This window comes from Chelon labrosus, assembly GCF_963514085.1.
Source record: "Chelon labrosus genome assembly, chromosome: 16".
Lineage (NCBI taxonomy): Eukaryota > Metazoa > Chordata > Actinopteri > Mugiliformes > Mugilidae > Chelon > Chelon labrosus.
Window position 1 is genome coordinate 2,411,092 of NC_140349.1, and position 65,132 is coordinate 2,476,223.

Genomic DNA, 65,132 nt, shown 5'->3' on the forward strand with positions numbered 1-65,132 from the left:
GAACAAACTATAAACACTTTTGATTGCTAACGTGGTTAAAAACCAAAAATGACACACAAACCAGTTTTATTCTAGTACAGTCTGGTCTTTAGCCCCACCACCACCAGCACCACCAGCAGCACCACCAGCAGCAGGGCTCTGTGAATGGTTAATGCCAGTTGGTCAGCCGCCCAGATGATCCACACTTTGGTGACTGTCTAGTGTTTTCTTTTGCCCCGGCAGTTGTTTTTTTATTTTATTTTTTCCAACTACAGCAACTATTTCGACAACAGTTGGCGCATGTTCTCCTCAAGGTCATTTTTTAAACATTTAATTTGTCCAGTAGTTAGGTTTATACCTGTAAATCCATATGATGGTTAATTCATCTTAGCATTGATTTTTATGGTATTCATGTTAGCATTAGCATTTAGCGCAAAGATCATCCCTGGAGCTGCACAATGGCTGCAGGAGACATCCATTGGGTTATGTAGGAGACAGCTAGCTTGAAATATTTATGGGCGCTGGTTAGCGTTAGCGTTAGCATGGTAAAAAACTGTCTGCTAGAGGGTACTCACTAAGGGCTCTCCTGGAAGCCACTTATACTAGAATGTTAGGAACTTTCCAAGGAACTAAAATTTTATTTTACTGTAGCCTTAAAACCCGATATGTGGATTTCTTTATGGCAAAGTCACTGAAACTAATATCTGGGAACTTTCCTCGAAACTAAACTGTTCCTTCAGCCCGTCAACTTCAAATGTGGGTTTCTTTATTGTAATGTCACACAATTGAATGTCCAGGAACTTTCTAATGAACTAAAATGTTTCTTCGGCCTTCAACTTTTGTATGTGGGTTCCATTTTTGTAAAATCACTGAACCTAATGTCCAGGAACTTTGCTAGGAACTAAAAGGTTCCTTCAGTCCATCAGCTTCAATTGTTTGTTTCTTTGTTGTAAAGTGACTAAACCTACTGTCCAGGACCTTTCCTAGGAACTAAAAGGTTCCTTCAGCCTGTCAACGTCCCATTTGGGTTTCTTTATTGTAATGTCACTGAACCTAACAACCAGGAACTTTAATCTTGTTTCCGGATCATCAAACTAATAAGCTTCCATGTTTGTTTGTTTTAGCAGCACCAAAGGCTAATTTGAACGACGGTGGAATGAAAGCTTCAGATTTGAGCTCCTAGTCTCCCGCGAGACCCCGGACCAGACCCCGATGCACCAAATCTCTTTTTTTTTTTTTTTTTGTATTTTTGTTTTCTCCGTCTGTCAGCCTTCCCCGCCGCGCTGCCGTTATCTGACACGGCAGACATGTTGGGGCTGATCAAATCCATTATTTGCACTTTGTTATCTGGTGCAGCTCCAGAGAATCGACTGTAGGGCAGCAGAGGTGCCGTCTGAGCTCAGGGTGGTGGAGGGGTGAGTCAAGAAGTATTATGGTATGCATTTTGACTTACATGGTAATCTGACCCCGCCTGTAACCCTCCTCCCCTCCGCCGCCGCCACCACTACTGCCACCCCTCTGCTTATCTCCATGGCGACCAGCAGCACAGAAGCACTATTATGGTCTGTAAGTCTGCCCCCTCCTCCTCCTTTTTTTTCCCTTTTGCCTCAGAAATGATATTATTATCATTATGAGATATGCAGTTCTGCGAGCGTGGCGGCGTTGTTTGGGGGGGTGGGAGGGGCGCCAAGAGAGCCGTGCACGAGGTTTCTATGACAACTGCCCCCAGTATCCTTCTGATTGGTGATTATGGGATGTTAACCCCCCTCCACACACAACCACCCCCACCCTCATCTTACACCCCCCCCCCCCCCCCCCTTCCAAATGCACACATGAACACTGTGTCCATAGTCAAGGAAAGGAGAGGCGTGGGGGAGGGGGGTGGAAGATGCAGGAAAAAAAAGAAGAAGAAGAAGAAAAGAGGCAGAAATGGAAAAGAAAAGGGAAATGAAGTTGTCGTTCTTTGTGAGGGATGATGAAGCCGAGCGAGCGAGTAGTGCAGCGGGACAAAGGAAAGACCAGAAGAAGAAGAAGAAGAAGAAGAAGAAGAAGTCAAAATGAAGGTGTTGCTGAGTCAGAGGAGGCCGTGAGCAAACAGAGAGAGGCCTCCGAGTGGCTAACAGCTTGAAGCGGGTTAAAAGCCACCGACTCGGGGCTCTACAACAATACGCTGATGTGAATAAAGTGCGACACAATTCATGAATCCTCACGGCGTCACGGTTCGTGCTAATTTCACAAGACAAAATGACGCAACGGCATCATTGCAGCATGACTCGTCCTGTGTCTCCCACTGCGACGGTCGCTGCTGGACAACAAACTCCTCACGTCCTGCACAGTAACTCATTCATAATGAGTCAATAACGTGCGCTCACCTCAGGGAATTACCTCCAGTTTTCATCTTTGCTTGCTCTTCTTCCTCCAAACCAGTTTTTCTTCTTCATATTCTGCGACCTGCGCTCTCTGATCAAAACAATGTGTTCACAGTTTGCTTTAAGGCCTGAGGTTGTTTTCCTTGATTTGGGTTTTAGTATTTTATTTAAAAACAAGATTCTCTCAGGTCAAGTTCATATGTGGCTTGTTTTTATTGTAATATCATTAAACCTAATGTCCAGGAACTTTCCCACAGACTAAAAGGTTCCTTCGGCCCGTCAGATTTATATGTGGGTTCCTTTATTGTGATATCATTGAACATAATGTCTGGGAACCTTTGTGAGAACTTGAGTGTTGGGTGGGCCTGTCAACTTCATATGTGGGTTTCTTTATTTTATTGTCAATAAACTTAATGTCCGGGAACTTACCCAGGAACTAAAAGGTTCCTTCAGTCCGTCAGATTCATACGTGGGTTACTTTATTGTAATATCACTGAACCTAATGTTCAGGAACTTTCCTTAGAACTAAATGGTTCTTTGAGCCTGTCAACTTCATATGCGGATATCAACTACACTTAATGTCCGGGAACTTTCCAAGGAACGAAAACGTTCCTTGGCTCGTCAAATTAACATGTGTGTGTTTTTATTGTAATATCATTAAACCTAATGTCCAGGAACTTTCCCACAGACTAAAAGGTTCCTTCGGCCCGTCAGATTTATATGTGGGTTCCTTTATTGTGATATCATAGAACATAATGTCCGTGAGAACTAAAAGGTTCTAGTCTTCATATGTGGGTTTCTTTATCGTATTGTCAATTAACTTAATGTCTGGGAACTTTTACAGGAACTAAAAGGTTCCTTCAGTCCGTCAGATTCATGATTTATTTATTTTTTTTATTCTAATGTAGTTAAACCTAATGTCCAGGAACTTTCCCACAAACTAAAAGGTTCCTTCAGCCCGTCAGATTTATATGTGGGTTTCTTTATTGTAATATCACTGAACCTAATGTTCAGGAACTTTCCTTAGAATTAAATGTTTCTTTGAGTCTGTCAACTTCATATGCGGATTTCAACTATACTTAATGTCCGGGAACTTTCCTAGGAACGAAAACGCCAAATTAACATGTGTGTGTTTTTACTGTAATGTCATGGAACCTGATGTCTAGGAACTTTCCTAGGAACTCAAAGGTTCCTCGGCCTGTCAAGCTTTATATTTTGGTTTCTTTAGTGTAAAGTTGTTACTGAACCTAAAATCAGAGAACTTTTCTAGGAACTGAAGTGTTCCTTCGGCCCGTCAGCTTCAGATGTGGGTTTATTGATATATATCAATGGACCAGGAACTTTTCCAGGAATTAAAACGTTCCTTCAGTCCACCAGTTTTCATGTTTGTTTGTTTTTTTCTGTTAATTGTAATGCCATTGAACTTTATGTCCGGGAACTTTTCAAGGAACTAAAAGGTTCCTTCAGCTTATGAACTTCTTTATCGTAATGTCACTTAATGTCTGGGAACTTTCCTAGGAACGAAAACATTCCTTGGCTCGTTAACCTAATATGTGTGTTTCTTTATTGTAATGTCATGGAACTTAATGTCCAGGAACTTTTCTAGGAACTGAAGTGTTCCTCCAGCCCACCAGCTTCAGATGTGGGTTTATTGATATATATCAATGGACCAGGACCTTTTCCAGGAACTAAACTTTCCATCTGTCCGCCAGTCTTCGTATTATTTTTTTTATTTTTTTTAATAATTTGTCACTGATATAATGTACGGGAACTTTCCTAGGAACTGAAGTGTTCCTCCAGCCCGCCAGCTTCAGATGTGGGTTTATTGATATATATCAATGGACCAGGAACTTCTCCAGGAACTAAAACGGTCCTTCAGTCCACCAGTTTTCGTATTAGTTTTTTTCTTTTAATCCTAATTTGCCACTGGACCTAATGTACGGGAACTTCTCCAGGAACTAAAACGGTCCTTCAGTCCACCAGTTTTCATGTTTGTTTGTTTTTTTCTATTAATTGTAATGCCATTGAACTTTATGTCCGGGAACTTTTCTAGGAACTGAAGTGTTCCTCCAGCCCGCCAGCTTCAGATGTGGGTTTATTGACATATATCAATGGACCAGGAACTTCTCCAGGATCTAAAACGCTCCTTCAGTCCACAAGTTTTTGTATTAGTTTTTCTCTTTTAATCCTAATTTGTCACTGGACCTAATGTACGGGAACTTTCCCAGGAACTAAAAGGTTCCTCGAGCCCTCAGCCAGCTCCCCCATTAGTCGACACGTTCACCATCGGTATCTCACGCGGTGAAATGTCGCTTCTTCAGCAGCGTCGCTCACAAACAGTTCTCCATTTTTACCCCACAGTCTAAAAGCAACACATTGCAGTCAATGGTGGGAAAGAAAGAAGAAGAAAAAAAAGAAGCTGTCTAGGACCCAGACGTTTTTCCCACCATTGACTGCAATGCATTTCCAAAGCAGCCTGTGGTAGTAAAGTGTGTGTGTATGTGTGTGTGTGTGTGTGTGTGTGTGTGGGGAGACTTTAAACTCAGCTGTTGGCTTGTGGACTCACTTGCGCTTCTTTCTGGGGTTTTTCAGAGTCGGGTTTTAAAAAAGCTGCAGAAGGTCTTGACCTTGTCCTGTCGTTTGTCGTCGTGCTGCTGCTGCTTCTCGCTGGAAGGCCAAGAAATAAAAAAATAAAATAAACTAAATGAGACTCTTTTACCTCTTTAACCTCTGACCTGCTTTGCAAGATTTTAAAGTAAGTTTCTTGGCCCCCATGTGCGATATGATGTTATTATGTGAGGGCTACACCTGGGTCACCTGGCGGGTCACCCCTACCTGTTTTTACTGCAGGGCGAGGAGGGGGGGGGGGTGTTAGCGCTGCATCCAGTCCTGTGCACAGGTCCTGTCCCCGTGTACAGTACCGCTGCCTGGCGCATACATGCAAACATGCACAAGTTAAAGAGCAGTCATGTGGGCGCGCACACACAGTTGCCATGTGACGCCCTCTTTTTTTTTTTTTTTCCTCCTATCTTTCTCTCTTTCTCTTTTTTTTTTTTTGGAGTTATGCTTATTGTGGGATGTCAGTGGTGGTGACTGCGCTCGCTACTATTATGGGATGCCACGGGGCGTATCCATGGCAACCGCGGTTGCTAAGGGAGGGGTGGAGGTGGAGGTGGAGGTGGTGGAGGGGAGGGGGGGTGTAATGCATGGAGGAATGGGGAAGAGACTGTAGGAGAGGGAGGGAGGGAGGGGGGGGTGACTATTATGGTCTGTACGTTGCAAGGTAACTATGCAGAGTGGGGGAGGGGTGAGTTAAGTGTGGAGAGAGAGAGAGAGAGAGTGGGGGGGGTATTATGGGATGCCTGCCTGCCTGCCTGCACCCCCCCTCCCCTCCACCCCCCCCCCCTCTCCTCCACCCCCCCCCCCTCTCTTGATCTCTTTGTGTGTGTGTGCGCGCGCGCGGGGTGTGTGTAGTGTGCGAGGAAAGAAGAAGAAGAAGAAGAGAAAGAGGAGAGAGACGCGGCGTCGTGCGCACACGCTGCCACAATAAAAAAATAAATAAAAATAAAACACGGAAATATATTTAAATTGTCTCCGGCTCACCGTTACCTGAAACAAAACTACTACAAAGAAGAAGAAGAAGAAGAAGAAGAGGAGGAGGAGGCCTCCAAGTGACTGACAGACAAACTGAACCTGGAGTTTTTTTTTTTTTGTTTTGTGTGTGTGTGTGTGTTTTTAGGGGGAAAGAAGAAGCTGTGTGGATTCAACTTGTGAGTATCTCTTCTTTTTTTCCTTCAATTTGTTTGTGGATGTAGTTAATTCGTGATGGAGTGAGAGGGTAGAAGGAATATGGTTTTTTTTCCTGGAGGGGTTTTTTAGTTTGGGTCTTAAATCTGAACCTGGCCGCCGGTCAAGCTCGTCGGTGGCGGCGGCTAGCACGTAATGCTAATGGGACGGGAAACTAAACGATAGCGGCAAGATGGCATGTCAGCTGAACGCAGAGATGGAGTGAGGAAGAGGAGGAGGGTGCTAATCTTTGTCAACTTGATAGCTGGGTAAAGTTAAAAGATTTATTGTCCGATGAGGAGGAGAAGAAGAAGGAGAAGGAGAAGAAGTAGCCGCATGCAGCGAGGAGGAGTTGTTGATGCCGCTACTCGGTAGTGTTTTACCGGGTTCTGTGTTTTTGAATGCTTCTAAATATTCACTTCCGTCTTTTTTCTTTTTTTTTTTTTTGTTCTTATTTCTCTTGTTGTAAAACCCTGGCCGGCTGCCACCTCCTAACTACACCAACACACCCGGACAAGACTCCCACAAGACCGGGTCAGGAACTCTGGATTACCCCGACAAACTTAACAACTTTTATTTAGTTAGCTAAACTCCTGGCTAACTGAATAGAAAAGTTTTTCCGCCGTCCGCTATGTCTGGAAGCGAGGACGACAGAGACGACTATGGAGCCCCCGAGGAACGGTTAATGCACGGTGAGACGGGAGCTTCGCTTGTTAGCTCAGGCTGCTAATGTTCACGCTGCTTATAATGCTAGCACGAGCAGATGTTTTTGACATTCACATCAATCATGTTTCGGTTAGCATGGCCGCTAGCGAGCTAACTGCCGGCTAGCCAACGTTCGCTAAAGTCGCCGCTTTCGCCGCCGCGCTGATGTTCGTAGCACGAATAAAAACCGGCGTGTTGTGTGTTTCAACCGCGACTTGGAAGAAGAAGAAGAAGCTGCGGCGGTGGCGTTGTCGCGGAGTCACGCCGACGAACCGGCATGCTCGCGGGGCCTAACGTTAGCCAGCTACCGGTATTTTTCTTTACGTGTCGATGACAAGATGGAGGCAGCCAGTTAGCTTGAAAGCTGGCGGATGACGTTCGGGTAGCATTCCCCTCCTCATGGCCGGCGCCTTCGGTTTGAGTGTGGAGGGAGGAAAAAGTGAGAACAACACCGGCTACGGACGCTCACAACCGTGTTTTATTCAAAAAAAAAACTGCACACATCTTCAAACATCCGCTAGCTCCCACATGCTAATGCGGCTAAAGATAGCATTGTTTACAGTTTGAATAATTTCCGGCGAGCACGCGCGTCGGACACGGTGGACGCGTTGAGAACAAATAGTCCTGCAAGTTAGCTTCAAGTGCTAAAACCCACCCGATAAAAAACCGCCTTTTATTCCTCTAATTAACGCGTTTGTTGATAAATCTGGAGAGTGATGCTGCCGACGCGAACACAAAACCAACCTCCTGTTGAAAATCGCTCATGTTTCTTAAATAAATCCACATTATTTAGTAAAATTTAAGACACCGGAACTGTAAATGCATGTGCACTGACTCAAAGGAGGCTGTTATAATCGTTATTATCATTTAATTTGTTAATCAAGTCGTGTAGTTTACAACGTGTCAAGCATCTGCAGCAATTAGCCACTCAATTGGTTAGCTGATCTGCTCTAAATTAAAATTATAATTGATCTAATCTCTTATTTTACTTGTTAACTGAGACAAATCTGAATATTTTCTCTATAAGTGTGACAAATGGAAGACATCACTCTCTATTTTGACTCTAAATTGTAATTACTTGATTAATGAGGAGACTGTTTCCATTTCTTGGCCAATAAGATGACGACATTTTAACATTTTTCCCTTTGTAGCTTTGTGTCATGTGCTTTTATCTACATACACTAAATTGCCACTTCATTAGGTACACTAGTCCTCCCCTTAATCGTATCCTGAAGCTTCTAGTATTCAGCATTAGCTTAAAACAACAGAGGAGGCTGTGGTTTGAGGTACTACTGAATTGTATTTCGTCGTCCTGGCACGTGTTCCTAATATTTTGACAGTTTCATCGGTGGGCTACGCTACATAAAATGATCATCCAGGTGAATTGGCACCTTTCTGATGCCGTTACAGCATCAGCTGAACATGATATATAACGGTCATGTAGACTGCATTCACTAGTGTACCTAATAAACTGGCAGGTGAGTGTACGTGGTGCCCCCAAGCGCATTTGCAATAATCTCTTTGTGTGACCTGAACTCACTGCTGTACCTAATGTTTTGGCATTAGGTGCAGCATTGTCATTCCCAGAGGATCAAATCCCAGACACCAGTCTCAGTCCAGGTCTCCTTTATAGGAACTAAAAAAAAAGAAAAAACACACATCGCATTAAATCGTCTCCCGTCACCAGGTGCATCTTAACGGCGTTTGCCCACTTAACTTTTTAGCGAAGTCGATTACATTAATAGGATCTGAGCGCCGGCGAGGGCAGCGCCAGATACTGGACTGAGCTCTACAAGAGGGCGGTAAATCATAACGACTAAATCAGTTAAACGCTATTGTTTTTAGGACAAAAGCTGAGATCACATTACTAGTTCGTCGCCTACGTGTCCTAGTTTTCTGGACTCGTTTTTACTGCAGCTGTGTGACCATAAACCGCTTTTTTTTAAACTTATTTTTCACACATATTTACACGTATGACGAGTTTCTCTTTGTGTTTTGTGCATGACAGTAGCAGTGAGCACAGAGAGAGCGTTTAAGAAGCTTTCAAAATGTAGAATAAATATGTGAAACGTCTGGCTTTAAATAAATGGTGCAGAATATTGTGCTCTTCAATCACATGCTTTGTTATTCGGTTGCTACAAAAGGGGGAAATGGCCGCTATTTAAATACAATCGTCTCTATAAATGTGACGCCGGTCGCTCTCCAGCCAAATTGGCCGATCCGAGTTAATCAAACTGAACCGTGGCCGGCACGCTTTTTGTTTTTGTTTTGCAAGCGTCCGCCGATAATGCTTCTTGCCGTTTCTAAATGATCTTAAACCGTGACGTGTTTTTGTCTCCCGCCGGTCCGTCTCTGATCTGCAGACGACGAGGAAGAGGAGATCTCCGAGAATGAGACTCCCAAGGTGAAGAAGAAGAAGAAGGCCAAGAAGAGCAGAGAGAGCAAGGGCAGCAAGAGGCGGTCACGGAGAGAGGTGAGGATGCAACGTAGTAGAAAGTGTTTGAAGGACAACTTTAATCCCATGACTTTAGTTTTCAAGTTGAGATAACCATCCCCTCTCTCTCTCTCTGTCCTCGTTCCAGGAGCTGCCCGTCAGCTCCCCGGAGCCCATGGACATCGGCGGCGTGGAGGAGACGGAAGATGGCATTGCCGTCCAGCGCTCCGACAGCGAGGGCAGCGACTACACGCCGGGACGCAAGAAGAAGAAGAGGGGCAGCAGCGGCAAGGAGAAGAAGAGGAGCAGCTCCGGGGCCGAGAGGAGCTCCTCCAAGAAGAAGGACCCGGAGCCGGAGGAGGATGACGACGACGACGATGACGACATCTCGGTAAGGAAGACTTTCTCCCAAATAATCAGACATCAGGACAGGCTTATGTTTCTTATTTATCAGGGTTAAAGTGACTTTTACAGACTTATAAAGAGTCTTTGCTCAAGAATTAACATGTTGGTCACGGTAATATTTGCATAACGGTGTTGAATCTAATCTCATCGCTGCGTTAAAGTCAACCGAGCCGACCTTTTCTTCCTGTGGAGTATTGATCTTGAGGGATCAGCTGGTAAATCTTTGACACAGATATCTGTTCTGCTCTTTGTCGGGGCGTCCCATTCGGTATCGAGGATGATCAAGAGATTGTTTTGAAGCTTGTAGATAATGTGTTGTATTTGTTTAGTTTTACGGCTGCTGTAAAGCAAAAGTAAAACCAGACGCGTCTGATTTCTGGAAGTACTTTACAGAAGTGAGAAGAGTTGTATAGTTTTATAATGATTTAGTGTTTGTTGGGACAGTTGAGAGTGCTCAAACTTAGTTAGTTTAGTTACGTCTGTGGGTGAGTGGTTTAGCGTTTCAAGTGTGTTTACGAGTTATAAATACAAGTAATTCTCAGTATATTTACATTTTCGGTCACAATCTGGTGCCGTACAAGCTTTGTGCCATTTTAGATTTTTCGGTGCGTCTTTCTTTGTTGCTCCGCTGGCGATTAAAATTGAATTACAGTGAAAATTCAGTTGCGTGCGTGAGCTAGGAGAATCACAAGTAAGACGAGAAAAGCCTTTATGAAACATCAGGGGAGGATATTAGTTTATAAAACACGCAAAAAATGAATGAGAAATATAATCAAGACACATTATTAAATGTTCGGTGGCAAGAAAGACTCGATCGGGACGTACCGTAGTTTTAGTTTTTTGTTTCTGGTGGTGAATAATTCTTTGTTTGCACGTTATGAATGACATTTTGGGTCTTAATTTGTTGCTGTACAAGGTTTGTACACGTGCTCTAGGATAATACAAGATGTGAAAATCTATATTAAATGATTAGTGACAAATAAAAATGTGATAGTTTTTTATTTCAGCTTGATAAATACAACTTATTCTCAGTATATTGACATTTCTGGTCGTAATTTGATGCCGTACTATTCATGTTTTTTAGCGCATCTTCCTCAGTTTGCTCCGTTTATGATTTGAAGTTGAATATAAATTGGGGAAAAAAACTGTCCCGATGGCGAATTACACCGTTCAGACACAACAGAGCAGCTTTGTTTGCAGATTAACTGTTTTAAGTATTTAGCTTTAAATCGGCGAAAACAAAGAGCGAAACCTCTCACGCATTTGTGTTAAAGCTGCTCAAACAGACGACCCCTGCGTGTATATATGTATATTTATATATATATACATATATACATGGTGTGTGCAGTATGGGGCTTAATTTAATGGTGGCTTGGTGCATCTGTAATGGCTGTGGTTGGTTTGACAAAAAAGACAGATATGAAATGAGAGACGGTTTAAACAAAGAGCTGCGTCTGGTCGACGAGGAGCCCCGGCGGCCAATAGGGGGCCTCGTAGTTAATGACACTTAAAGCAAGTGGGTGGCGTGGAGGTGGGGGGGGGGGTGGGGTGTCTGGGACGGGTATGCGAGGCATACATATATGCAGTTACCATGGCAACGCCGCCTTCCTAGCGCTGCGCACTTGACCCTTTTTCTTTCTTTCTTGCTTTTTTTTTTTTTTTGGTTAGATAAACATGTTTTTGATTCATTGGCAGCGCTGCCCTCAAACCGGTCTGCAGGCGTAAGACGACGAGAAGGGGGGCAGAGGGGGGAGGGAGGGGAGGGGCAGGAAGCTGGGTGTCTCTTTTAAGATTTTTATCAATATCATATGGGTTCAGTTAACCTGCCAGATCATTAGGTACACTGGTGTAAACAAAATGTGCACTCAATCGTTTCTCCGTGAAGGTTGTTGGTGTCAGTTGATTCATGAAATGTTTGGAAAAAGTGAAAAAATAATCAGAATCATGAGTCAAAGTCCATGTCAATAGATTTTAAAATAATATCTGTGCAATAATACACGTATTTATACAGTATTTGTAAAATAAAAGCTCTTGTCGCTGTGTCAAACATTTAAACTCCACTGTTGACCTACCTTTTGAGTGTACTGCATCCCACTAGTAAAGCAATATATAGAGAAAAGTGTATATATTTGTACTCATGTGCCACATCATTAGGTACACTGGTGAACCTGTGCTCAATCTTATCTTCATGCAGGTTCTGGTATTTAGCTTTAGGTTAAAATAACTGAGAGAGCTGTTGATCCGACCGTGTCGCTGGTTTGGTTTCTGTTAAATAGACACACGTTCCTAATATTTTGTCATTGTAGTCGCCAGGTGTTTAATTCAAACTAGTTTAACGACTCCACAGGCTACACCCTCCACAATAATCATCCAGGAGAATCACAACCTTTCTGACTCCGGCTCAACATCAACTGAACATCAGAACAAGTCATGAAGGAGGATTTAGAGCAGGACTGTTATATTATTATTTTGTTTTCACTAGTGTACCTAATGAAGTGGCAGGTGCGTGAACGTGCAGGAGTTAATGTTTCCTGCAAACACGTCTTCATTTACTGCCTTGAGAAAACGTTGCTCTCCAAAGGTGTCGGTTCTTAATACTGTACCTAATGTTTTGGCATGAGTGTGTATTTGGGTTTTACATTTTTTATATTTTCAGATGAAAACACAGCAACGAGACAAAGGGAAGAGCCTGGTTTCGACTTGAATTTTAACCTATTTATGTGTAAATTAAGATCAACGACACCGATACTCGCCTTGAACTTGTTTAACGATAAATTACTGATAAAACAAGGAAAACTAAATGTTTATTATGAACAGGCGTCCAGAGCAGACCGTCCTCTTAACACTTGAAAATGTTAAATTACGGTTATTTAACTTTATCCTCGTCAAACTTAGCGGATGTGGTGTAAAAAATCTCAAAAGATGAGCTTCACCCTTTATTCAGTTTCACCACAACGAAGCTGTTCAGGTTAATAAAGAGGTTTAAAACTACTTGTGATGTCATGCTCTGGCATTTTGTGCACCAGTTCATTAAACAATTCATCGTAACCAGTTATTAAATATGCTAATTGCTCGGTGCAGTGTGCGTCAACGTAATTGTCTCACAGTTGGAGGTGAAACTTGGTCGATTATTTCACCGTTAATGCACATTTCTCTCAATTTATTGGTTTGTCTTAAGGATATCAAACATAAGCTCAGTTTTCCTCCAGAATTATTCGTAAGATAAAGTTAAATTTTTGTGTTTTTGATTGATCAAACTTAAGATTTCCAGCTAAAACGCTTTAAAAAAAACTGTTCTTGATCATTTCCTCAATAGTTTTTAAGATGAGCGAACAAATCTGTAGCTGCAGCAGCTCTAAATTAATTAATAAACTATATCGGTGACCAATTTGAAATGATTATCTCCAAAAACACAGCGGTCAGTGTCAATTATCGAGGCATTCGCTCGCTCACGGGATGCTAATTTTAGAGCCTCTCGACGCTCTCGATCATGCAAATGCGGCCTGGTGGAGAAGAGACGTCACGTTGTGCAAAAGGCTCTTTATTCCATACACAAGCGTGATGATTTCGTATATATTGTGGGGTAAAAATAATATAATAAGAGGCTCTTTTTTGTTGTGCGAGGACACGGAACAAAAGTGGTTTTGTGATGCACGAGGACGGCGTTTTAAAGAATCTAAATAAAAGCTGTGTGCCACAGATTCACATTTTTAAGTCACAGCTGGTGCCACATGTTGGTCACTCAGTCTGTGTGTGATCAGCTGTAATCGTCCAGCAGGAGCTTCTTACGTAAATAAAAATAAAATTGTTCTGAAAAGTAATGTTTAGAAATGGACTTCTGCACATTTTTTGGTTCTAATCCGAGTTCTCAATCACTCCGCACTCTGGCTGTCCAGCGAGTTTATCAGATTAGTATTGATGACGCTTCAAAGGGTTAAAGTGCATCTGATTTTTGAGCTTAGTTGGCAATAAAAACACCAGGATTTGCACCTTTCTGATTATATTTTAGATTATTTACCTCCTACTTCCTGTCAGGTTTCAAACAGGTCAGTCTTTGACCTAGATATCGGTTCTTTTCTGTTAAACCCTCACGTTTTGTTTTGTTTTGGTCATATTTCCTGGTTATTTGTGGCTCAGATGAACACGCATACATCCAGATTTCACACGTGACTGGTATCGGTATATGTGGAACCTGAATTTGGTCGTTTATAATAATTTTGATGTTGTTTTTTTGTAGGAGCCAAAGTCGTCGTCTCAGCTGCTGGATGACTGGGGCATGGAGGACATCGACCACGTCTTCAGTGAGGAAGACTACCGATCTCTGACCAACTACAAGGCCTTCAGCCAGTTCGTCAGGTACATATTTAACTTTGCAACCGTTGACAATCTCTCTGCAAGCTCTTAGTAATGAGGAGAAACTGTTCTGCAAGCCTAATTAAGCTAAACTTACACTACAAATATCTTGGTGGTGTTGGACCACACTTAAAAAGTTTTCCTCGTCTCCAGGCCTCTCATCGCGGCCAAGAACCCTAAGATCGCTGTGTCGAAGATGATGATGGTTCTGGGCGCCAAGTGGCGAGAGTTTAGCACCAACAACCCCCTGAGAGGAGCGGCAGCAGCCAACGCCGCTCTGGCCACCGCTAACGTACCGGCCGCCGTCGACACCATGGTGGCAGAGGTCGCCCCCGTCGCTGCTCCTGCTCCGCCGCCGCCACCCCCTGCCCCGGTGGAGCCTCAGGCAGCCCCGGCACCACCGCTCCGCAAGGCCAAGACCAAGGAAGGCAAAGGTAGGCGAAGGCTTCTGATCAAAAAACTTAACCATGAATCTCTGCGGTCAGTGTTCTTGTGGCTGACCTGTTGTTTTGTCTGTAGGTCCCAACGCCCGCAAGAAGTCGAAACCTACGCCCAAACCACAAGAGAAGAAGAATAACGCCAAGACGAAGAAAGTGGCTCCTCTCAAAATCAAACTGGGAGGCTTCAACAGCAAAAGGAAACGCTCGTCGGTATGAACGCTTTCTCTCTGTCAAACCCGCCGCTTGTTTCTTTGAATGAAGGTGTTCAGCCGTCTTCATCTTTACTATCTCGTGTGCGCAGAGCGAGGAGGACGAGCCCGACGTGGACAGCGATTTCGAGGACGGCAGCATGAACAGCGTCTCCGTCTCCGAGGGGTCGAACAGCCGCAGCAGTCGCAGCAAAAAGAAGCCGTCCAAGAGCAAACCCAAGAAGAAGAAAGGTACAGTGTGTTTGTTTGATGCTCGGTGTCGCTTTGTCTGACGAGGTGGTTATGATCGGATTCATCTGGGGCCGGGATCTGAAAGCTGATGCACGGCAGCGTTTTTAAATATATTTCTATGGATTCTATAATGTGCACAATGGTAGAATTTGATGAGGTGTTGTTGGTAGATGCCACTCAGTGTTACGGTTGCTCTAAATTTCATTAAAAGCAATTAGAGGGATGCAGAGAGGTTGATTTTCGCTTCTTCATATCCCTAGGTTTCAGTTATCTCTGCTTGTTTTGTTATCAGTTTGGCAGGAAGGATGGCTCCGAGTACTACGTTACCCATGAGCCTTAGCAGTCGTGGCTGTCGAGTAGATTCAGATTTGAAAGATCCATAAAATAAATGCCATTTCCTCTTGCTCTTATAAATCTTACTTTAATCTATTTTTATGGATTCTATAATGTGCACAATGGCAAAAATTGATGTACAGGCTAAATAGAAATGGTTTAATTTAGTGCACGTTGTCTCATGAAGTAGGGATCAGTAGTATTTTGTTGTTGGATTCCCTTTAAAGAGGTAAAACTAGTAAGTAGAAGCAACGGTTAGTGTTACGGTTGCTCTAAATTTCATTAAAAGCAACTAGAGGGAAGTACTACGTTACCCAAGATACCAAGATTCAAATTTGAAATATCCTATATCAATTAATAAAATCCTTGCATCGAATTAAAATGAAATCAGTGCCGTTTCCTCTTGCTCTTAGAAATCTTGCTTTAATCTACTTTTATCGATTCTGTAATGTGCACAATGTCATTATTTGACGGTTTAGAGGTTGAATTGTGCGCACGTTGCCTCCTGTTGTGGGAATCTTTAGTATTTTGAGTCCCAACTGGTTCTATTTTTACTAAAACCCTTTCGTAGGATATGCGTGCTTCGTGGTGTTTATATAAACTCTTGTTCTGGTCAAGATGTTGCTGGATGAGTTCAGTGGCGTCTCTGTGCATGATGTCATTGATATCGGGGTGTTTTCTACTATCTAATCTAGAAGACATGTTAGGCGAGGATGTGGACATCACAGTGTTGGAGATACTCCTGATTTATTTTGTCTTTTTAGATGAGATTCACCTCCCAGCACACTTAGAGCCTAATAAAAAAAAGCAAAAGCCATAATCAAGATGTGAAACTAGAGGAGAAATACTGTGGAAGTACCATAAATTGTTTGGAGACTGAAATATCTGAGTCGTTAGCGACGCTCAGCCCAGGGATCGGAGCTTCCATGTGTTCAGCAGCGAATTGTGACGACCGCGTCCTGATTAAAACACTGAGAGTGGAAAGCGAAACACCGTGAGGAGGTGTACACGTTTGCTTACATTAGTCACCGGGGCTGAGTCAGCTGGTATATTTAGAAGGACAACATCTCGGTGTTGTGTTGACGGATGACGCATCATCTGTGGCTGCCGTCACGTCGAGATTGGAGCGGCGTTCTGATGACGTCACGGGTTGATTCAGACCTGGAAGATCTGCTTCGCTGTGGAAATTGACATTTGAAGTGCAGTTGCGGTGTTTCGTTTGTTTGTTTGTTTGTTTCTTCTGAGGACTGAAAAGTAAAACATCCCAGTGTGAGCGAAGAACGAGTCATTTGCTGTACCTGAGGGTGGAAAAGGGGTTGACGCACCGAGTGGGGTTTCCTCCGATCAGAAACAATGCTAAGCCCGTTTGTCCTTCCTTACCAGAAGCAGAGGAAGGTGACGGCTATGAGACCGACCACCAGGACTACTGCGAGGTTTGCCAGCAGGGCGGCGAGATCATCCTGTGTGACACCTGCCCCAGAGCCTACCACATGGTGTGTCTGGACCCCGACATGGAGAAAGCACCCGAGGGCACCTGGAGCTGCCCGCACTGTGTAAGAACCAACGCTCGCAACGTCCACGAGACTTAGCGCTCTCGTTTCTAGTCACTTAAAGGAAGAATCATGTCATGCTGACGTGCTGTGATGCTAACCACTGCTACAAGTTGAGTTAATAAGTCTGGATGTGCAGAAACAGTCGCTCTGTTGGGAAGTGATCCTGGTTTAGTAAAAATGTGCGGGGCCAATCAGATCTTTTGGGGCGGGGCTTAATGTGGCGATGGACAGAAGAGTAACAGCGGCGTTCCAAGTAGGAGTGTGAGAGATAGATTCACAACCAACAGTCAGAGTAAAGAATAATTCTTCTTCTGCTTCTTTTTCAATTTCTTCCTTTGCTTCTCCTTCTGTTTCTTCTTCTTCTTCTGCTCCTGTTTCTTCTTCTTCTTCTGCTCCTGTTTCTTCTTCTGCTGTTTCTGTTTCTTCTTCTGCATCTGTTTCTGTTTCTTCTTCTGCTCCTGTTTCTTCTGTTTCTTCTTCTCCTTTTTTCTTCTTCTGCTTTTGTTCTTCAGCTTCTGTTTCTGCTTCTTCTTGTGCTTATGTTTCTGTTTCGTCTTCTTCTTCTGCTCCTGTTTCTTCTTCTTCTTCAGCGTCTGTTTCTTCTTCTTCAGCTTCTGTTTCTTCTTCTTCTTGTGCTTCTTTCTGCTTATGTTTCTGCTTCTTCTGCTTCTTCTACTCCTGTTTCTTCTTCTTCTTCAGCGTCTGTTTCTTCTTCTTCTTCAGCATCTGTTTCTTCTTCTTCTTCAGCGTCTGTTTCTTCTTCTTCTTGTGCTTCTTCTGCTTCTTCTACTCCTTCTACTCCTGTTTCTTCTTCTTCTTCAGCGTCTGTTTCTTCTTCTTCTTCAGCGTCTGTTTCTTCTTCTTCTTCAGCGTCTGTTTCTTCTTCTTCAGCGTCTGTTTCTTCTTCTTCAGCGTCTGTTTCTTCTTCTGCGTTTGTTCTTCAGCTTCCGTTTCTTCTTCTTCTTGTGCTTATTCTTCTGCTCATGTTTCTGTTTCTTCTGCTTCTTCTACTCCCGTTTCTTCTTCTGTTTCTTCTTCCTCTGCTTATGTTTCTTCTTCTGCTCCTGTTTGTTTTTCTTCTGCGTCTGTTTCTTCTTCTGCTACATTTCCTGTTTCTTCTTCTACTTTTGTTCCTCCTTCTTCTTCTTCTTCTTCTTCTTCTTCTTCTTTTCCTTCCCCCTTTTTCTCCAGTTTTGCTGGTTTTTACATACTGGTTGTATTACTACCCTCTGGAGGATAAAAGTATTTACAACACCAAGCGTCTCTTCTTAATAAATCTCCACACTTTATTTTATTTGTTTGTTTTTGTTTGTTTCAAACTCTACAACACATTAAATATTCGGCACAAATCAAAATATTTAGGTCACAGATGACGTCAGGGAGTTTTTTCGCAGCCCTGATGAATAATTTTGACTTCCAACACGCTCGTGCACGACATTGATGGATTTAGCTTTAGTGTAATATTCAGCAGTAGATAAAAGCTTGTGACCGTTTCTGAATGCGAACAAAACAAAAACTTCTGCATTTCTTGGATCTCAGGAGAAGGAGGGCATCCAGTGGGAAGCCAGGGAGGAGAACTCGGAGGCCGAGGAGGACAACGTGGAGGCCGGGGAGATGGAGGAGGACGACCACCACATGGAGTTCTGCAGGGTTTGTAAAGACGGAGGAGAGCTCCTCTGCTGCGACTCCTGCCCCTCGTCGTACCACATCCACTGCCTCAACCCGCCGCTGCCCGAGATCCCCAACGGAGAGTGGATCTGCCCACGCTGCACGGTGAGTGGACGGTTGGATGGTGCCAGGTTTTGTTCATTTTGGTCGGCGTTGCTCGATCCGGTGGATGTTTATGCGCTTGTTTAGATCAGTGGGTTAAAAAGAAGCGTTAAGTTCTTCTTTGACGGCAGCTAAATAACTTTTACGACCTGCTGGGAATCAAGTTTTGAGAATATTTTGCACACGGACATAAAAAGCCAATGGTTTTTAAGTAATTTAATCAACACTAATTTAGTTTACACCTCTTGTGATTGATTAAAACATCAATAAGACACGGAATCATCAATTTCTCACAAAATTGTCTTAAAAAAACTCAAAATAACATCATTTTTATAACTTTTGCTGCAAATCTTTTCCAGGAAATTAAATCAAATTTTAAATAATAACACATAATCAATGCTCTTCCTCCAGTGTCCACCCATGAAGGGAAAGGTACAGAAGATCTTGACATGGCGGTGGGGAGACCCTCCTCCTCCCACGCCGGTGCCCCGCCCTCCAGACCTCCCGGCTGATGCCCCTGACCCCTCCCCGCTGGCAGGGCGTCCCGAGAGGGAGTTCTTCGCCAAATGGTCCGCCATGTCCTACTGGCACTGCTCCTGGGTCACCGAGCTGCAGGTGTGTACAACACTTTAAAAAAAATTTAAAATAATCTTAAATTTCCTCAAATAACCTTCTCTCTTAATCTCCTCGTGTAGCTGGAGCTGCACTGCCAGGTGATGTTCAGGAACTACCAGAGGAAGACCGACATGGACGAGCCGCCGCCCATCGACTTCGGCGAAGGAGAGGAGGACAAGAGCGTGAAGAGGAAGAACAAGAACCCGATGTACGCTCAGCTGGAGGAGAAATACCTCCGCTTCGGGATCAAGATGGAGTGGCTGATGATCCACCGCATCCTCAACCACAGGTCTGTGTCAGAAACCTTTTTTAAAAGTTGCTTTCAAAGAAGAAGCACCACTCCCATCTAAGATTTCTGTGAAACATTTTAAAATAATTGCATCAAAGTGACGTTTTCTTCTCCCTCTGTGTGTCCCCCCAGTGTGGACAGAAAGAATAACGTCCACTACCTGATCAAGTGGAGAGAGCTGCAGTACGACCAGGCCACCTGGGAGGCCGAGGACATGGACGTACCCGAGTTTGACCCCTACAAAGTGCAGTATTGGAACCACAGGTGAGGAAACGTTTCGGCTCCACAACAAGCTCGAGACGACGCGTAACAGCTTCGCTAACCGGTGCGTTTTTGTTTTTGTTCCAGGGAGCTGATGATGGGAGACGAGGGGAGACCCGGGAAGAAGATCAAGGTGAAGGGAAGGGTGAAGCGGCCGGACAGACCACCAGAGAACCCGGTGATAGACGTAAGAACGGACTCTTTAGTATTATTTTTAAATTCACGCAGGTTTATGTTAGCAGCCGTCGTATTAATGACTTCTGTTTTGCAGCCGACCATAAAGTTTGAGCGTCAGCCCGAGTACCTGGACAGCACCGGGGGGACGCTGCACCCCTACCAGCTGGAGGGTCTCAACTGGCTGCGCTTCTCCTGGGCTCAGGGCACCGACACCATCCTGGCCGACGAGATGGGTCTGGGGAAGACGGTGCAGACCGCCGTCTTCCTCTACTCGCTGTATAAAGAGGTAAGGCCGATTACAAAAAAAAAATGCTGATTTATGTCTTTAAAGTTCATCCTCGTCATGTTCTTGTATTAAATATATATTTTTTATAGTTTAAAATCATTTAATTAACCCTCTTATATGTTTTTAATACGCTGTGATTGAGCCCCCCTTGTGTAATAGTAGTGGTAGTACTCTGCAGGTATCTGTCGTCCTATTGCTCCAGAGACATCCAGCCATTTTGTTTAAGTCAGGTGGTGAAATCTGACGACGTTAAGTTGGATCCCAAACAGTAAACATTCATGATGTCTTGTCATGTGGGCGGCAGCTGCCACCTACAGGCTGGAGGCCAGAATACACTTCCTGCTAGAGCCTGTCTCTGCAGCTGTTTTAATGTTTGGGGGCTTTATCATTTTTCCTTGTTAAGACTTCAAATATTTGATAATCTGCTGGTTTTATAAAATCAAAACTTGACAAATCCTCCATAAAAATGATCTTTAATAAGTCGTTCTTGGTTCTTCGTTCCTATTTAACCTTTAAATGCACAAAAATGTCGTCGCCTTAAACCTGACAACCTCCCTCCACCCCCAGGGTCACTCCAAGGGTCCGTTCCTGGTCAGCGCCCCGCTCTCCACCATCATCAACTGGGAGAGGGAGTTTGAGATGTGGGCGCCCGACATGTACGTGGTGACGTACGTCGGAGACAAGGACAGCAGAGCCGTCATCAGGGAGAACGAGTTCTCATTCGAGGACAACGCCATCCGAGGAGGAAAGAAGGCGTCCAGGATGAAGGTGAGAGGAGAACGGAAGTCGTTAAAAGCTGGTGGGACCTGTTTCGGGATGAATCTTTTGGGTTTTTAAAGTCTTGCGTTGGTGATTTTTCCTCCAACAGAAAGACTCGTCCATCAAGTTCCACGTCCTGCTGACGTCCTACGAGTTGATCACCATCGACATGGCCATCCTGGGCTCCATAGACTGGGCCTGTCTGGTGGTGGATGAGGCTCACAGGCTGAAGAACAACCAGTCTAAGGTAGAATAATGTTATCAGAAGTGTAAAAAACACATTTTTGTGCTTTAAAACGCGCTTGAACGTCTGTAAATCTGTCGCCTGAACATCTTCTTTTCGTCCTGCTGTAGTTTTTCCGGGTGCTGAACAACTACCCTCTGCAGCACAAGCTCCTGCTGACTGGAACTCCTCTGCAGAACAACCTGGAGGAGCTTTTCCACCTGCTCAACTTCCTCACACCCGAGAGGTTCAGGTACGTCGGGGGCAATCTCCACTTCACGGGGTCGTAAGGGGCGCTCGGATCCTGAAAACTGACCCGTCTGTGTTTCTGCCTGCAGCAAACTGGAGGTCTTCTTGGAGGAGTTCGCCGACATCGCCAAGGAGGACCAGATCAAGAAGCTGCACGACATGCTGGGTCCGCACATGCTCAGGAGACTGAAGGCCGACGTCTTCAAGCACATGCCTTCCAAGACCGAGCTCATCGTCCGAGTGGAGCTGAGCCCCATGCAGAAGTGAGTCTGAGCGGAGGAGGAGAGGTTGTTGAAAGTGAACGGTGGAGGGAGCGTAGAAGATGAGGCTAACGTGTTTGAATCTGTCCGATTCGCAGGAAATACTACAAATTCATCCTGACGAAAAACTTTGAGGCTCTGAACACGAAGGGAGGAGGAAACCAGGTGTCGCTGCTCAACGTCGTCATGGATCTCAAGAAATGCTGCAACCACCCCTACCTCTTCCCAGCGGCTGCTATGGTACGACCCAAGATAATAATATTATTAAAATATGAAATAACTGGCTACAGACAGCATGAAAATAAACAGTAATAACAGTTTTTAATCCAGTTTCACACCACTTAGTGGCTTTTATGTGCAAAGCAGCCTTTCTGTTGGTATAAAACGTAGCACAGACACGACTCTGGAACAATATTCAGATTGATTTTAGACTTTCTGACTCAAGGTTTCTGGTCATTAGCATATCTCTCCGAGCGTTTGTCTTGAGAATCAGGTTTATTTAGTGCTGAGCACACTCATCTATGCCTGGACCAGAAAGACCTGGACCAGTGGTCTCCATGGAGACTACTTCCTGGACCAGAGAGATTAAATCACCTTAGTAGAAACACATCTTTGTCTAATACCCCCCAAAAGATGCACCGTCCATTTTCAAGAACCAAAAGTCCAACAGCAACGAATCCAGAAACCTTCCCTTGTTGCTTTCATGCCACCGGTTGGATGTTTCTCTGTTGCGCGTCCACCAACGTTAACGTCTTCCTTGATTGGTCACTCCACACAGGAAGCTCCAAAGATGCCCAACGGGATGTACGACGGACAATCTCTCACCAAGGCTGCTGGGAAACTGCTGTTACTTCAGAAGATGATGAGGAAGCTGAAGGACGGAGGACACAGAGTGCTTATATTCTCTCAGGTAACGGACCCAACAGAGACGTCTCATCAGTTAACTTTTAATAATAAAGTGAAATTTGCTTCAATAAATCTTTTTTTTTTTTTTTTCTTCTGTAGATGACCAAGATGTTGGACCTCCTGGAGGACTTCCTGGAGAACGAGGGCTACAAGTACGAGAGGATCGATGGTGGAATCACAGGAGGGATGAGGCAGGAAGCTATTGACCGTTTCAACGGTGAGATTAAAGACTCAAACCTTCGGTCTCTTAGCTTCAGTTCCTCCTTTTTTACTTTTAGTCAGTAGACATGAGAGGTGATGTATTAAACCTGTTCTTTTTTTTTAATGCCCCTCCCTCTCAGCTCCCGGTGCTCAACAGTTTGCCTTCCTGCTGTCGACGAGGGCCGGAGGTTTGGGTATCAACTTGGCCACCGCCGACACCGTCATCATCTACGACTCGGACTGGAACCCTCACAACGACATCCAGGTACCTGAGCGTTACCTGATGAGGCTGTAGCACATGTTAGCCTCTCTAGCGACTGTTAGCCTCCCAGCTAAGAGTAGTGCTTCCAAGCTTCCTAGCTGCCCAGCTAATGGTAGCTCTTCCTCCCAGCTAATAGAAGCTCTTCCTCCCAGCTAATAGAAGCTCTTCCTCCCAGCTAATAGAAGCTCTTCCTCCCAGCAAATAGTAGCTCTTCCTCCCGGCTAACAGTAGCTCTTCCTCCCGGCTAATAGAAGCTCTTCCTCCCAGCTAATAGAAGCTCTTCCTCCCAGCTAATAGAAGCTCTTCCTCCCAGCTAATAGAAGCTCTTCCTCCCAGCTAATAGAAGCTCTTCCAAGCTTTCTAGCCTCCTAGCTAATAGAAGCTCTTCCTCCCGGCTAATAGAAGCTCTTCCTCCCGGCTAATAGAAGCTCTTCCTCCCGGCTAATAGAAGCTCTTCCTCCCAGCTAATAGTAACTCTTACTAGCTTCCTAGCCTCCTATCTAATAGAAGCTCTTCCTGTTTCACTACTGTCACCTAGAGGTACTTAGAACAGTATTTTTACAGCTGATCAACGTTGGCAGAAGTTGGGCCAACGTTGATCAGCTGTTGGCCGATACCGACCACATGGTCTGTCTGAAGCAGCTTCAAAAAAACCTGAACCTGTATAGTTGATAGTATTACACACATGTAACACACATACAGGTATAACTCTGCTTTCCTTCTGGAATAAGATAAATATTGTTTTAGTTGGATTATATTCAATAATCATCAGTGTCTGATTGTTTGGAGCGTCCTTACTGCCACCTGCTGGTATGAAGAGGAATTAACCTTTAGATGCAGAACACGTTTACCAGCTGCAACACGTTTATTTGTTGTGTCCACGTCTTAATCTTTGCTGTCGTCTGTGTCCAGGCCTTCAGCAGAGCTCATCGTATCGGTCAGAACAGGAAGGTGATGATCTACCGCTTCGTCACAAAGGCCTCGGTGGAGGAGAGGATTACTCAGGTCGCCAAGAAGAAGATGATGCTGACTCACCTGGTGGTCCGACCCGGCCTCGGGTCCAAGACTGGCTCCATGTCCAAACAGGAACTGGACGACATCCTCAAGTTTGGAACGGAGCAGCTCTTCAAGGACGAGGGAGAAGGTGAGGAACCGGGGTTAAAGTTTTACAAGAAGGGGACACAAGTAGTGAGACGTTAAACTAAAAAACAATATCTACTTAGGTTTGCGCTCAGGTGAGAACAAGGAGGAGGACAGCAGCATCATCCACTACGACGACAAGGCCATCGACCGACTCCTGGACAGGAACCAGGACGCCACCGACGACACGGAGCTGGCGAGCATGAACGAATACCTGAGCTCCTTCAAAGTGGCTCAGTACGTGGTCAAAGACGAGGAGGAGGAGGTGAGGGCGCCGGTCGTCTTAATCTAGCTTGTGTGCAGCCATCCAGCCGTTTTCCTCCTTCTCATCCTCTTGTTTTCTTCCTCCCTGTCTGTCGCTCAGGAGGAGGAGGTGCAGCGGGAGATCATCAAGCAGGAGGAGAGCGTGGATCCAGACTACTGGGAGAAGCTGCTGCGTCACCACTACGAGCAGCAGCAGGAGGATCTGGCCCGAAACCTGGGGAAAGGAAAACGAATCCGCAAGCAGGTCAACTACAACGACGGCTCGCAAGAGGACCGAGGTACTGGACGTTATCTAGGAACGTATTTAACGAACCGTGTAGAAGTTGGTTCCTGAAGCTTAAATTGAATAACGTGTTGAGGCTCGTTGCACAAGAAGAGAAGTTCAGAGCTTTGCATTTCTTCTACTGCATATTCTTCAGCTTCTTCTTCTTTCTTCCTCCTGCCTCTTGTTCTACTTTCCTTCTTCCTTTTACTGCTCCTTCTTCTCCTTCTACCCTTGCTTCTGCAGCTTCTTCTGCTACTTCTTTCCTTCTTCCTATTCTGCTTCTTCTGCTGTTCTTTCTCTCTAATCCTTCCACTGCTCCTTCTTCTGCTTCTTTTTCCTTCTTCTCCTTCTACCCTTGCTTCTGCAGCTTCTTCTGCTACTTCTTTTCTTTCTTCCTGTAGCCTCTTGTTCTTCTTTCCTTCTTCTTCTTCTGCTTCTTCTTCATATTCTGCTTCTTTCTCTCTTCTCCTTCCACTGCTTCTTCTTGTTCCAGTGCTTATCTTTGATCTACTGCTTCTTCTTCTGTAGCTCCATCTTCAGCTTCTTCTTCTTTTCTTTCTTCCTCCTGCCTCTTGTTCTTCTTTCCTTCTTCCTATTCTGCTTCTTCTGCTGTTCTTTCTCTCTCCTTCCACTGCTCCTTCTTCTGCTTCTTTTTCCTTCTTCTCCTTCTAGCCTTGCTTCACGCTCTGCCTCTTTTTCTTCTGCTACTTCTTTCTTCCTGTAGCCTCTTGTTCTTCTTTCCTTCTTCTGTTGCTTCTGCTGTTCTTTCTCTCTTCTTCTTTTTTCTTCTCTTCCAATGCTTATCTTTGATCTACTGCTTCTTCTTCAGCTTCTTCTTCTTTCTTCCTCCTGCCTTTTGTTTTACTTTCCTTCTTCTGTATCTCTTCTTCTTCTTCTTCTTCTCCTTCATCTCCTTCTGCTACCATTACTTCACGTTCTGCCTCTATTTTCTTCTGCAGCTTCTTCTTTTCCTCCTGCCTCCTGTTCTATGTTCCTCCTTCTTCTTCTAACGTTGCTTCACGTTCTTCCTTTTTCTTCTGCAGCTTCTTCTTGTTCTCCTCTTTGTTTTCTTGTCTTACTCTTCTTCTGCAGCTTTTGTCGTTGGTTATTAATTGATCCACTGAAATTTCTTTATTTTACACAACCACTAAAAAGGTGGACGATTTTTTAAAATATTTTATTCTGATTCATTAATCACATCAAACTTCAGTCATATTAGGAGGCGTTAGATTACCCATAATGCACTGCACAGACCTGCCGTGATCCGAGACGTTGACGTGTCCGTTTAAATGCGTTACCACGTGCTGTCAAACAAAAATTTGAATTTTTGTCTGTTTTTCTCTTTTTTATTCCGCAAAGCTGATTGGCAGGATGATCAGTCGGACGGCCAATCGGATTACTCCGTGGCGTCTGAGGAGGGCGACGAGGACTTTGACGAAAGAACAGAAGGTGAGAATTAATATTTGAGGTTTAGAACAAAGAACGTTTACTTCATGGAGCGTAGATCGTCTTTTATTAGAAGTTTATTACCTGAAGAATCACTACGGCCGTTTCCTCTCTGCAGCAAACTCCCGCCGGCCGAACAGGAAGGGCCTGAGGAACGACAAAGACAAACCGCTGCCCCCCCTGCTGGCCAGGGTGGGAGGCAACATCGAGGTGAGACCACCTAACAGTCCCTCTATTCCCTGCGCTGTGACTGCAGGCTCTGAATGTTCTCAACGGTTTGATCCTCTGCTGTTTTCCAGGTGTTGGGTTTCAACTCTCGACAGAGGAAGGCCTTCCTGAACGCTGTGATGCGTTATGGGATGCCTCCGCAAGACGCCTTCACCACCCAGTGGCTGGTGCGAGACCTCCGAGGGAAATCTGAGAAAGAGTTCAAGTAAGAATGGCTGCCTCTTCTTCTTCTGCTGCCTCTTCTTCTTCTACTGCTTCTTCTTCTACTGCTTCTTCTTCTGCTGCCTCTTCATCTTCTGCTGCCTCTTCTTCTTCTGCTGCTGCTGCTGCTGCTTCTTCTGCTGCTGCTGCTGCTTCTCTTCCTCCTCTGTTTTACTCAAACACTTCCTCAAAGCTCTTTCTGCTATATTGAAGGAAAATGTGATTGCTCTTCTGCCTCTGCTTCTTCTTTTACTTTTCCTCCTACTGCCTCTTATTCTGCTCCTTCTCCTTCTGCAGCTTCTTCTTCTCCTGCTCCCTTTGCTTCTCAATCTGCTTCTTCTGCTTCCTCTTCTGCTTCTTATTCCTGCTTCTTTCTCTTCTCCACTTCTTCTTCTACTCCCGTTTTTCTTTACTCCCACTGCCTCTTGTTCTGGTCCTCCTCCTTCTCTTCTCCTTCTCCATCTGCTTCTTCTTCTGTGTCTCCTTGTTTTTCTTTTTCTTCCTCCGCGCTTCTTATTCCATTTCTTCTCCTGCTTTTCTTCCTTCTACTTCTTATTCTGTCTTTCTCTTCTCTTCTTCTACTCCTGTTTTACTTTATTTGTTCTGATCCTTCTCTTTTGTTGCTTCTTCCTCTCCTGCGTCGTCTGCCTCTTCCTCTTCTTCTTGTTCTTCAGACGCTGTGTCTACTCTTTCTCAGTTTTAGTCAAAGAAATCATTTTGCTTCTCCTGCTCTTCCTCTTTTTCTTCTGCTTTTCCTGTTCATTCTTGTTCTCTTGCGTCTTACTCTTCTTCTTCACCTCCTGTTTCTTCTTTTCATTCTGCCTCTTCTTTTTAACTATTGCTTCTTCTTGTTCTGCTTCTTGTTCTTCGTTAATTAAATTGCCAGACTACTTCTACCTTTCCTTGAAGCTTGAATGTTTCTGGCGCGTTAGAGGAAATCAAGTCTTCATCTTCATCTTCCCTCCGTCTCTCAGGGCCTACGTCTCTCTGTTTATGCGTCACCTGTGCGAACCCGGCGCCGACGGGGCCGAAACCTTCGCCGACGGCGTCCCCAGAGAAGGGTTGTCACGGCAACACGTCCTCACCCGCATCGGTGTCATGTCGCTTATCCGCAAAAAGGTAAATTTTCCTTTTCCTCCTCAGTTTTGTTCTTGTTTTAAATTAATGAATAAATAAATAATAAAACTGACGATGAGGCTTCTTCCACCAGGTTCAGGAGTTCGAGCACGTGAACGGTCAGTGGTCGATGCCCTGGATGGCCGAGCTGGAGGAGGCCAAGAGGGCGGCGGCGGCTCAGCCCGAGTCTCCCGGCAAAACCCCGTCCACCGGGACCCCCGCCGACACCCAGCCCAACACCCCCGCCCCTGGTAAAACACTTTCCTTTAATCTCAAACTAAAAAAACAAAACAAAAACAAGGTAATAATTAAATCTGTTTGTTAGTTGACGAGGAGAAAAAGAACGACGAGGCCGCAAAGGACGGAGAGAAGGAGGTGAAGAAGGAGGTGGAGGCTGAAAAGAACGGCAAGGAGGCGGTCAAAGCCAGCGACGAGGTAGAAGATGTGTTCAAGTGTCTTGAGTTAAAGTAGGAACTTTGAGTTCAGGGCTGGAAGAAATGATGTGATATATATATTGTGTCTCAGGTGATCGCCATCCCCGATGACGACGAGAAGAGTCCGCCGGCCGAGGAGCAGCAGCAGCAGCAACAGGAGCAAGAGAAGAAGAAGAACGGCGAGGAGCCGATGGAGACGGACAAGCCGAGCAACGGCGAGGAAGCGGAGAGCACGAAGGAGAAGGAGGCCGAGAAAGGAGAGGGAGAGGTGGAGGCGGAGGCAGAGAAAGAGAAGAAGAAGAGTCCGGAGGGAGGAGAGGAGACGAAGTCGCCGTCGGAGGCAAAGACGGAGACGTCAGAGGTCAAACCTGAGGACACAGAGGTCAAAGGTAAATAAGATTAACAGGAGGAATCCTTTAAGACCCCAGAGTCTTTATTTAATTTATTATTTATTTAAGTATTTAATTTTAACAAATATTTATTTCTTTCACAGCTGAAGAGAAGACGGAAAAGATGGACACCACCACTCCTCCTCCTCCTCCTCCAGCAGAGGAAAAGAAAGGTAACAATGCTGTTTCTTCACTGGTGTACCTAATGTTTTGGCCGATGCTCTCCTGGTCTCTGACGTGTCTCGTCTCCGTCCGTCCTGCAGAGCTGAAGGAGGAGAAGGAGGCTCCGAAGCCGGAGGAGGCGACCAAACTGCAGAACGGCGACAGCGGCAGCAAAGATGGCGCCACGTCGACCACGTCCTCCGCTGCTGCCACCGCCCCCGCCCCTGCCAGCGCCCCCGCCGCCAGCGCCGCCGCCACCGCTGCCACCGCTGCCAGCGCCGCCGCCAGCGAGGAGAAGAAGAAGGCCAAGACCCGGTTCATGTTCAACATCGCAGACGGAGGATTCACAGGTAACGACTCAGGAACACGAATCATTTTAAAAACCTTTGTTGTTGTTGTTGTTGTTGTCGTCACCGTCTGACTCCTCCTCTTTCCCTCAGAGCTCCACTCTTTGTGGCAGAACGAGGAGCGCGCTGCCACGGTTACCAAGAAGACCAACGAGATCTGGCACCGTCGCCATGACTACTGGCTCCTGGCCGGCATCATACAGTATCCTTTCATCGCTCCGTCCTGAGAGAACGGCTCGTTGTCTGGTTTTAGTTGATGCGTTGTTGTCGTTGTCGTTGTCGTTGTCGTCGTTGTCGTTGTCGTTGTTGTTGTTGTTTCCTTTGACTCCGGCGCCTCCAGACACGGCTACGCTCGCTGGCAGGACATCCAGAACGACGTGAAGTTCGCCATCCTCAACGAGCCCTTTAAAGGAGAGATGAACAGAGGGAACTTCCTGGAAATCAAGAACAAGTTCCTCGCCAGACGATTCAAGGTGAGAGACGTCAGAGCTCAGTTTGATTTTATTATTTTATTAGTCGTCATCTACAGGATGGTTTAGTTTGTGACCTGATCAGATTCACTGCAGTCCTCTTCCTCCTCCTCCTCCTCCTCCTCCTCCTCCTCCTTCTCTTTCTTCTTCCTCTGTCTCCTCCCTCTTCTTTGCTGTTCATCTTCCTCCCCTTCTTCCTTTTTCCTCCTCCTCTTTCCTCTCCCTTGTTCTCCTTCATCTTCCTCCCCTTCTTCATTCTTCTTGTTCTTGTTGTTCTTCGTCTTCCTCGCCCTTCTTCATTTCTTCTTCTTCCTTCTCCTTCCCCTTTATTATTCATCTTCCTCCTCCTTCCGCTTGTTCTTCTTCCTCATCCTTCCTCTTCCTCTCCTTCTTTCTTCTACTACTACTTCTTCCTTCTTCCTTGTCCTTCTTCTTCCTCTGTCTCCTTCCTCTTCTTTGCTCTTCATCTTCCTCCCCTTCTTCATTTTTCTTTCTCCTCCTTCCTTCTCCTTGTTCATCTTCGTCTTCTTTACCCTTTTACTTCTCATTCTTCCTCCTTCTTCTTCAACCTTCTTCCTTGTTCCTCCTCCTCCTTCTTTCTTTCTTCTGCATCATATCTTGGTTTTCTCCACTGATCTTAAACTCGAGGACGTTATTTGATGTCATGTGACCAGGACACATCATGTGTTCACATTTCCTAAAGCATGTGTCCCAGACTCTCTCCTGTACTTAAAGCTGACCCCCCCTGTTCTCCTCCTCTCCAGCTGTTGGAACAGGCGCTGGTGATCGAGGAGCAGCTCCGTCGCGCCGCCTACCTCAACATGTCGGAGGACCCCTCCCACCCCTCCATGGCCCTCAACACCCGCTTCAGTGAGGTCGAGTGTCTGGCCGAGTCCCACCAGCACCTCAGCAAGGAGTCCATGTCCGGGAACAAGCCGGCCAACGCCGTCCTGCACAAAGGTAACGGCGCACAACCCGAAAAGAAACTGTTTTACATACGTCTATATACGTATTTACTGACTTATTTATGAATATATTTATTTATAAAACATAAAATATCTGCTGTACAGCCTAACACACGCTCTCCCTCTCTCTCTCTCTCTCTCTCAGTGCTGAAGCAGCTGGAGGAGTTGCTTAGCGACATGAAGGCGGATGTTACCCGCCTCCCGGCAACCATCGCCCGGATACCGCCGGTTGCCGTGCGACTCCAGATGTCCGAGAGGAACATCCTGAGCCGCCTGGCGAGCCGACAGCCCGACACACAAGCACAGACACAGCAGGTAACGCACACGGTTTATTCTTTAACTCTTTTATTCTTTTGACTCTTTGACTTTTTGATTTTAACGACGTTATAATTAATTTCTCCGTCAGATGTCGCAGCAGTAGACCAACACTCGGCTCTTTTACCTCGACAAACACCCCCGCCCCCCTTTACTCCTTACTCCTGCCTCACCTCGACATTCCTGATTGGTGCACAGCAGAATGATGGACAGCGCACCCAAGCTTGAAGCCACGCCTACTTCTTGTTCTTCTTCATCACTCCCTTCTTCCTCCTCCTCCTCCACTGTTCTCCTTCAAACAGACTTTTACAATTTTTTTTTTTTTTTTTTTTTTAGTTTTAATTTTTCTGGAGGATCAAACCCCTCCCTGATCCCGACTCCCCCCTCCTCATCCTCCTCCTCATCCTCCCCTAAAAGAACGAGGCTGTGGACAGAAAAGCTATTTTATTTTTTATTTTTTTCCTCCTTTTTTGTTTTTTCAATTTCTGTATTAATATTATTGATATAATGTTATTATGATGGTTTTTTGGGACCTAAATAAAAAAATGTAATAAAGAATTTGTTTTTCTTCTTCTGTGGTTAAAAAGAAAAAAAAAAACCTACAAATGGATTTTAATTTCTACTTTTAGTTTAAACTTAAAAACTGCCTCTTACTTTTGGGATGCAACTACAATCTTTAAGATTTTTTTTCTTGAAGTCTAGAACCAACATAGCGACGTTTTTATTTTAGTTTATAAACATGAATTTATCGCCTCATTCTGCAGCTCTGCTCTGCTTTACAGAACTTCTACCGGTTTGGTTTACTGTTCTCCAGAAATGTTCTCAGAGTAAAAGTTATTTTTCACAGAAGCCTCAGAAAGATTCACATTAGTCGGTTGATGTGTTTTAAGCGGGGCGGCCTCAAATCACTCCTAAATGTTGTCGTCATCTTGTCATCATCGGGGTAAAATGCTGCAAAATTCCTTAATAACTAAATAACTCAATGTGTGTGTGCTTTCAAGAAGAGAAGGAGATTTACAGCTTGTTCCAAAATGTTTATCATGTCCCCAAGTCATGACAACAAACATCTGTTCTTGGTTCTGATCCGGCGGTCGGTAGAGATCCATTAGAGACAGCAGCTCTTAATACTGGATCAAATTATAAATAATTATCCTGTGGGGTGAATGCTCAGTGAACCACCTTCTGATCAATCCAGCTAAAGACAAGGAGATGGTAGTGGATCTCTGGAGGTCCGGGCTCCACCTGCAGCCTGTAACCATCAACAGGGTCCTTTCATCTGATGTCAGGGACTCCAGCTCTGTCCCTACCACAGAGTCCTCCTTCTGGATCAGCTTGTCCAGTCATGAGGTGTCCTTCTTCTTAGTGCTGCCTCCCCAGGACACCACAGCGTAGAAGAGGACACTGGCAACGATAGTCTGGTAGAACATGTCCAGCAGCTTCCTGCAGATATTAAACCACCTTAGCCTCCTGAGGAAATAGAGACTGAGTCTATGTTAGCCCACCAGTCCAGTTTGTGATCCAGATGTAGACCCAGGTACTTATAGGTCTGAACCACCTCTACACACTCCCTGTTGATGGTTACAGGCTGCAGGTGGAGCCTGGACCTCCAGAAATCCACCACCATCTCCTTGGTTTTAGCTGGATTGATCTGAATCTGCACCATGAGACCAAGTTGTTCACCAGATTCTTGTCCTCCTGCTCCTGTCCATCCCTGATACATCCCATAATATTTATGAAATGTAAAGAAATCCAAACACAGAAGCTTCCGTGTGCTGCAAACATTGAATTTATTTGACAACTTCCATGAATCTCCCATCCCAGTTTCCTCAAAACACACTTTAACCATCCGTCAACGTGTTGATTTACCCTCTTCAGGTTCAACAATTAATAATTAATAATAATAATATCTACAAGATCCACAGTCTGAGGTGTTTCCACTCGTTGGAGATTAATTTACATACAGAGGAATCGGATTCGGAGCAGAAAATAAAAACAAACGGGTCAAAACACGATGAAAATAAACACAAATGGAGATCTGACCTGAGGCCGTCGTGCTAAGCTAATGAATATGTGTTAGAACCAGATTAAAATGTCTTTATTAGTTATTTTGCTTGAGATACGTTCCAGATGACACACTCTGCTCAACCCTTGACTTCCATTTATTATGGATTTATTTATATAACGTGACTAAAACTGGAATATTCTCTGATTTTAAAACAAATATTTTTGCCGTTTATTAAACTGGTGCAAATCTGAGGATGAGATTATGTATTACAATCTGAGAAAATGCATTAAATGACACAAAATAATGAGTGTAAATGGGACCAGCTGCATATTAATACTTATCTAGCATCATTAAAGGAGCGATAACAGTTGTCATAGATGGAGAAATTAGCTCTAGAGACTAAAACTGTTTCAGTTCCAGGCTGTAAACATGTTTATTTCTAATGTAAAGTTAGTGGAAGTCAATGGAGTCAGCCTCACTTTTGGAGTCAGCCTCTAGTGGACGTTAAAGGAACTGCATTTTGTTTTGGCAGCAGCTGGTCATTGTAGAGTCTTGGAGGTCGAACTAATCACCATTAAATGTTCAAAGCCTCGATTTAAATATATTCTGCAGCCTGGATGCCCCGCCTACAATTTTATTCGGAAAAGTCAATAGTTTGCCAGATTTATCAAACTGTTTGGGCGGGATTTAGCAGAGCAACAATAATCATACACGATATCTGTATTAACTAAACTTGTCTGTACCATTGAACGTCCACTTCCTGTCCCGTTAACTCGTCCTCAAAGTCGTTAAAGTTTCTCCTAAATCTCTTTTACATTAAATAAACCAATAATGTGTTTGGACATAAATGCATGTGACCAACCTTCAACCCACAAACAGACATGAAACTCAAGAAACCTGCCTGGTGCACTGATGTTTCTGAAAAAAGGTGGAGGTTTCTGAGGAAGGCATCGCTGAGGAGGAGGAGGAGGAGGAGGAGGAGGGTGGAGGAGGAAGGAGAGGTTGGATTTGGTTCGGCGCTTTTTGTCGGTGCAGATCAGCTCAGTAGAAGAAGTACACTGGAAGACAATGAAAGAAGAAGAGTTTATGAATAAATATAAAAGTCTAAATTAACATTATAAATTATAAAACCTGATTAAATACTCACAGACGATGACGCCCACAAATATAACTCCTATAATCGCCATCATGATCATCATCTGCAAGAAAAGATCACAACTCAGACCTCTCAGCCATAACATTATGACCTAGTCTTGTGTAGTTCCCGCCCTTTTGACGCCAAAAAACAGCCCGGTCTCCTCTAGACCTCTGAGGGGGACGAGCTGTCGTGTCTGGTCCTCTACCCATAATGCATCCTGGTGTCCTTCTGGTGTTCTCCAGGTTAGATCCATCAGAACCAGAAACATCTTCCTATCAGAGGTCAGAAGACCCCGTCTCCAGTTCTCCTCCTCTTCCTTCACTTGTTCCTCTTTCTTCTCCTTGTCTTCCTCATCCTCTTCCTTCTGTTCTTCCTCTTCCCCCGCTTCTTTCTTCTTTTCCTTCTCCTCTTCCTCCTCTTCTTTCTCATCTTCCTCCTCTTTCTTCACTTGTTCCTCTTCCTCTTCTTCTTTCTCCTTTTCCCTCTTCTTCTCCTCTTTCTTCACTTGTTCCCCTCTCTTCCCCCTTCTTGCTCTTCCTCCTCTTCTTTCTCCCTTTCTTCCTCCGCTTCCTTCTCTTCTTCCTCATCCTCCTCTTCTTCCTCCTCTTCCTTCACTTGTTCCTCTTTCTTCTCCTTGTCTTCCTGCTACTCTTCCTTCTCTTCCTCCTACTCTTCCTTCTGTTCTTCCTCTTCCCCCGCTTCTTTCTCCTTTTCCTTCTCCTCTTCCTCCTCTTCTTTCTCATCTTCTTCCTCTTCCTTCTCTTGTTCTCCTTCCTCCCCCTCTTCTTCCTCTTCCTCCTCCTCTTCCTTCACTTGTTCCTCTTCCTCCTCTTCTTTCTCCTTTTCCCTCTTCTTCTCCTCTTTCTTCACTTGTTCCCCTCTCTTCCCCTCTTCTTGCTCTTCCTCCTCCTCTTTCTCCCTTTCTTCCTCCACTTCCTTCTCTTCTTCCTCTTCCTCTTCCTCCTATTTCTTCCTAATTTGCTCAGATCCTTCCACCTAAAAATTTTTTTTCAGTTCCTAAAAATCAGCTCTGAGGACAAAACGTTTAACTTCCTGATGCATCCAACCTAACTCCACCCGTTAGTGGTCATAATGTTAGGGCTGATCGGTGAACATAAGCCTGAGGATTTAGGAACATAAACTGTTGTGCAGAAAAAGATTTAATTTAACCGTCTCCTTCTTTTATTCAATGAGGAAAAAACAGAAATAAATCCCAGATGATGCTTCACAGATTTTACAACAATATGAGAAACAGGAAATCACATCATCTCTGGATGAGAAGGGGGGAGGAAGAGGAGGAAGAGGAGGAAGTGGAGGAGGGTGAGAGAGATTAAAATAGAACAAGAGTCGACGTGTGTGTTTGAGTCTAAATGAGAAAACGTTTAATCCCATAAATTTAAAAGTGTCGCCAGAGAAACAAGAGGAAACGACGGTTGTTAGGGTGACGACACACTCAGTGAAGGTTTGGTGTTTTATATAAATATAAATATATATAAATATATAATCATCATGAATCACAGCTGGCTCTTTAATCTGTCGCTGTAATCCAGATTGAGATTTCTCTCCGTCAGTCAAACGTTAATCCTCCTCCGTCTCTACAGTGATTGGACGATCTGAGATGTGAGAGGCGGAGCTTCAACAGATGATGCTCAGACTAAATAAATAAATAAATAAATAATAATAATAATAATAATAATAAAGGATTGGCAGCCGAGGCCGGAAGTGAGGATGGAAGGATGAGGGATAAATATGGAGGCTCACGGGTAGAATCCAGGACTGAGGGGTTTTATTTCTGTTCAACTTCCTGTTTCTATTTTTGTTCTTTCTGAGTCACAGAGAAACACTGATGTAAGATGTAGTTAATTTAGAGTATTAAACACAGTGAAACAGCTGTTTTAGTTCAGTTTGTCCAAGTAAACGTTAGTAGTTAGTGTTTAGTTGCACAGTTTTAAATTTAAAAAAAATGCATGTCTTGTCCACGAATAGAGACGACTTTCTGACGTGTTTGTGCAAAGATGGAGGACGGATGGACGTGTTAGCTGAGTAGATTCAAGACCTGAAGGCAGCACACGTTCAGAACTGAAAGATAATTAACCAGTGAGGTTGTTTTCAGATGTTTATGATTGTTTGTCCAACCAGGAAGCTGGTGGCTGGCGGCCATCTTGTTTCTGATTCAGCATCTCTAGGTAGATTCAGATCTTTGCAGGAGCAGAATCAGTTCCCAACAGATGGACTCCTGACTCTTGTTTCTCACCTTGCAGTTTTTCCACCAGTACTTGTTCTTGAGTTTGGCGGCGCTGCTCTCAAACTGCGAGGCTCCGGCCTGCAGGGCGTCGGCTCGGTCGTCCAGCTCTGACAGCTTCTGGTCCCTCTCCAGGACCTTGTCCACGTTCACGCGCATGATGTCGACCACCTGAGGGACAGGAAACAGTGTCTCTGTGTCTCTGTCTCAGCTTATATCTATTAAAGCTTCTTTACTTGGCATTTCTTTATAAATAACTTCTGCATAAAAACTCTTCTATGTCCTCTCACCTCGTCCACCTGGGCCTGTGTCTGCTGCAGTCGTCTATTGCTCGTCAAGTTCGGGGCCGCAGCTGGGCCCCCGTCGCCCTCCGAGGCCCCGGGAGTACCTGCTTCTGGAGTCGACCTGCAGGTAAAAATAAAAGCATCATCTTCTCTTAAATCCTCTGCTTCCAGAACTTGCAGATCATTTGCAAACTGCAGATACTGATGCATGGGACGATGTCAAGCTGCAGATTTCAGGGTCTGACTGAGACACTCTGCAGACAAAGCTTTCATCTCCAGACTAGAGGAGCATGTGTTTTGCAGAAAATTCTCCACCATAATAAACTAGAGAAACATTTAAACAATTTCAAACTCCAAATAATAATATATTTTTACCCTTGTGAGACATTCTGGGCTAAAGTTTAGCCGCCGTAAGCTAAGAATGAGCTAAAGTGACTATTACAGCTCATTAATTCAACTTTTATTCAGTTATTCTTTGTCCAAAGTTCCTGAGAAAGTCTAAAAGAGGGGTTTAGTCAGGAAATCAGTGAGCTGAGCACACGATAACTGATGTTTATCGTCTCTAGAAGCAGATTTAAGACACATCTCCACGTTATTTTAATCATGAGAGCATGTTTTGTCACCTGAAACTCTCTGATCAGGTTTTTAATTAATCTCAGCATGATATATTTGTTCTTTTCACAGCTTATTTAACTCGTACGATCAACAAATACACCTGTCAAAACATTAGGTACACTAGTCATGCATCCTAATATAACAGTCCTGCACTAACTCCTCCTTTATGATCGTCCTAAGGTTCAGTTTTTGTTGAATCAGCGTCAGAAAAGTTCCATAGCTCAGTTGAATCCACAGCTCTGTACCTAATGAACTGGCCAGTAAGTTTGCATCAGGTTGTGACTCAGTAGGTTGAGCCTTACTGTGTTTAAAGCAATTTACTGGCTGTAGCGTTTACACAAATAAAACAAGAACTTTAAGCGTTTTACTTGAAATAAAGTAAATAAAGAGACGTCATGAAATCTATGGATGACTTTATAAAAGCAGAAACACATCGTATTGATTATAAATCTCTAATTTGATAAAAGCAGCATGACTCGTCTAACTTTGCTCAACAGGAATGAACTGCAGCCAAATATGTTTTTAGTTAAACTGGATTTTACTGCAACACAACGCGCATGATTATTCCCAGAGCTCAAATAGACGAGGAGCAAAATAACAGAAGCAAAATGGAGAAAGATTAGTGCAGCAGCAGCAGCAGCAGCAGCCGGACGGATGGAGATCAACATGCACGCTATAATACTCTCCCTCCCCTCCCCCACGACAAACAATACTTTACACAAAATCTGTTGCTTTTCTAAAAAAGAAAACATCCAGTTTTATGTCATATATTAACCAGAAGTTGTATTTTATTGCAGACTGTGTTGAATAAAGTGTGTATCTGTTTGCTAGGATAAGAGTTGAAGAGGTGGAGGAGCGCTTGATGTTGATGGATAGTATTTATTGTAGGTGAGTCAGCCGGTGAGTCATGGTCGTGTTTCTGCAGAGTCAAACTGCTGCAGCTCACCAGACATTTACAGACTGATCACAAGTTTATTTGTTTTAGTTTTTCAAAGCAAATAAAGAGGTTAGAATAAAATAATCATGAATTTAAATTAAATAAATATTAGTTTTACATGTATCTGCCCAGAGCTGCAGGTTTAATAACAACATTATTACATTACACTTTATCACAAGACGGAGATAACACAGGAATATTCTGAGGTTTATATTGAATTAGAAATGAATAAAATGATGATGGAGTACTCACATCTCAGCGGCAGGACGATGGAGATAATCTATGAGAGAGAGAGGGTGAGGGAGGAAGAGGGAGGAAGAGAGAGAGAGAGAGAGAGAGAGAGAGAGAGAGAGAGTTGAATATAAATGAAGGAGGATGACTTCAGCTTTCTTCTCTGGCGGATATCTTCTTTCACTTTTTCTTTTTCTCCAAACAACGGAAACAGCTGCACAGGACAACAAACAAACAAACATATAAATAAATAAATAGAAATATCTGTGCGTCACAAACAAACCCTGCCCCGAATCACACTCACTCTTGTCCAGGCTGAGGCTTTAATACCGGAAATGAGTATTATTAAGATAAAATAGGAGGTTTCTTGAAATAGCACTGAAGAACGTCAGTGTTCATGATCACAGGTGAAGTTCACCTGGTCAGGTGAGTACCTCACTGATGGGACTACGTTTAATTTACTGATTTTTGAAGATATTCTAACAACTTTAAATGAAAACAAGCTAACCGTGCCCTAACTTAAAGTAACGGTTAAATGTGATGGATTAAATAATTAGCTTTAAACCTTAGATAGTATAAAAATGGACGACGGAGCTAAAGCAACTAGAGCTCCCCCTGGTGGCTGGCTGCAGTAGCTCCGCCCCCTCCATGTTAGTGGATGGGACTTGGGCCAAACTAAAACACTAAAATACACGACAAATACTTTTTTTTTTTCTTGGATGGTTTCTTTTATTTTACGCAGTTAATATAATACCGATTCATGCCCAAGTGCCATTTTTTCTGATAAGTTTCGTTTTAGTTAGTTATTTGACGCTGTAGAAACAGGATGTGACATCATCATGACTACAAGTTGCCATGTCAACCGCTCCGTGAAGCGGTCTCGTAGGACCGTGAAAGTTTTTTTTGGGGGGGGGGGAAATAAGATAAAATAAAATAATAAAAATAAGTCCAGTGTATAATCCAACATTTTATTGAGTAAGTGGTGGAAGTAGAGCAGAGTAGGTAGAGAATTAATTAAAAGAAAACGAGAGTGAGTTTGTGGGCGGAAATGTGGGCGTGACAGTGGCGCCACTCTCGGACCCTACTGCGCAGACTCAAGATTCCAACTGTCAAGATGGCCGCCGAACGTATCCCCGGGAAAATACTATTTGAAAATATCCCCAAAAAACGTTTTAAAAAGTCAACTAGACTTGTAGAACTCTACCTTTCTTGAATTTTATTGCCTTTCTTAAATGTTCTTTTTAGATATACCATGACCTGGTTGACTGAGAACCGTTACAGTCATATTTAAAAATAGCGTCAGTTTGGCTAATGAACGGATGTGGTGACGCTGTTAGCTAAAAGTAAACGGTAAACAAATTAGCTTAAAGTACAAGGTTAAAAATTATTCAATAAAAATAAACAAAGCTAAAATAATAAGTTAGCTATTAGTTATTATGTATTGTGTTCAGTTAGCTAAACACAATAAATAGCTAAAGGTAAATGTTAAAAGACACGGTTTAAATTGTACGTATCAATTTTCGCTAACGGTAAAGGGCTTTAAATAATATAAGAAATTTATTGTCATTCTAAACTTTTATTGGCTTTTTATTTATATATATATATGTTACCGTGCGGTTATATTTATTTGTGGTCATGTAAAGTTAAACTTTAGTATTTTTTATTTATCTATGTTTTCCTTGTATTGTGTCACCTGACCTGAACTGAGTGAACGGAGACGAAAATCAAACGCAGCCTGTGAATCAAGCGCCAGGTGTGTTACCTGTTCGTCGACTTAACGTGGACTCATCGTGTTTATGTGAGTATTTTATGACTATTTTAAGCCTTTAATGTTGGGATGTTTATATTTAACTGTGGTTTAATAATCAGGTTGTTGTCAGAACGTTTAGTTTAATTAAACGATTGAAATGAAGGTGAAGCCTGCAGAGTTAGGTGTTATTAGCATGGATGTTTGTTTACGATTAAACTACTGACTACTGCTTTTTACTGAGAGTATAAATGTAATAGTCGTGGTTGTACTTTATAGTAGTGAAACAGAATAGTGTGGGTTCAGGTTGAGTGGATCATTTACTTTTTAAACAGCTGTTGTTGTGGCTGAATGTCTCTCAGTCAAACTATATTTAGACATGTGATGCATTTAATTAGTTTAACAAGTCCTACATTTTAGTTTTCAAGTCTCAAACAAGTCATCATACTCTACCAAGTTATAGACGTTTTAAAATGTGAATATCCTCTACTGTAAACTGATAAAGTTTAAAAATCTTGAGTGAATTTATTACTACTTTCAAATAATAAATACAAACTAAAAGCAAAGTATTCTAATTAAATGTGTCATTTAAACCAGGGCTCAGATGGATTTAGTGAATAATCAGATTTTAATATAATAAAAAAATAACTAAACAATAACTAAAACTTATACGAGACGATCTGAACTCTTTGGTATCTTTCGATAAAGATTTGAAGATGTTATTATTCTTATTATTCTAACACATTAAAAAGTAGATAAACTGTAATTTAACCTGATACTGGAGATCATGATCCACAAATAATAATCTTAATAATATGAATAAATTAGAGGCTGCTGGATGAAACTCAATTACATTAAAGTTAAATATTTTATATTGTTTAAAATGTCACATTTATACTTCAGTCCCTTCACCTAACCATGCTCAGAGAACAGTTATTAATTTATTACTTTTAAAGGTTTTAGATGGAAACTTCTTAAAATATGAATTACAAAACCTTTTATAATTATTGTCCAGAAATGTTCCAAGGATTCTCCAGTAAATAAAAATAAAATGGGATCTGTGGAAAAAAATCTAAATCTAGTTTTTAGTTTTAATATATGTCAAGTCACGTTTATTTATGACAAATGTATGTTTATGTTTTTTGTGACAAAACACAACAACAACTAAGATTCAGACTCAGAAAACTTTATTTGTCCCCGGGGCAGTTTAATGCACAAATGAGCAGCTTAACGTTCAGGTACAGACATTTAAGGAGCAAAAAAACAGAAACAACAAGATACAAATACAAAGTATATACAAGTTACCATCACATAAATGTTATGAATATCCAAAATGTCCATGGAGAATGTAAACAGACTGTATAAAGTGACTAAATGTAAAAAGTAGTTACAGGGAATATGTATTAGTTAATATTAACTGAGATGATTTGTGTCTAGATGCTTCTATTAAATAAGGCAGAGAATTGACAAAATAAAAAGTTAAAAATCAGTGAAATGTATTTGACACATAAAAAAATAAATAAAAATAAATATTCATGTGTTTATTTCTGACCTGATACTGGACGTCCTGATTCACGTTGATCATCTTCAAACTGATCTGCCTTTAGAATAAGATATAAAAGCTTAAATGACCCAGTTACATCAGAGTTAAGAAAAATAAACATGATTTAAAACATTAACTTATATATTGTCCTGTCTGTCACCTACCTACCATGAGATGGCAGCTTGTTTGTGTAATTATTTATTTTTCCTTTTAGTTTTAAATGGGAACTAATTATTATTATTTATTATTTTACATTCTCCTATGAATGTGTAAAAGTGTAAGATTAATATGTAAAAGTAATTATCAGGAAATAAAAATAAAAAGGACTCTGAAAATACTTTTAATTACAAAAAACATCAGCGCTTAATAATGTCTTATTTCTTGTATTTATAGCTTGTAATTAAAATTAAAAGTTTCCACTTCCTTAACATGTGATGAAGCTGCAGCAGTGGTTTCATTTCTTGGACTGACAATAACATCAAGGATTAATCTGATCTATTAAAGTCCATGTAGACGAGAGGTTGACGTAAACACTTCCTGAAGTCGGCTGCTTTTTCTTCTGTTGTTTCCTTACTTGTTCCTCTTCATCGATCTGTGATGAAGCTGTTCTGCTGCTCAGGATCTTCATGTGTCTGACTCAGTCAGTGAAACAGTTTAAACAGGAGGAAATTAATATTAATTAGGAGACACTAATCTATGCTTCAGTGTGTCTTCCCGTGTTTCCTGTTTAATCAGCTTCTGTCTGAGTTGTTCCTTAGCTTCATTAGATCTTTAAATGATTTATATTTTTTACGTTTGACTTATTTCCTGTCCTCTCAACAGATTATTGCTGATATCAGCTGCTGTGTTAAAGCAGAAGTGTTTACTTTTTCACAAGGCGTGTTTGTTTGTTTCTTTACTGAGAATAATGTGTAAAAGTAATAGAACACGGTAACATGGAAACAGGACATCTAAAGGTTTATTGTCTCATGATGGTTCACTCTGAAATGTTAAATATTCAGTCATAGATTCATTACATTATTGTACTGTTTTCATTTAAATACAGAGTTTATTTACACGACTTTAATCTGTTTTGTTTGCGTTTGACAGCGTCTGAATCTTGGGAAGTTGGTTGTGTTTCATAATGTCGTCTGGTTGTATCACGGTAGTCATATATATGTTGTAGTTGTTTCCGTCACATTAAATGAAGTCAGAGAACAGAAAGTCTTTCATTGTAATTTATTCAGTGAATCTTTTCATCATAACATCCTTCAGACATTCAAACAGTTTTTATTTCTGTTATTGAACCGTCAGTGTTCGTCTTCATCCTCCATCGTTAGTTTTCTTTTCTTTCTCTCTTTATTAATCAGCTTTAATTTAAACCACACCATCATCATGAGCTCTACTTTCTACTTTACGTCTCATTCTTTTCTCTCCTCAGATTCTTTCAGGTTAAATAGAGTTGAAGGTTAAAGCAGCGTCTGCACCGTTGGAGGAGGTGAGTGATGTTTGTCTGTTGCTTCGACATTAAAGGAACAGTTTTCATGTTTTAGTCCATGTCTTCACTCAGAAAACATTAAATAAATAAATAAATAAAAAGGTTATTTTAGTCTGAATGAATTAAAATGAGCTAATTAAAGAAGATTACAGGATTAAAAATGAAAATGTTCCTTTAATGTCTCCAGTGTTTCTGTGATGAACACTTCTTTTATTATTGAACGAGCAGATGAACGAGTTTCATTAAACATAAATAACCTTTAAAGTTTAATTCCTACAGATGTTTTTACTCTTATGTCTTGATGTGTAGCTTCTACTAACATGTCTCAGTTACCGGCAGCGATCCTAAAAAAATAAATAAATCAAAAGTTAAACTGCATTAATTACAGCTGGATTTACATCGTAGGACGTGAAGCTTAGCGTTGTTATGTACACTACATACAGAGTCTTTACAAACTGTACAATATACACAATTAAAATAGGGTTTTATTTATTTCTCTAAAATAAAACGCTCTCAGGATCTATTGACTTCCACTGAACGTGGAGGCTGGCGCATCGTGGTTAATTCAGCTAAAAATAATTAAATATTCAGGTTCTTCTCAACATTTCAGCAAATAATATCAGTAAAGATTAAAGGGTTTAACTTTATATGAGTCAATAAATATTAGTTTACAATGATCTGGTTTCTTTAAATCCTGACAGGACAGTTAAAATAAATGTATAAATGTAGATGTTGTTCCACGTTATAAACATTATTTAATCAAACATTGGCCATTAATTAATATTTCAATAACCAGAATCAAATCACTAAAGGTTTTGTCTGCAGATAAAGACCTTTAATCTTTAAATAACGTTTATTAGAGTTGATAATTGTGCCGTTTAAAGTTTTAAACGTTTGTTCTCAGTTTAAGGCAAGTTGGGCAACGATGGGTTCATTATTTAACGTTTTAAATGTGCAAACAATTAGAGATAATAAAATAAACTCTTCACTGTGTTAATGAGTAAATAATGTGCAAACAGCTTCTTTGTGCATTTCTGCCTCTGATCAGAATTAAAAAAGCTTCCTGTTCATCATCTCACAAGCAAAATAAATAAATAAATAAATAAATAGAAGTAGAGTTTAGTTTTGACCTTCAGGTGTAGCTACAGCTGGTAACCACAGGAGGGCAGCATTTAAACAACTATTATCAGGAAGACTTGAACTAGGAGCAAACTGTTGTAAAGGAATCACGTGTTCTGCTGCAGCAGCGTTGTTGTTTGTGTGTCTGTTGTGTTGAATCTGCAGCAGTGAGGAGTGTGTGTTAGGGTTTCCTCCAGGACAGAGGAGGGATGGCAGCGTTGACGTCGCAGCAGGAGTCGCTGCTCTCTGAGTCGATGGTCAGAGCCGGCTTCTTCTTCTCCTTCTCGTCGCTGTCGGAGTCGTCCACCGTCAGAGGGACGAAGGAGCTGGACTTCCTGGAGGAAGAGGAGGAGGAGGAGGAAGACTGAAAGCTGCACAGAGACCAAGGTCAGTTTATAGAATTAACCTAACACAGTGTCGTCTCTTCTCAGGTGTGTTACCTGTCTCCAGTCTGTGTGATGAGTCTCCTGCAGGTCTCCATCTGGACGTCCAGGCCTCTCTTCATCGAACACATCTCCATGTACTCGTGCAGGTGTCGGTTCATGTCGCTCTTGGCCGTGGCCAGTTCCAGCTGACGGGGAAACAAACACACACTGTTCTATAATGTGCACAAGTCTTGGAGCTGTTCCTGATTAAATGTCTTCTCATACGAGTGTCCCCTCTCATCACCCTAAACGTCTGTGCATCAGGACGTGTCAGCGTCTCACCTCTATCTGGTCGATGGTGTCCTGGTACTCCTTCTCTCTGGACTTAAACAGACACTCTGTGTCTTTGATCACTTTCTCGATGGACTCCTCCTGCAGCTGAAATAAAACATCAACTTAACTTTATCTTGATTTATTTATTTATTCTGCTCCTTGAATTAAAAACTTAAACTAACAGTAACACTGTCAGTTTAATAGAACTACAAACCACAGCTACATCAACAGATCAAGCATGTTGTACTAGTGTACCTAATAAAGTGATCACAGACATATAACCTGGTTGTTAGCATGCTAGCTCAGTGTTTCTCATACAACGTTAATACTATAGCAGCTAATTTACTCCATCATGGTCTCATAATGAATCAGAAATATTTCTACACGTTTCAAACAACGTTGTTTTTCCATAAAGTTTCTCTCATCTGATCTGTGATTTAACCTGAAGGAGGAAACGTCTCAGACGACTCACGTAGCATGAGAAGTTATTAATACAACTTTACATTACTGACACTTTTTAAAGTGAACATTTTTTTTTTTGCACCATGGTGATTTACAATTATTGGAGTCATGTTCTGACCAGCTCTCTTTAAATCTCCATCGTCTAAACAAGTCACTTTAAAAGTGGCAGTAACATATATATTATTTAACCTTTATTCTCTCCTTAAATTTACTAACCTCTGGACCTTCGTGGCACAAAACAACCATAAAATCTTCATACATCAATATTGTTTTCTACTTTTTTTTTTTTTCAAACATCACTTAAACGACTTCAGTCTTGTTTAAAACTACCAACATTTCTTTAAATGCCTGTGTAATGATTCGAGATTTTTTTATTTATTTATTTTTAAATGAATTATTTTCCATCAAATAAACAGCTGGTGATTAGAGTCTTGGATATGTGAAAGATTAGCAATAAAACTGCCATAAAATCCTTATACATCAAGATATCTTCTGATTTTTCTTAAAACCTGCTCAAACTACAAACATTTGAATGACAGCCTGAAAGTATGAAGTATTAATTTTTAAAAAAACATAACATAAAATAAACAGTAGGGAATGAGAGTCTTGGATTTGACTGGTTGATTAGTATTTTGTTTTGTAGTACCAGTTACTCCCTTTGTGGCCAGAAATGCCTTCAATTCAAACCTTTATACTGTGATGACAGTAGTAAGTGATTTATGAAAAAAAGCAGAAATAAATACTGATGTAGTTTATGGCTGTTTTTGTGCACGTGTATATTTTTGCCACGAAGGCGTCCAGAGGTAAAACACATCACTAGAATATAAATGACATGAGAGTAAAAGACACTGGATTTAAAAAATCTGACTGAAAAGAAGCTTTAACAACTAAACTGATAACTGATCACCAAATAATAAACAACACAAACAGTTTCTCATGCTACGTGAGTCGTCTGAGACGTTTCCTCCTTCAGGTTAATTTACAGATCAGATGAGAGAGAAACACTTTATGGAAAAACAACGTTGTTTGAAACGTGTAGAAATATTCATTACGAGACTGAATGACTCCAGACGTAACGTGAACTAGCTGACAACAGTTTACTATAAATCTGTTTAATCTAACTATAAATTGTTTTTTATTTATTTATTTTATTGTCTTAATAAAAGGCCCTAATTATGACGCTATCCCAACTATTAAAAACAATTTATAGTTTTGTATCAGTCATAACTAGAGACTTTTATTAAGACAAATAAATAAATAAATAAAACCCCAGAGTCACATAAAATCTAGTGGGAAACTCTGCAGCTGTTATAACAGCATCTGTAGCTTCTAGAAAACTAGAGCCCAGTATTTATTTAGTCCTCTACCTGTCATGTGTGTGTCTGCGTACCTCTACCTGTCATGTGTGTGTCTGCGTACCTCTACCTGTCATGTGTGTGTCTGCGTACCTCTACCTGTCGTTAGTGTGTGTCTGCGTACCTCTACCTGTCGTGTCTCTGTCTGCGTACCTCTACCTGTCGTGTCTCTGTCTGCGTACCTCTACCTGTCGTGTGTCTGCGTACCTCTACCTGTCGTGTGTCTGCGTACCTCTACCTGTCGTTAGTGTGTGTCTGCGTACCTCTACCTGTCGTGTCTCTGTCTGCGTACCTCTACCTGTCGTGTCTCTGTCTGCGTACCTCTACCTGTCGTGTGTCTGCGTACCTCTACCTGTCGTGTGTCTGCGTACCTCTACCTGTCGTGTCTCTGTCTGCGTACCTCTACCTGTCGTGTCTCTGTCTGCGTACCTCTACCTGTCGTGTGTCTGCGTACCTCTACCTGTCGTGTGTCTGCGTACCTCTACCTGTCGTGTCTGTGTGCGTACCTCTACCTGTCGTGTGTCTGTGTGCGTACCTCTACCTGTCGTGTGCGTACCTCTACTTGTGTTTCCACTCCCAGTGAATATCCAGAGAAATCCTCCCACAGCAGCAGAGTCTCTTCAGTTTCCTCCCAGGCCAAACTGTCACAGTCGTCCTCAAACTCAGACTCTCTGCTGCACCACACACACACACACACACACACACACACACACACACACACACACACACACACGCGTATTAAACGTTAAATGAAACATCCATAACGAGACGTCTGACGAAGGTTCAAACACCTACAGCTGATTGAGCACCCTCTGCATCTGCTCGTTGATCTGATTGGCCGACGTGCTGCAGGAATCCTCGTCTCTGGCTCCGCCCCCCTCGCTCTCGGACACGCTGGCCTCGTCCCCGTCGGCGCTCTTCTGCGACTGGCCGCTGTGCTTCCTGGCCCGGCGGCTCAGAGTGGAGGGCGGCGTCGGCACCTGCTCGAAGGAGGCGTCGTTCAGCAGACGTTTTTATTTTATCTGGATCATTCCGGTCGCCGCGGCCGCCGCAGACGTACCTGGAAGATGTGAATCATGTCCTCACAGTTCCTCTGCTGGGCCACGTCACAGAGGCGGGCGGTGATGTCGATGCGGCGGCAGATGTCCATGTCCACCTTCATGGCCTTCTCCTGGATCTTACTGTCCAGATCTGAACGGTTCTGAGGGAAAATTAGATTTAAATAGACGGAAATGAAGTATTTAAATCAAGAAGGACAATTTTCAAAGAGCAAAAATAATAGAAGTAGAAGTTTAGTGTTATTTGTCAATAAAAGTAGCTGTTATTCCTCATTCATCCACCAGGGGTCGCACTGTTTTAGTTGTGGATTTAACACTGAGACTCAGAGAAAGAAAAGATTTAAAGAAAACATTAATGTTAAACTCTTACGTTGCTGACGAGTCCTTTGAAGAGAACCAGCTCGGCCTTCAGCTGCTTCACCCTCAGAGCCAGCTCATCCTGACACACTTCACTCTCCTGCAGCTCCTGCAACACAAACAGGACAAGACGTCTCTTTATCTGTTTAATCTGTCGTCTGCTGGGACGTTGGTCTGGAGTCTCTCTCTCTCTCTCTCTCTGGATCATAAACTACAGTTTTACCTCCTCCAGTTCAGCCACCTTCTCCTGCAGGTCCATCCTGGCCGTGTACTCCTCCTCCCATCTACAAACACAGACATTAAAGATTAGACAGAAGCGTCACTTAAAGACACTGATGAGACGTCTGAGGAGGTAAACCTCAAACATGAGCAGCAGCATCCTCCTTTAAAACATCACCAACATGAACACTGGCGCTGAACTAATAATCAGAATAAAACCTTCATCAGATCACTGACTTCCTCCATTTCCTCCTCCTCCTCCATCAGCTTTTTCTTCATGCTCCTATCTTGTCCTATCTCCTTCTATTCCTCCTCCTCTTCATTCTTCTCCACCTTCTTCTCCTTCACCATATTCTACTTCTTTTATCTCATCATCTTCCTCCTAATGCCTTCTGATTCTACTCTTCCTCTTATCTCCTTCTTCATGTCCTATACTTAAGTCCTTCTTGCTGTCCTCCTCCTCCTCCTCCATCCTCCTTCTTTTCCTCCTCCTATTCTAATCCTCTTTTTGTCTCCTCCTTCCTCTACCTTTCTTATTCTTCTCTCTTTATCTCGTCCTCCATCTACCTCCTCCTCCTCCTCTTTCTTCTTCTTCTATCATATTTCCAGCAGCAGAAATGTCAATAAACTTCTCTAGTGATTGATGTTTTCATATAATCACATATATCTGATCAGTTCATTTTATTCCGTCTCCGTGGAAACGGTTCATCATAGAAGTTAATTTAGAAGATGTTTTTCTTTTATCAGGTTTTATTTATTAGTTAGAACTCAGAATGAATACTGAATGTGTTTCTGCTGTAGAGACACAGAGACACTGAGACACAGAGACACAGTAGAGGGACGGAGACAGTGTCCTTGAAGCTTTCATCTGTTTATCAGTCTCAACACGCGGCTCTGCAGGAGGAGGATTCAGGGGACGGGTCAGCTGACGTCATCAGCGCTGGATGACTGCGACCACATGATCACATGACCTCATGATCACATGATCACATGACCTCATGATCACATGACCTCATGATCACATGACCTCATGATCACATGATGACATTTAACCTGATCTCTGCAGAAACATGCAGCACAAAGAGGCTAAAAGACACAGACAGATATTCTAGTCTCTTTCCTGTTGAAGGAGATTGTTCAGGTCGTATCTTAGCTTAGCATAAACGATGTAGCTAACGGCTAACTGTCTAACAGCTTTAGAGGAGGACGGTGGTAAAAGAGCTACCTCATTAATGTTTGGTTGGGATTAAACTAATCAGAAACAAAATGGAGCTTCAGGTTTAGTTCTCATACACCGGTCAGCCACAACATTATGACCACTGACAGGAGAAGTCAATAACATTTAAACCATCTTGTGACAGTTCAATGTTCTGCTGGGAAACTTTTGGACCTGGCATTCATTGGTGTGGATGTTACTTAGACATGTAGCACCCACCTAGACCACACCAGGCACCCCCACCCCACCTAGACCAGACCAGGCACCCCCACCCCACCTAGACCAGACCAGACACCCCCCACCCCACCTAGACCAGACCAGGCACCCCCACCCCACCTAGACCAGACCAGGCACCCCCACCCCACCTAGACCAGACCAGGCACCCCACCTAGACCAGACCAGACCAGGCACCCCCACCCCACCTAGACCAGACCAGACACCCCCACCCCACCTAGACCAGACCAGGCCCCCCCACCCCACCTAGACCAGACCAGACACCCCCCACCCCACCTAGACCAGACCAGGCACCCCCACCCCATAGCAATGACACTCTTGACTACAAAAACACTTTAGGAACAACTAAAAAACAGCACAAGGTGTTGACCTGGCCTCCAAATTCACTAGATCCATAACTGATCAAGTATCTGTGGGATGATCCAGAACAAACATGATGATGATGATGATGATGATGAAGACTGTATGACGCTGCAGAGAGGATGAAGGGCAGAGATGGGACGAATAGAGAGGACATGTAATGAGAGAGAGACTCAGAGAGAGAGGGTGAGAATTAAAATGGAGAGGGTGACGGCAGACTGGGTGACATCACTGCTGGCGGTCACAGGCCGGTGCTGCATTGCAGGTACCAAGACAGAGAGGGAGGAAGAGGAGGAGGAGGAGGAGGAGGAGGGGAAAGATGGAGGAAGAGAGGAGCAGGAAACCCATGAGGGAGAGAAACAACTCGTCCCTTCAGCTGAACGTTCTCATCCATCTGTTAGTGACGACTAACGTCTGCAGGAGATAAACTCCTCGTAGCTCAGAGGAGAAACACTGAGACCTTTAAACTTACACTCACTGGCCACTTCATTAGGTACACTAGTAAACACATCCTGATAGAAGAGTCCTGCACTAAAACCATGAAACATACAAGCTTCATTAAAACAGGGCTGAGGTTTAAAAATCAAAAATTGAAAAATTCATAAAATCCTTTGATTATTATTATTATTATTATTTTAAATATATGACATCTCCTGCATCGTCTCATTGGACATCTCTCTGCAAGACTGGTTTAGAAAATTTCACGAGATCTAAAACATGACAGAAGTATTTTATAAAAGTATGATAACGGGAGAAAAGCTGTTGAACAAAAACAATATGAGAGACGTGAAACTAGAGATTAAATGTCGCGTAAACTAAATTTAATGTTTCTAATCTGATTTCTCTCTAAATCAATTCACACTGAACTGAATCCATTCAGCAGCTTTACCCTAAATAATAAAAACAACAGTGTAAGAGAAAACAACTATATAGAAGTAAATATATTAAGACTATAAGAGATATATTTACCAAGCTTATAAATAAAGTGCATTTGAGAAAAGATTAAATATTATTAACAGAATGACGAGATTAACACGTTGATTTCCTGAGACGCAGATAAACGGTTCTCGTCAGACTACCTCCTCTAAATGATCATCTCGTCCTAATGAGTGTAAATGTTGTTTGTTGACGTTTTCATAAATAGTGGAGGTGGATGGTGAGTTTATATAAAGAGTTTATATAAACTGTGATTTAGTTGTTTAGAGTTAGAAGTTGAAAATACGTTGAAGGAAAACGTCCCCAGTCACTAGTCTGTGCACAACATTCAACCTTTAGACGTTTTATTTGGCCTGTACATCATCATCATCATCATCATCATCATTCTACCGTTGTGCACATTATAGAATCCATAAAAGTAAATAAATTGTTTTTGCACAAAAGAAAATAGCATGTATTTTTTATTTCTTATTGGATTTTTCAAATTTGAATCAGAAAAAAATCAATTTCTTAAACCCAGCCCAACTCAACAGCAACACTGACTAAGGCTCATGGGTAATGTAGTATTTAGAGACGTCCATGTCACCAAACAAGCAGAAATAACTGAACGTCCAGCTCCTCAGCTTTAAATGAACCCGAGTGCAACCACAACACTCAACAACGCCCCATACCAGTGTGAGTGACGGGTACGTCCCGTAAGAGGCCTCCTGCCTCAGCAGACTGAAGAACAAACTCCTGAGCTCAGGGCTGTTTGATTTATAGGACAACACAGCTAACGGTGCGTTAACGTGCGTCAGTGACAGGGATGAAGACGCTGCATCGCTGCATCGCTGCATCGCTGCATCACTGCATCGCTGCATCACTGAGGGATGGATTTTAATATCAGCTCAGTTTCTGCAGCGTCACACAGGAAAGCTGCCGTCGCTAAGCAACACAGATAAACAGAAAGCCAAACAACTGCACTTTTAAAAGGACTGGATCTTTTCTGATCTTTTTCAGTTACTGGTTTCAAGTCTGGTACAAACCAAAACCACATCCCTGCAGCATCTAAACTTCTTCTTCTTCTGTTCTAATGACGCCTCGCTGGTGTCACAGCTGCCAAAACATTTAAGGAGGAGAAGAAGAAGAAGTAAAACGGTCAGTCCAGCAGCATTTAGTAACTGGTGTACTGTGGATGTCTGGTGAGGTGTCAGTAGGAGACCGTCGACTTGATTCACCACCTACAACAAATAAAACCACTGAACAGAACCATGGAGTCACTCAGACAACAACAACAAACACTGAACGTTTAAAAGAAGAAGAGACAAGTTTCCTGGAGACAGCGTCAAGGAGAAACATCTTCCAGAGAGGGTTAGGGAGTTTATGACCAGAACGTTTCTGGAGTAGAGAACACAAGGAACCAGCTACCTGAGCAAAGTGTCGGCCTACGATGAAACCCTGTAAGTCAAATCTTTCCATTGATTTTCAGCCCTGCCCTCAGTGACCTGACAGACGCCGAGCATCCTGGGGGGGGGGGGGGTTGTCCCATCAGCCGGTCGACGCTCCTGAATATCAGGTTTCAGCTTTTCAGGGAGACGATCAATGAAACGTTCAGAGGCGATAAACGCTGTGGAGCAGAGGCTGCAGCTTCAAGGCCATGTGCTCCGGGCAGAACACACCGTCACGGTCATACACCTCATGATTCTTCATCTGTTTCATCTGTTTCATCTGTTTCCACATTTATGTTTGAGCCAAGAGGCTTAACATCTGGAATAACATCAGTACAGCTGATCTGATAAACGCTGGAGTTTTGTTTAAGTGCTTAATCGAGCAGGAAGATGCATTATTTACTCTGGATCAAAGACATTAGCATCTGTTCCTGTCAGGAGGCTAATCAATGCTGGGTGGGAGATTTGGTACAAACTCTGAGCCGCCTCCTTCATGCTCCATCCTGAAAACAGATTAAAGTAAACGTGTTTGAATCATCCTCACCTCCTCTTGTATTCGTCCCGTTCTCTCTTCACCTTGGCCAGAACGTTGTACAGGGCCCTGATCTCTGGGGTGATGGTGTCGATCTGGACTCCGACGCCGTCCGGGTGCGTCCAGGAGACGCCGGGCCCCGTGACGCACGACTCCCTCCCGGCGCCAAACCTCCGGGTGTGGTTGAAGGACCAGATGGTCCCTGGAAGGAAGCGAGGAGGAGGAGGAGGAGGAGGAGGAGGTGGAGGAGCAGCGTGAGGTGATGTGCTGTAGGTGTTCGTCCCGGCGTGAGAGGTGTACTTCTCGTTGATGTTGTTGGTGACAGTTCTGGACGGGTCGCTGGGGCTCAGAGCCGGGCTGGTTGAGAACCCCGACGTGGTGAGGTTGGAGTTTGAATCCATGATGAGGTTGTGTCCAAGAAGGTGCTTGTTGTCAAAGAGAGGAGGAGGGTTCAGGGTGGGAGAGAGGAGGCCGCCTGGCAGGTAGGCCGAGTTGTTGGCGTTGGGCAGCGGGATGAGGCCCGGTCTGGTTGGTATGATGGGCCCGATGAATCCAGTCTGGACCCCCATGTCTTTGGTCTGCGGCCTCTGGTGTCCGTCCCCGCTGTTGGCCTCTAACGCCTGCTGCAGCTGCTTCTCCAACACCTTGTTCCTTCGCTCCAGCTCGTGCACTTTGGCCAAAAAGCAGCGGAAGCGCAGGTTGAGGGTCTTCAGCACGCTGATGTTGGACCCCAGGTCGTTGCGCAGCGCCGCGGCCGCAGGAGGGACGCGGTGCAGCGGGGTGCTCAGGTGCAGGTAGGCGAGGCCCGACGGCGGCAGCGAGCCCAGGTCCAAGCCGGACAACCCGTCGGGCCCGAACCCGCCGTGATCCCCGAGGAAGTAGCCCGGCTCCGGGATGGCGGAGTCGGTGTGGCCCGTCATCTGGTGGTGGGGGTGCTGGTGCTGGTGCTGCTGCTGCGGGGCGAGGAAGCCGCTCTCCCCCAGGACAGGATTCATGCTCGAGTAGGAAAATCTGAAGTGCTCGAAATCCGGCATGAACCCAGACTTGTAGGGATTCAGCTCTGCAGGTAATTCCGTGTAAAATCTGATTATGATCCTGGAGCAGAGTCAGGCCCAGCTGCCTCCTTTTAACGCAGAGGAACTGTGCGCTAAAAAAAAAAAAAAAGGGCAGACGATGCGTTTTAGAAGGATGCATCAAAATGGAAGAAGAAATTATAAAATCACAAGATAGCGTTTCACTAAACCTAATAATGCAAACAACACAGAATAAAAACATGCTTCTAAATTCGCATCTACACCTCTGGATCATGCAGCAAAATCAGATGAGTGGGTTTACTTTTACGCAGCACTAATTTCTTAAGATCACATCACGAAACGTCTTATTTTAAACGTTAGAAGCGCAACAGAAACACTGTTTTACTTTAATGAACATTAAGCAATGTACCTTGAAATCCGCGCAGCAGACAGTTAACTTTGGTTGCAGGTAAAAAAAAGGTTGAAATCGGTGCGTTGCTGCGTTGCTGCGTTGCTGCAGAGCTCAGGAATAAACAGGAGTGAATGACTGCGGCTGTTGTTACCGTAATGACACTGAAAGAGGGGCACCTAGCAAATTAAGCTACTGTAATAATTGTAGTAGAGGCGCACATTAACTGAAAAGTGCGAAATTATGTGAAAATAATATTTCGGTATGGGATGTATTTAAAAATCATTGTTAAAATCTGAAGTCGGGTTTCAGAATAAAACGAGAATATTTAATGGTTGTATTGGCGCCATTTGTATCATCGGTTTCCGCCATTAGCTAGCTAAGCTACATGTTAGCATTAACTGCCGTTTGCCGTATTAGCCTTAGCATACGCTCCGGTTAACAACGCTAACCGTCCAAGGATTGATAAACGTGGCGTCATTTAAAACACTCACAGTAGCCGTGGAGGTGTTCATATATATATGTTCTTAAAACACTCGTCTACTCATCTGCATGGAAGAATATTGTTTCCAGTAAATAAAAACTATTTGTTTTAACCGTTTCTGATGCTAGCTCACTCGGTTGTGCCTACTCCAGTTCCTAATTAACCACATAAGGCGGCCTTCAAGTTGCCTGATTAAAAACGTCACAACTTGAAAAGCGTTAGGGATTAAAATATATATTTACTGTACTATTTATAAAAGTAAGATTTTATTATTATTATCGTGTAAAAGCATCTCTGATTTATTTACTTGACTGTGAACAAATAGCTCTGTGAATATGAGAGGCCTGGATGCTAGCATTTATTTTATCTTGTTTGGTTTCAATTAACTTTGTCTTTGAAACACATATAATGGGACACATGGCTTTTACCTCTAGAATTACTAAATGCATTAGTGTTCACTTTAGTGCAGGTAGCAGATATGACATTAATATAAGCTATAGCTAGCTAGTTGGCTAACCCTAGCTAATGGACACATGAGCAATATTTTCTCCAATACATTTTACTAAAATAATTGAATAGAAATACTCTTTGTTATTTTAGGGGTCACACTTTGGCTAATGTTTACTCTTGAACCCAGAAGTAAATCAAAGTGACTCTCTTTCCTCTCTTTCTATAGCCATCTTTACAAATGCCTTATTAAATTACCTTCCAGTAGTCTCATTTTACAATTAATTTATTGGCGTACCAAATCCAGTACATCAGACTGTGATAAATCACAAAATCATGGAATATTTTTTAAGACGAGAGCAGGGACAGACAAGAAAAAAGGCACACGGACTTATTTTTGTATACCAAGTGCAATAGATGTCATAAGAATTGCACATTTTCCCACAAACTGTGGATTTTATTGTCATGTCAAGTGCAAAGGAGCCTCAGTTTGTAGACCAGTCAGTACAATACAGCTCAGTGATGGAGAATAACTGTACAACCTCCCACTGCTGAACAGAACAGCGGTGACTTCATCATATAAAAATGATTACGTTAAATCATCAGCTGGACATTAGCGGTAGGAGAGTTTGCTCCCAGGGCGCACGGTGCAGCATCCAGGTAGAGGTGAAGGTTAATCAGGGGAAGGTCACGGCCGACTCCGCAGCTCTTTACTCCTTGGTGAACATGTGCTGGACCAGGTCGCACACACGGTTGCTGTAGCCGAACTCGTTGTCGTACCTTCAGACAAACAAGAGAAGTTAAAAGGGAATAAAAAAAAGAAATATATGAACATTGGGACTGTTTTTATGGGAGTAAACAAAAGAATAAACCTTTTGTAATTACAGGACTCCAGTCATAATGTATAGCTGGCATGTAGCTATGATGGTGACTGATTTTCAGCAAGGTTTCATTTATAAATGTCACAAACATATAACCTAACTGCTGCTTTGAGTTTTACATTTTTATCCAGTAGATTTTATGCTGCCTTCACACAGTAGTCGTGATTACAACACAGGAAGTCATGTACATTAGTCAAATGTTGGCGTCTAGAAGAGTTTATAAGCTAACAACCAGGCTACCCAAAAAACATTTTACTCATACACACTGTAAAACTACAAAGTAAACTCTATGCAGGTAAATAAGACATCTGTTAATTCACACAGAAATACTTTGTTCTTCCAAAGTCACTAAATGATCAGTAAAGACCAAAACAACGCTGGAAACTCAGCTGAGATCAGCTGACTTTGCTAAATATGGATTTAAGGTAACTGATCCTGCTACAAACTCACCATGAAACCAGTTTGACAAAGTTGTCGTTGAGTGCGATGCCGGCGCCGGCATCAAAGATGGAAGAGTGAGTGTCCCCGTTGAAGTCTGTGGACACGACCTGAGCAGAGAGACAGAGAGACATCATGATGTTCAGAGACCTGCTGCCATCTGGTGTTTCATGTCCAGACATACAAGCTCTAACATCAAGCCACCTGGTCCTCCGTGTATCCCAGAATTCCCTTCATGGGTCCCTCGGAGGCGGCCTTGATGACCTTCTTGATGTCGTCGTACTTGGCCTGAAGGAGAAGACGAGTATAGCTCAGTTTGAACATAAATACACAAAAAGCTAGATTATAAATACTTACAGGCTTCTGCAGACGGACAGTCAGGTCAACAACAGACACGTTGGGGGTGGGGACACGGAAAGCCATACCGGTCAGTTTACTGTAACAAGACATCAGAGCATTTCACTCGACAGACGGACTGATTTATTCCTCAGTTCTCTCCCCTGGTAGAAAATGAGGTGAAAGTTACCCGTTCAGCTCGGGGACGACCTTGCCGACGGCCTTGGCGGCTCCGGTGGAGGCGGGGATGATGTTCTGGGAGGCGCCGCGCCCATCTCGCCACATCTTACCGGAGGGGCCGTCGACGGTCTTCTGTGTGGCGGTGACCGAGTGGACGGTGCTCTGGACAAAAGACAGTCATTTGGAAAACAAGGAAATCATCAATAAAAGAAACATGTCAGTAAACATCCATCAGCGTTTGTAGTTTCATAAAAGCCGTGGTATGTCATGTGGAAGGCAGGAGTTGCTCTCTGATAAAGCTAAAGACTGTTACTGGTTAAATGATCACTTAGAGAAAATCAGAAGTGATGTCTTTTGGAGAAAATCCAAGATGGAGGGAGGGCCGTCTACGTTCTTTATATGAATTTTAATTCCACGTTAAGTCCCAAACGTTCGGCTCTGACCTTGTAAGGTTCAGGATGAGGAGGATTCAGGTGTTTTGAGGCATTAATGGTATTTATGTCTATTTTAACACCGTAAAGTTCCTTTCGTCCTTAAATGCTCTTTTTTTTTTTTAAAGCAGTCGCTGGCAGGAAACAGGACGGACGAGACGTGGGAGCAGCGGCGTTGCTGCAGTGTGTAATTTTAATCAGTGAAGTCATTTACCATCAGACCCTCGACGATGCCAAAGTTATCGTTTATGACCTTGGCGAGGGGAGCCAGGCAGTTGGTTGTGCAGGAAGCGTTGCTACGGAGACGAAACAGGAAATACAAATAAAAAAAAACCAAAAAACTTTAAAAACTACAGCCGAGCCTCAGATGACTCCTGAGGAGACTCACCTCACAACCTTCATGGAGTTGTTGTACTTCTCGTGATTGACGCCCATGACGAACATGGGAGCGTCGGCGCTGGGGGCGGAGATCACCACCCTCTTAGCTCCGCCCTTCAGGTGAGTCTGGAAGACGAGAGGCAGATTTAATTTGTAGCTTCCAATTATTTAGTGTACAGGTGTTTAAATTTAGTTTTCAGTTGCAATAAATCACTAGAGAGCAGCTGTTAACTCACAGAGGCCTTCTCGATGGTGGTGAACACACCAGTCGACTCCACAACGTAGTCAACACCAGACTCGCCCCATTTGATGTTGGCTGGGTCCCTCCTGTGTTCAATCACAGACAGGGAGGTTATTCAGAGAGTAGCTGCTGGACAAACTAACTGAAAGGCCGACGGGTACGTACTCGTGGAAAACCGCGATCCTCATTTTTCCGATGACCAGCTTGCCGCCCTCGGCCTTCACCTGTCCGTGCTTCCATGGACCGTGAGTGGAGTCGTACTTAAACATGTAGACCTGAAGGAGGGGACGATTAGAATCTACTCACATACGTCATTACTTAACCATTTTCCAGAATTGCAGCCAGTCCTCTCACCATGTAGTCCAGGTCGATGAAGGGGTCGTTGATGGCCACCACCTCCACCTTGCCACTTGTGGCGGCGGCTCGGGTCACCAGACGGCCGATACGTCCGAATCTGAAACGCAGAAGGAGTTTACAACAAATATAATGTTTAAAAATTAAACATTAATAATTCAACTTGTTTTATGGGACCTGGTCTTCTTTTGTTCTTAGCAAATTATTAAAATCTCTTAATTTCAAACACATTTTACCTGAATTTATGACATTTCATTGCTTATACGAAGCTAGAGATGCCTCATGTCCTTTTTTGTTGCTAATTTAACAGAAACCAGTCTGAATTTTATGTTTTATTTCAACTGTTTCAAGTCTTTAAAGAGATTTTCATGCTAGTTTCAAGGGACCTTTATGATAGATTTATATTTTTGGAGTGAAATCTGATGCCAAAACTGAGATTAAAATCAAATATTCTACATTTTGCTTAGTTTTAAGATGCAATATCCTGCAAATAATGTAATATTTATAACAAATGATATCAAGAAGTTTAATTCCTAGTCTGTACTTTGATGACTTTCTTCAGGGATGAAATCAGACCTATGTTGAATCTTTATCCTTCAGACTGTGGTATAAAACGATAGATAACACGCTTCAAGTTTAAAATCTGCCATTGTGGCTCAAAGCACTGGACATATAAAATAATAAATCAGCTTTTATGTGCAAAACCAAGACAGCTGCATCCAATTTACACATTTACTCTGAGCAGCAGGTGGCACTAAAACCCAGACTGGTGTCAGTGTAGAGGGCGGCTGGACCATAAAGGGCTTGCCAACCCTGACTGAAGATAACAATGGTTGGCAGCGGCGGCTGAAAGCCTGTTTACACCCAGCACGGCTGCTGTCACGGACGCCTGGAACTGTAGAGGAGAGGGAACTTTCTGTTATTTTACATTTTAACCACTTCCCTGAACTTCCAGGGGTTAAAGGAGGAGGAAGCAGAAAGTCTGAGGAAGTTTAGTTTAATTTAAGGACAATTTAAAAGACGTAAATTTCCACTACTGTTTCTTTCTAAGCTGCTTTCTTACTGAAAATATGAACCTTTGGGTTTCATATCAAAAAAACAATGCTTGGACAAATGAATTAAGTCAGTTTCCGAGTAAATAAAAAAATAAGTAAATCATCTGACGAAATCTGTTCTCATGGTTTGTCCAGAGCTCTGATATGGAGCTGTCGGAGCTAAAAGACTTGAATGACTGTGTCCACGCATAATAATCTAAGGTTCAGTGCCTTGCTCAAGGGAAAGTGGAGACAGGTTTAGTATTTGCATGCCTGAACAAGTGGCTGAGGATAAAAGGTTGTCGACAGGTTGGCATGCAGACAGAGTCATGTCTGCAGCACCCGGGATATTTACTCTATGTTGTCCTGGGACAGTTGGAAACTTGACAAGAGACAATCAGACACGTCCAAAATAAGAGACTTGATCGAGCTAAAGAAAACACAGACATGAACCAGAAAGTTAAGATTTAAGTTGAGTTTAAGTAATGATGATTTGCCTTTGAAACTGATGCTTGTTTGATTGGAATTAAACTAAAAATCGGTTATAAAAACATCACTGATTCAATCTGCACCTGTCTTCACAGGACAGCAGGAAAAGTGCCAGTTTTTCCTCTGTTAGCTTTGGGAAGCCTCTAAGCAGCCAGAGGGCCAAAATGGACCCGAGCCCACGTTCTGTTTCCGAGGCCCAGTGTTGGCGTTGGTACCTGTCCAGGATTTGAGAGCCGAATCTCCCTGCAGCTCGACGGCAGCTGCTTCAGAGGAGAATAGAAAATGTTTCTATGCTCATCTCCAAAATCTGAGCAGCATCCACACTCATACACACACACACACACATCCCGGCCCGGCCAGATGAACTCTGGGCTTTGATGAAAAGGTTAGGGAGTTAAAATTAGACGAGGGGAGAATAGAGAGGAATGTGTCAGCCGAGGAGAGCAGCGATACGGGCAGAGAGAGAGGATCGGACGCTATTAGGAGCCAGAGAATAGACGGGTCCGGTCCAGACAAAGGGAACGAATAAAAAAAAAGTTCAAGATATTTTTCCTTTCTTCGTTTATTTAATCTTTGGCATTTGGCCGTGAGCTTCTAGAGCCTTTTGAGAGATAACAGGATACTTTCTGATACACTTAGAATAATGAGTTATTGAGCCAGAATGGCAGTAAATGAAGGTTTTTCCTACGCCATGAATGCAAAGTGAAAAATTTGAAAGAAGATTTGAAGACACGGCTAAATAACCTGATTGTTATGCATTTTGCAAGCACACAGAACATGATTTACTACTCTACTTTAATTTGCTTTGGAAATACAAAGCGAAAGTTTAATTTTATAGGGACGCTTTTAGCTTTTTCAATCAGTGTAGCTTAACCAAGGGAACCTGGTGTCTAGTATTATGATGGTGTCATTTTAAGTTGTTGTTCTTTACAAGATTTGACCCTTTTCTTTAAAACCCAACTGTTGTTTGCCTCTTGAATGTCCCATCTAAAGTTCTAAGTTCCTTTACAGCAGGGGTGTCAAACTCATTTTTAGTTCGGGGGCCACACACAGCGGGACCAGTAAGATAACAGCATAATAACCTATAAGTAATGACATTTGTTTTAGTTCAAATAAGAACAAGAACAATGGACTAATTAGGAATAGCAGTTATTTTTTTAATTGAAAAATTGCAGTCTATGTAATTTTTGCAAATTCATGCTGCAGGCCAGATTAGACTCTCTGGTGGGCCGCTTTTGGCCCCGTGGGCCTTATGTTTGACACCTGTGCTTTACAGTGTATAGGATGGCCAACTTTGGAGGTCAGTGATTATTTAATAAGTACATTATATGACATCTAATGGAAGAATAACAAAAGCAGTAAAACGTGAATAAATAATGGACTCACCCATTGATTCCAATCTTCACCATCTTGTCTGATGTGGTCTAGTCCTCACTGAAAGGGGACAGAAAACATTTATTTATCCTCCAAAAGCTACAACAATCATCACAAAACTTAAACTAAAAAATAATGGCATAAATAAAAGACGTTTTAAAGTTGAGCAAATGTTTTTTAAAAGCTGGATTTATATGAATTATAAGACAGGAAATACAACCCAAAATAGTCAATTTTTATTTCAGTTTGTCTTTTGGCTATTGCTCAGATAAACTCCTAAAACCAAACTTTCAACGCTGAATTATTCACCTAAAGTGACATTTTGCATTAAAGTGGAGAAAAATATTTAAACTGTACCGTTTGTAAGTGAAGGAGCCTCAGTCTGTCTTCTGGTGAAGAAGCAATGGGAGCTGGAAAGAACCGGGAAGAACCAAGGGGCAACCGCCATTTATCCGCCGCGCGCTGCAAGAGGACACGCCCCCCTCCTTGACCATTCGTCTGTCCAGGTCGCGTGCGTGAAGCTGCTGCCTGTCAGCGTATTTCAACTATACGTTAAAGGAGTTCAAAGGAGTTTTACTACTATAGAAGAGACGCAAACTCTTTTAAACAACAGTCAAACATCTACGCATTACTCAATTCGTTTAATTTGACGGAATGTGACTTTTAATTGCCTGTTTTCCAGTAAATATCACTCCTCCGCCAAGAAAAGTAGTTCCCGTGCAGGTGATATACAATGAGGTTGCCAGGTAACAGCGCCGATGCGCAACCGTTCCGTAAGGCGGTGACTTTTCAGATTAAAGCCACACTTTGTAAAATCCAAAAGAAGAAATAACAAATAAAAGTATTATTTATTGGAAATATAAATAGTTATTTTAGTCTCTGGTTTTGGACTGATTTGGTCAGTAGCTTATATTAGCTAAAAACTAAAAACGTGTTCCTACCTAGTATATACAGTCAATGGTTCCTACCGGTTAAACTAAAATTTAAGCTATCCTGTCTACGGTGGCCATGAAGGCTCAATGCGCTGTCACAAGACAAAATCGCCACATTCTTCTGTATTTAAAAATAAATACACGAAATAAGTAATCACGTTAAATAATAATAATAAAAAATATTTGAATGTAAGTTTAAAATTAAAATTAAGTCTTAATAAGGGGACAGCCAGTCACATAACTAGACAGACCTTGAGTAAGTCCACCTGCATAGCTAAAAATAGATCATTTTAATTTGTACCAAAAACATTTTACAGTATTTAATTTTTGATTTACAAAACAAAAAAGAATTAAATACACCAACTACTTTTTTTTTTAACATAACATTCATCATAAAATCACATAACTTCCACTGAGGCTACTCAGCTAAACTAAGCTAGTTAGCTTTTAGCCTAGTTTTAGCTAACCTTTTAAAAACAGGCCACAAGTACACAGTTTTGCTCTCAGCTTGTTACCATCAATTTTAACAAATGCTACTCAAACAGGTGGAAATATTTAGTTTAAAACCCAAACTGGGTGCTATAGCGACCAGATGTAGAGTGGTTTAAACTTTAGCGCGTTGCATGTTGTGTCTTTAATAGTTTTGGAGCACAATAGAGAATTATTTATTTATTTATTTTTCACCAGATGTGTTTAAATGGTGTATTTTTGCGTGTAAACTACGCCCAAACTTTCTAACCCCTCAGACTAATGAACATATAGTTCATATAGTATAGTACGTCAGTCAGTGGGGGGTGGAGTAAAGGTCAGCCAACCTATCCTGCAATGATCCCTCTTCATATAACCTCAATATGTCAAAGGAAGTGACATTTGATGGCGAGCTGGACACCGCTGGTCAGAGTCAGATACCCAATGGGAGGTTGTGACGGCCGTGAATGCAGGAATAAAGCCTCGACGGCCCACAAAAGCAGCCGGCGATAAGATAGTCGTGGCTCCTTTGTGCGCGCACATGCGTGTGTTTATGGTGTAACAGTTTGTGTAAGATTTAGCGTGACAGATGCATTGTCTCTGCTCGGGGGCCGCATTCCAGCCGCGCCGATAACGCCCACGGCCCACCGCAGCCATGCCTTATCAGACAAGGTGAAGAAGAAGAAGTAGTGACCCTGGTTGCTATGACAACCCCAGAGGTTAGACAGCTGGTTAATAATTATTCGAGTCTCGCTTGCCCCCGTCCTGATATTTGTCTTTCTGCAGCTCAGGCTGTATAAACACGGCCTGAAAAACTCACTGACTTTTCCAGAAGAAGTCAGGACTCCAACCTGAGGCTGTTTTAAAATATATCCATCTTCTGTCCTGCTGTTCATAAAATTTCTTGACTTGTCCAGTCTTACAAAACAGCAATTTATTCTCCAATAACTCAACATGTAATGCAACCACTCCTCATCAGCTGATAAGAGCATCCCTATAGTGAGGCATGGAGGTGGCAGCATCATGCTGTGGAGCAGCAGGGACAAGGTCAAAACAGAGAGGACCATGAAGAGATTCTGCTCCAGAGTGCAGAGACCTGAGACTGGGACGATGCTTGACCTTTCAGCACCACAATGACCTGAAGCAAACTCCCAAGCCGAGTCTCTGAGAGTTAAGGCTAACTTAACAAACCAGAACATCATGCAGGTAGAATAAACCGAACACAAATCAAGTATTAAATCACCTCAGCCTCGTCATGTTCTGTCGTCTTCATCATTTCCCATGAAATGATTGAATCCCGGTCGCCCCCCCAGGAGGGAGGCTGCGACTGTTCACGGAGGCGACCTTTCATTATTTCGTCTGAAGTCGATGACATTTGCGGCGTTTCCTTTTCATTAAAGGAGTGAATGTGAGAGAAGAAGAGACGACAAAGGTTAAGATGAGCTGAGATGACGGGAGCGGGAGACGAAAACCTAAATAAATAAATAAATAAAAAGTCTCCCTGAATGAAGTGGCATTCTGGAAGAATTTATCCTTAAAGTTTGATAAAATGAGGATTTAATTCCCAGTCTAGAGCTCCAAAACAAAATAAATATAATAATGATATAGTAAAGTTAGAACTTAACTTGAAAACAAAACTGAATGCATGAATAAATAATCTTTAGTATAAAAATAAATAAAAAATTGTCTTTAGCCTTTGCTTAAATTTAAAAAAAAAATCCCTAGATCTCTTCTTCTTCACCAAATAATAATGAAATAAAACTGATGCCTAAATGCATTAATAATATTAATAGCTGAATAATTATAATATGAAAACATTCTGGTGGTTTGTAGAAGATGTGCCTCAAAGAAATGGGATGATCTGATCTCACAGCCTCTAGGATGAAGAGAAAACAGAAGCAGGAAGAAGAAAGAGGAGGAGAATGATGGATGCATTCAGGTGAAAAGAAAGAAGAAGTTAAAACTCATAAAAACACAAATACATTTAAGTTAAAAATGAGGAGACAACGCCCTCTGGTGAGAATATGAACAACCTGCAGAGGAGCCTGCTTGACCTTCAGCAAGAACAGGAAAATAATCTCACCTGCACTCATTTATTTTGTTAGTTTAATCTTAAATTGTCTTTAATTTTCACATTTTCTCTAATCTCACAGTTTTATTGGAGGTTTTCTTTGTCCCTTCAGCAGTCGGTCTCTTCAGCATCAGTATTCGTTAGCAGTACTGCTGCTGCTAACTCCTCTGGACAATAGAGCCG

At 42.8% G+C, this 65,132-nt stretch overlaps 4 protein-coding genes across 5 annotated transcripts; 1 reads left to right on the forward strand and 3 right to left on the reverse strand.

Moving 5' to 3' along the window:
• Positions 1-5,815: 5,815 nt before the first annotated feature.
• Positions 5,816-31,355, forward strand: chd4a (chromodomain helicase DNA binding protein 4a). Of its 2 annotated transcripts, none has more exons than XM_084563783.1 (40): positions 5,816-6,118; positions 6,653-6,826; positions 9,203-9,312; positions 9,422-9,664; positions 13,916-14,034; positions 14,185-14,465; positions 14,551-14,681; positions 14,773-14,911; positions 16,628-16,797; positions 18,337-18,570; positions 18,979-19,182; positions 19,263-19,471; positions 19,604-19,735; positions 19,820-19,919; positions 20,004-20,195; positions 20,763-20,963; positions 21,064-21,201; positions 21,309-21,430; positions 21,516-21,689; positions 21,785-21,926; positions 22,465-22,596; positions 22,692-22,809; positions 22,934-23,058; positions 23,968-24,199; positions 24,279-24,460; positions 24,560-24,737; positions 26,084-26,173; positions 26,289-26,380; positions 26,470-26,603; positions 27,574-27,718; positions 27,810-27,966; positions 28,041-28,150; positions 28,241-28,538; positions 28,643-28,711; positions 28,802-29,050; positions 29,141-29,249; positions 29,388-29,520; positions 30,282-30,477; positions 30,628-30,797; positions 30,889-31,355. In XM_084563783.1, the coding sequence occupies exons 2-40, from the start codon at positions 6,766-6,768 to the stop codon at positions 30,901-30,903; spliced, it is 6,036 nt and encodes a 2,011-aa protein (XP_084419909.1). In that variant the 5' UTR covers positions 5,816-6,118; positions 6,653-6,765; the 3' UTR covers positions 30,904-31,355. The 2 variants fall into 2 exon arrangements, with proteins under 2 accessions (XP_084419909.1, XP_084419910.1); XM_084563784.1 differs by having other exon boundaries at positions 16,631-16,797.
• A 2,488-nt stretch (positions 31,356-33,843) lies between these two features.
• On the reverse strand, positions 33,844-36,676 carry LOC311500937 (vesicle-associated membrane protein 1-like; the record flags this gene model as incomplete). The annotated part of the gene is made up of 4 exons (XM_084562574.1): positions 33,844-33,860; positions 33,950-34,001; positions 36,195-36,353; positions 36,473-36,676. The coding sequence occupies 4 exons, from the start codon at positions 36,674-36,676 to the stop codon at positions 33,844-33,846; spliced, it is 432 nt and encodes a 143-aa protein (XP_084418700.1).
• Positions 36,677-44,021: 7,345 nt separating this feature from the next.
• On the reverse strand, positions 44,022-54,033 carry LOC311501250 (non-homologous end joining factor IFFO1-like). Its single transcript, XM_084562969.1, has 9 exons — positions 53,002-54,033; positions 48,289-48,349; positions 48,079-48,174; positions 47,711-47,851; positions 47,446-47,633; positions 47,207-47,324; positions 44,843-44,938; positions 44,576-44,706; positions 44,022-44,506 (listed from the first exon to the last, which is right to left on the reverse strand). The coding sequence occupies exons 1-9, from the start codon at positions 54,021-54,023 to the stop codon at positions 44,317-44,319; spliced, it is 2,043 nt and encodes a 680-aa protein (XP_084419095.1). The 5' UTR covers positions 54,024-54,033; the 3' UTR covers positions 44,022-44,316.
• Positions 54,034-55,359: 1,326 nt separating this feature from the next.
• On the reverse strand, positions 55,360-61,526 carry LOC311501953 (glyceraldehyde-3-phosphate dehydrogenase-like). Its single transcript, XM_084564026.1, has 11 exons — positions 61,491-61,526; positions 58,582-58,681; positions 58,393-58,502; positions 58,223-58,313; positions 57,997-58,112; positions 57,823-57,904; positions 57,188-57,339; positions 57,019-57,097; positions 56,866-56,949; positions 56,674-56,771; positions 55,360-56,122 (listed from the first exon to the last, which is right to left on the reverse strand). The coding sequence occupies exons 1-11, from the start codon at positions 61,511-61,513 to the stop codon at positions 56,053-56,055; spliced, it is 1,005 nt and encodes a 334-aa protein (XP_084420152.1). The 5' UTR covers positions 61,514-61,526; the 3' UTR covers positions 55,360-56,052.
• Positions 61,527-65,132: the final 3,606 nt, after the last annotated feature.

Coding starts and splice junctions, on each gene's coding strand:
- chd4a (XM_084563783.1), top strand. CDS start 6,766: ATGTCTGGAAGCGAGGACGACAGAGACGACTATGGAGCCCCCGAGGAA. Junction 19,183..19,262: donor CCTGGGTCACCGAGCTGCAG/GTGTGTACAACA, acceptor CTCCTCGTGTAG/CTGGAGCTGCACTGCCAGGT. Junction 29,051..29,140: donor CGCAGACGGAGGATTCACAG/GTAACGACTCAG, acceptor TCTTTCCCTCAG/AGCTCCACTCTTTGTGGCAG.
- LOC311501250 (XM_084562969.1), bottom strand. CDS start 54,023: ATGCCGGATTTCGAGCACTTCAGATTTTCCTACTCGAGCATGAATCCT. Junction 47,634..47,710: donor ACATGATTCACATCTTCCAG/GTACGTCTGCGG, acceptor GCCTCCTTCGAG/CAGGTGCCGACGCCGCCCTC. Junction 44,939..47,206: donor GAGTGGAAACACAAGTAGAG/GTACGCACACGA, acceptor GTTTTATTTCAG/CTGCAGGAGGAGTCCATCGA.
- LOC311501953 (XM_084564026.1), bottom strand. CDS start 61,513: ATGGTGAAGATTGGAATCAATGG. Junction 58,682..61,490: donor GTGAAGATTGGAATCAATGG/GTGAGTCCATTA, acceptor TCTGCGTTTCAG/ATTCGGACGTATCGGCCGTC. Junction 56,950..57,018: donor CTGTCCGTCTGCAGAAGCCT/GTAAGTATTTAT, acceptor CTTCTCCTTCAG/GCCAAGTACGACGACATCAA.